The sequence below is a fragment of the Pelophylax lessonae genome (genome assembly GCF_965119305.1).
Source record: "Pelophylax lessonae genome assembly, chromosome: 2".
Classification (NCBI taxonomy): Eukaryota; Metazoa; Chordata; class Amphibia; order Anura; family Ranidae; genus Pelophylax; species Pelophylax lessonae.
Genome location: NC_138769.1, coordinates 218,912,957 through 218,985,045, shown reverse-complemented (window position 1 = coordinate 218,985,045; position 72,089 = coordinate 218,912,957). Strand labels below are relative to the sequence as shown.

At 48.8% G+C, this 72,089-nt stretch overlaps 1 protein-coding gene across 1 annotated transcript; it reads right to left on the bottom strand.

Moving 5' to 3' along the window:
- Positions 1-52,212: 52,212 nt before the first annotated feature.
- Positions 52,213-65,453, bottom strand: LOC309547242 (serine/arginine-rich splicing factor 3-like). Its single transcript, XM_082247064.1, has 6 exons — positions 65,306-65,453; positions 60,070-60,277; positions 59,331-59,465; positions 56,257-56,295; positions 52,875-52,961; positions 52,213-52,417 (listed from the first exon to the last, which is right to left on the bottom strand). Exons 2-6 carry the CDS (start codon positions 60,273-60,275, stop codon positions 52,390-52,392), a joined length of 495 nt encoding a protein of 164 aa, XP_082103190.1. The 5' UTR covers positions 60,276-60,277; positions 65,306-65,453; the 3' UTR covers positions 52,213-52,389.
- Positions 65,454-72,089: the final 6,636 nt, after the last annotated feature.

Here is a 72,089-nt window from a genome sequence, read left to right as displayed (position 1 = left end):
GGCGTAGTGCTAACTAGTGAAGCCACCATAATAGGGCAGTACTTGTGTTATGACTCAACCGAATCATAGAGTCCAAGGACTTTGGATCTTTGTTCCATTTGACAAGAAACTCCCTTTGAAAGGGTCTCGTGTGGAACTGAGCAAACGGAACCGCCTCGAAGGTTGACACCATCAGACCCAAGGCCCGCATGCAAGTCCGCAGAGAAGACAGTTTGCTGGCTAAAAGCAAACAAATCGCCCCCTGCTACTTTTGCAGCTTGTCCGGGGGGAGAAAAACTCTCGCCGTATCGGAGTCCAGAGTCAGGCCCAGATAACCCAGTCTTAAGAATGGTATCAGGGCAGATTTTTTTTAAATTGATGTTCCAACTGAATTCTTGCAAGGTCTGTAAAGTAATAAACCAGGGAGACCCGAGCGGCCGCGCGTAATCCAGAAGCTTCCAGTACATTTTTACTGCGGTCTTTTTCTGGAATCTTTGTGAGTGTACATCTATTATTTTATTAAATAAATGGCTTGGTTTGGGGAGACCGGCAACAGAGAGAGGTCCATAAGGATATCCCATCCTGTATGAGAGCTTAAGGCAACCCACCCCCCATGCCGGACTATAGCATTTTTGACCCATATGCAATATTGCTACGGGGTCCTGGCAGTCTGGTAAGTGGACCACCAAAAGGGAGTGGAATCGCACATGCTTGCACTTTATTGGCACAGATTGGCACTGTTCTGTTTAATAAGGAGCATGGAGCACACTGCACTTTCCTTTCACTGGACACTTGCTGAAATTTGACTTTTTTGGGACTTCTAAGAATAATAGCAGATTTTGCACATTTTTATTTTTTATTGATTTATATGTGTATATATATATATATCCAGTAAGGAGAATTAGCACTGTCTTGCACTTTATGTTTGACTTGTTATAATAGCACTGTGAATATCAGCATACAAGTTATATATATTTTCTCATTCATATAGGGTTTATGGTTTTTTATTAGATTACTGCTTTACACAATTTGTATATTTGCACTTGTTTCTAAGCAGACCTATCTTTGCGCTGTGTATTTCCTTTTAATTAGAAAACAAGCGTAAGATTTTTGAACAGCGGCACTTATAGGTTGTCAATTATCATCCATAGCACAGGATATCTTCATTTTTCCTGTAGAGTAATTGTCAAGTCGCCTAACAGGGCTGAATGCGAGTCTGCTCTTAATGGGAGATCGTCCAGGTACCCCAGTACCGTAATCCCCCGTCGCAGTAATGACAATACCTGAGGAATATAAAGCAGGAGAGAGCGGCGCCGGTGTTCCGTGAGAATTACCTACCCGTGAGAAAAACCTACCCTCGTCACTTCCGGTTCACGGCAGTCTGTGTAACGCGAGCAGTTACATTAAAACAGCTGTGCTGCACCATGAGTCATCTCCGCTCCTGTCCCGGTCATTACCCTGCTCTCGGCTACTAAATATAAAAGCGGCGGCGGCTGTATGAAAATATAAATCACGGAGCCGCCAGCCGCTTTTATATTTACTAGCCAAGATCAGGGTAGTAACCGGGACAGGAGCGGAGATGACTCATAGTGCAGCACAGTTATTTTATGTCACCGCAGCGTCGGTAGGTTTTTTTAACGGACACCGAGATCGTTTCAGACTAGTGCGCATGCGCACTAGTCTGATCCTCAGCTCTTACATTACGTTTCCCGGGCTGTGAGCATGCGCACTGCTGCGCTGCTCAGCTGTTCCTGGCCGGAAGTGACGAGGGGTAGGTTTTTCTCACGGGGTAGGTAATTCTCACGTTACACCGGCTTAGTGTAGCATAAAATTTATTAATACATAATAAATGTAGCAACTTACTCTGAGGTGAGGATAAACAGGTGAGATGGGTAAAAGCAGTATCATCTGTCTTCTTCTCCTTGGTTTGGTGTAGAAAAGGAGGGTGGCAGGGTTTCGGTGTATCCATGGGGAAGCTGTTGTTTGGCAGCTTGTTCATGGGTTGAGCGGCGGTGGAGGACTCTCAGCGGGGCTCCGACTTCCTGCTTCCGGTCTGACTGACGTCACTTCCGGTAGGGAGAAGACAGGGGTTGCACCTAAGCCAACACTTTGATGAAGACCCTGGGGGTGGAGGCAAGACCAAATGGTAATGCCACAAATTGATAATGCTCTTCTCCTACAGCATAATGCTCTTCTCCTACAGCATAAGTGAAGAAAACGCTGGTGTCCAGCATAAATAGGGATGTGCAGATACGCGTCCTTGATATCTATGGAGGCCAAAAAGTCTCCTTGGTGTAGAGACTCCACTACCGTGCGAATGGACTCCATTCTAAACTTCTGTACCCACACAAAGCGGTTCAGAGCCTTGAGGTCCAGGATTGGATGCACTTTGCCTTCTTTCCTGGGCACAGAAAACAGGTTTGAATAGAACCCCTGTGTCAGGGTCCGGACTGGCGGCAGGTGACTGCACTGGAGGTGGATCCTCTGTGTCAGTGAGGGATTGGCGTGGACCTTACCAGGGGACCGGTTCTAAGTTACTACCGGTTTTCACCAGAGCCCGCCGCAAGGCAGGATGGACTTGCTGCGGCGGTAGCAACTAGGTCGTATCCTCCGGAAACGGCTCAACCTCAAAGACAGCTGATTCAGGCGCGGTACAGAAGGACAAGGCAAAGGCAAGGTCAGACGGAGCAAAAGGTCAAGGCAGGCGGCAAGGTTCGTAGTCAGGGGCAACAGCAGAAGGTCTGATACACAGGCATGGAAAAATACACCAAAAGCTTTCTCAAGGCACAAAAGGCAACAAGATCCGGCAAGGACAGGAAGGGGAAGTGGGTTTTTATATGGTTTGGTACTGATTGGACCAGGCACCAATTAGTGGTGCACTGGCCCTTTAAATTTCAATGCAGCGGCGCGCGTGCGCGCCCTAGGGGGCGGGGCCGCGCACGCCGGGAGGAGGCGTGTACCGAGCGGCCGAGATGACGGGACCCGGCGGGTAAGTAGTGCAGGTGCGGGGGAACAGCGATCACGGTCGGGGACGATGAACGGAGCGCTGCAGCCCGCGGGATGCCTCGAATGCCCGGGGAAGCCACGGGACCCGGAGCACTCAGCGGCGTTACAGTACCCCCCCTTAGGTTTCCCCCTCTTTTTGGAACCCAGGTACCTGTGGATGAGCTCCTTGTCGAGAATATTGGACTCGGGCTCCCATGACCTCTCCTCAGGACCACAATTCTCCCAGTCAACCAGAAATTTTTTTTTACCTCTGACGACCTTGGAGGCGAGGATCTCTTTCACTGAGAAGACGTCAGAGGACCCAGAGACAGGAGCAGGAACGGTGATCTTGGAGGAAAATCGGTTAAGAATGAGGGGTTTGAGGAGGGATACATGAAAGGAGTTAGGAATACGGAGAGAGGGAGGAAGATGGAGTTTGTAAGAGACAGCATTAATTTGGCTTTTGATTTTAAAAGGCCCGAGATAACGCGGACCCAGTTTGTAGCTGGGGACCCGAAACCTGATGTATTTGGCAGAGAGCCACACTCTGTCCCCAGGGGCAAAGACAGGAGGAGTTCTTCTTTTCCTATCTGCATGTCTCTTCATGCGAGAAGAGGCCAAGGTGAGCGACTTTTGAGTCTCTTTCCATATGGAGGAGAAGTCCAGGGTCAAGTCATCAACGGCAGGAACTCCAGAAGAAGTGGGAATGGGGAGGGGGGGCAGCGGGTGACGGCCGTACACCACAAAAAACGGAGATTTGGTGGATGACTCAGAGTCTCTAAAGTTGTAAGAAAATTCAGCCCAGGGCAACAGGTCGACCCAATCATCCTGACGGGAGGAGACGAAATGTCGCAGATAGTCACCAAGGATCTGGTTAACCCTCTCCACTTGTCCATTGGACTGAGGGTGGTAGGCAGAAGAAAAGTTCAATTTGATCTTTAATTGGGTGCAGAGAGCTCTCCAAAACTTTGAGATAAACTGAACGCCTCTATCGGAGACGATATGTGTTGGGAGACCATGGAGACGAAAAATGTGCAAAAAGAATTGCTTCGCCAGCTGTGGCGCAGAAGGGAGACCAGGAAGCGGGACAAAATGTGCCATTTTTGAAAACCTGTCAACCACCACCCATATGACTGTGTTGCCATGGGATACGGGAAGATGCGTGACGAAGTCCATTGCTATGTGGGACCAAGGCTGTTCAGGAACTGGCAGAGGGAGGAGAAGACCTGCAGGCTTCTGGCGGGGAGTTTTATCACGTGCGCAGACAGTGCAGGCCTGAACGAACTCCGTTACGTCTTTCTCAAAGGAAGGCCACCAATAGTGTCTGGCAATTAGCTGAGTCGTCTTTTTAATTCCAGCGTGACCCGCCAGGTGAGAGGAGTGACCCCATTTGAGAGTCCGTAGGCGAAGACGTGGAGGAACAAATGTTTTCCCTGGAGGGACTGATACCAGTGAAGCAGGGGCAGTTGAAATCAGACACTTAGGAGGAATGATGTGTTGAGGAACGGTTTCATCCTCGGAGGCATCGGTGGAACGTGATAGGGCATCCGCCCTTATGTTCTTATCAGCCGGACGAAAATGAATTTGGAAAGCGAATCGGGCGAAGAACAATGACCACCTGGCCTGGCACGGATTAAGGCGCTGGGCAGACTGTAGGTACGAGAGATTTTTGTGGTCAGTGTAGATGGTGATCGGATGAAGGGACCCTTCTAGAAGATGTCTCCATTCTTCTAGTGCCAACTTAATGGCTAGTAATTCACGATCTCCGATGGCATAGTTTTTTCAGGAGGGGAAAAAGTTTTTGAGAAGAAGCCGCAGGTGATGTTTTTTCCTTTAGCAGACTTTTGAAGAAGAACCGCTCCGGCTCCAACAGAGGAGGCATTTACTTCCAGGAAGAATGGTTTCAGAGGATCAGGCCTATTCAAGACCGGAGCGGAGGCGAAGGTGGCTTTAAGGCGAGTAAAGGCTTCTTCAGCCTGGGGAGGCCAGGATTTCAGATTCGCTTCTTTCTTGGTTAGAGCCACAATAGGCGCCACGATAGTGGAGAAGTGGGGAATAAACTGGCGGTAATAGTTGGAAAATCCAAGGAAACGCTGAATAGAACGAAGTCCTGAGGGACGTGGCCAATCCAAGACTGCAGAGAGTTTGTCGGGGTCCATTTGGAGACCTTGTCCAGAAACTAGGTATCCCAGAAACGGAAGACAGTTACGTTCAAAAAGACATTTTTCCATTTTGGCGTAAAGATGTTTTTTTACGAAGGCGCTGGAGTACTTGACGAACATAGCGACGGTGTTCCTCCAGGGTGGAGGAAAAGATTAGAATGTCGTCAAGATAGACCACTACACAGGTGTACAACATGTCCCAGAAGATCTCGTTGACAAAGTCTTGAAAGACTGCAGGAGCGTTGCACAGGCCGAAAGGCATGACGAGATACTCAAAGTGGCCATCTCTGGTATTAAAAGCGGTTTTCCACTCATCTCCTTCACGGATTCTGATGAGATTATAAGCGCCCCTGAGGTCAAGCTTAGTAAAGACCTTTGCTCCGCGCAGACGGTCAAAGAGCTCCGAGATGAGAGGCAAAGGGTAGCGATTCTTTACTGTGATTTTGTTAAGACCACGGTAGTCAATACATGGGCGAAGTGACCCATCTTTTTTGGCGACAAAGAAAAATCCTGCTCCGGCAGGAGAAGAAGACTTCCTGATGAAACCTTTCTTGAGGTTCTCCTGAACGTATTCCGACATGGCCTTGGTTTCAGGAATGGAGAGAGGGTAAATCCTGCCACGGGGTGGTGTGGTACCGGGAAGCAAATCAATGGGACAGTCATAGGGTCTATGTGGTGGTAAGACCTCCGCCTGTTTCTTGCAAAAGACGTCGGTAAAGTCCTGATAGGCCTTAGGAAGGCCGAGCAAGGGTGAGGAGACGATGACTTGTCTAGTAGGTACCGACTTGAGGCAACGAGTGAGGCAGGTAGGCCCCCATGATTTAATGTCCCCAGAGGTCCAGTCGAGGGTAGGAGAGTGGCGCTGGAGCCAGGGCAAGCCAAGAAGGACGTCAGAAGTGCAATTTGGTAGAACAAAAAATTCAATGGTCTCTTGGTGGAGGACCCCTATGGTCATGAGCACAGGTTCTGTGTGATAACGCACAGTACAGTTCAGATTCTCTCCGTTAACTGTAGTAATGAAGAAGGGCTTGACGAGACGGATCACAGGAATGCTAAAGCGGTTGATGAAGGAGGCTTTAATGAAGTTTCCTGCAGAACCAGAGTCCAAGAAGGCCTCTGCAGGGAAGGGGACATTAGCGGCAGAAGAAATCCATACTGGAACAATCAAGCGTGGAGAGGAAGACTTTACACCCAGCGACGCCTCTCCTACGTTCACTAGGTGCGAGCGTTTCCCTGACGCTGTGGACGAACTGGACAGTCCTTTAAAAAGTGTTCGGAACTCGCACAGTATAGGCATAAATTCTCGTTCCTCCGGCGAGACCTTTCTTGCTGGGTCAGGCGAGCCCGATCCACTTGCATGGCCTCCTCGGCGGAAGGCACAGTAACCGGCTGCAAAGGTTGTTGGAAGAGAGGTGCCAGGCGTGGATATCGCCTGTTGCGAACAAGATTCTTTTCTTGGCGAAGTTCCTGACGTCTTTCAAGGAAGCGCATATCTATGCGAGTAGCCAACTGGATGAGTTCCGTCAGGGAGTCAGGTATCTCTCGTGCGGCCAGAGCATCCTTGATATGGCTGGATAAACCCTTTTTAAAAGTCGCGCAGAGGGCGTCGTTATTCCAGGTCAGTTCGGAGGCCAGGGTGCGAAACTGTATGGCATACTCGCCTACTGTAGCGTCTCCTTGGACGAGGTTTAGCAAGGCTGTTTTGGCCAAGGAGGCACGGGCAGGTTCTTCGAAGACACTGCGGACTTCGGAAACGAAGGACTGGACGGAGGCAGTGGCAGGATCATTGCGGTCCCAGAGCGGCGTGGCCCAGGCCAAGGCCTTTCCAGACAGTAAACTGATCATGAAGGCCACCTTAGACCGTTCCGTAGGAAACTGGTCGGCCAACATCTCCAGGTGCAGGGAACATTGGGACAAGAATCCCCGGCACATCTTAGAATCCCCATCAAACTTGTCCGGGAGAGACAAACTGATTCTAGCGGAGGTAGCGGCCACCGGCTGCGGAGGTGGAGCGGAAGCAGAAGCAGAAGCAGGCGGCTGCTGCCGTGCGGGAAGAAGCTGTTGCAACATGGCTGTCAACTGTGCCAACTGTTGACCTTGCTGAGCAATCTGCTGGGACTGCTGGGCAACCACGGTAGAGATGTCAGCGAGAGTAGGCAGGGGAACATCATCAGGATCCATGGCCGGATCTACTGTCAGGGTCCGGACTGGCGGCAGGTGACTGCACTGGAGGTGGATCCTCTGTGTCAGTGAGGGATTGGCGTGGACCGTACCAGGGGACCGGTTCTAAGTTACTACCGGTTTTCACCAGAGCCCGCCGCAAGGCAGGATGGACTTGCTGCGGCGGTAGCAACCAGGTCGTATCCTCCGGAAACGGCTCAACCTCAAAGACAGCTGATTCAGGCGCGGTACAGAAGGACAAGGCAAAGGCAAGGTCAGACGGAGCAAAAGGTAAAGGCAGGCGGCAAGGTTCGTAGTCAGGGTCAACAGCAGAAGGTCTGATACACAGGCATGGAAAAATACACCAAAAGCTTTCTCAAGGCACAAAAGGCAACAAGATCCGGCAAGGACAGGAAGGGGAAGTGGGTTTTTATATGGTTTGGTACTGATTGGACCAGGCACCAATTAGTGGTGCACTGGCCCTTTAAATTTCAATGCAGCGGCGCGCGCGCCCTAGGGGGCGGGGCCGCGCGCGCCGGGAGGAGGAAGGAACCCGGCGTGTACCGAGCGGCCGAGATGACGGGACCCGGCGGGTACGTAGTGCAGGTGCGGGGGAACAGCGCTCACGGTCGGGGACGATGACCGGAGCGCTGCAGCCCGCGGGACGCCTCGAGTGCTCCGGGGAAGCCACGGGACCCGGAGCACTCGGCGGCGTTACACCCTGAAAGCGTTCCCGAGAAGGAACCAGCACAATCACCTCTTGCAAAAGCAGATCTTGTACCGCCTCTCTTAGATCCCTTAACTGGTCTGGAGATAGGCGTAGATTGGACAGGAAGAACCTGTCCGACGGTCGAGACTGGAATTCGATTTTGTAACCTGATCGGATCAGTTTGCGGACCCATTTGTCCTAAATCAAGAAAGTCCATGGTTCCGGAAAGAAGTGAAGACGTCCCCCCACCCCAGAAACGGGTGAGGGCGTCTCTTCATGGAGACAAGGATTTGTCCACAGATCTAGATTGGCCTGTTCTCGGCTTACCCCCAGAAGACCTGAATGGCTTAGCTCCTTTCTCCTACGACCCTGAGGCACGAAAGGGCCGCCTATTAGCAGTAAAAGAAGGCCCCTATTACTCAGTGCCTTGCCCTTGGTGGACTGGGGAAGAAGAGTACTCGTGGGGTCATTGATCAACTCATCAAGGAGGATCCAAGCAGTCTGTCCCCCATAAAGGGAAGGTGAGAAAGAGCCTTTTTGGAAGCCTGGTCCACAGACCAGCTTTTCAGCCACACCATGCGTCTAATAACAATCCCCACCACAGACACCCTGGCTACCAGTGGAGCTGAATCCAGCGACCCATCACATATATAGTTAAGGGCTTGAACCATTTGGTTCGTTAGCTCTATCAGGCCCGGTGAAAGCTTTTCTGTTTCCAAGTCACCTTTTAGCAACTTCGCCCATTCTGTGATGGTCTGTGACACCAGAGTGATCACAAAAACCGGTTTTAATATTGAGCCCGCTAACACGTGCAAATGGCGGGACAGAGACTAAATCCGTCTATCCACGAGGTCTGTAAATACCGGGGACTCTTCCACCAGGACCACAGTAGACTTGTTTAGTCTGGAAACCGGATGATCATCTTTGGTGGCACGATCCACCTAGTGGAAACCGCATACGCGAAGGGGTAACGCCTTTTAAAGCGCTTAGGCACCACTAACATTTTCCCGGACAGGGAAACACCTTGCCTGACTTCTGGGATTTGCGGGTGGCAAAAGACACCTACATCCCTGATGCTGTAGACTCATCTGCCGTTTTTAAGGTTTCCCGCACCAACACTATAAGTGCCTCAACCAGCGCGCTTCCCCACGCAGCAGCTGACGAGGAAATGTCCTCCTCGCCATCAGGATGCGAAGACACAGATCCATCGGGATGGTATGCATCTGCGGCGGCCACATCTACCTCAGAATCTGAGGATACTAAAGAGGCAGGTGAAGGCAAGGGGAACTTTCGGCTAGTGGCATTTTTTAAAACTCAATCCACTTTTGACATTAGGCATTCCAAAACTGCTGTAAAAGCAGACAGGGGCTGTGACCCGGAGGGTCTCGCAACTGCACTGAGGGGGTCTGTAGGCAAGATTTGGTCCTGGGATTCCATTAACACTGGGTATATAAAAAAAAATAAATCATTGTCGCAAGAAAACAAAATCCGCACTGCTGCACCAGCGGTACAACAAGTCCCAGCCCTAACACGGCCTGCAGCAGGGTGAGTGAGGAATACCTACAGGGACCCCAGGAACATACCACCAAAATGGTCTGGAGGGTTCAGGAACGTTCTGTGCAGAGAACAGAAACTATCTGACGCAGGAAACAGAAAAAAAACCTGGGTCATGCCTAGAGCCCCTAGCTTCTCCCTTGCAGCGATCGTGTACTACAAGAAAATGGCCGCCCCATGCGTTCCTATGGGGAACTACCAAAACATGGCCACCCATGCATTTCAATGAGAAAACTTTTTACATTGATGCAGAGCAGAAAGACTACAGCAAAATGGTGGCCCCCCCATGGCGCTCCATGCGGTCTCTCCTGGAGAAGACCCCACCAGGAAACTCTCCCCCCGCAGAACAGCCACAGCGGTCGCAATACATCCGCCCCTCAGAGGTAGGAACCTGTTTGTGGGGGGAGGGGACAGCCAAGAGGGGCCTGGTATCACTGAGAGGCCAGGGGAACCGAGAGATACCGAGGGTCCAACTTTCCCAGGGAGGGGGCCCATGTCCACCCCAAGACCGCCAGAGAATCAGGGGGACACTTACCATACCATGGCATCAGTGGGCGCCACTGCGAACAGACTACCTCTCCACTCAGGGTGGGGGTGCTGACGGCCAGGGGGTATGCTGCCACTCAGGGCATCCCAGGTCGTGTGTGTCCTGGCGAGGTGTTTCACTCGTGACCCCACCCCCGTCGATCGGCGCTCTTCCGTGGCAAGGCCTAGTGCTGGACTTTACCCTGCTCACGCTGTTGCTTGTAGTTCTCTCAGGAACATTAACTAAAAAATAAAGTCTTAGAAAAAAAAAGGTTCCCAAAAGCAAACAGCTAAGACCGAAGTCCCAGCAGGGAACTAGGTCCCACTCCTAAACTAGGCAGAAACAAACAGAGCTATAGCAGACTGTGTGGGAGTATGCCTGCAGGGACTGCCCCAAAGGCGCGGTAAAGCTTTTTTCTGCCTAGTGTCCTACTCCTGTAGGGGGCAGCATAACCCAATGGTCAAGAAGATATGGAGCTGCGTCTGTCAATGAACGATAGAGAAAAGAGAACTAGTAAAAAGCGCCCACTGCCCTCACCTGCCTCATCTGTATCCTCAGATTCTGAGGCTGATATGGCCGGCACGGACGCGAGTCACCCTGAGGGATCTGCGTCATCGCACTCTGATGGCGAGGATGAAATATCCTCATGTGCAGTCCCGCGGTAAAACACGCTGGTGGAGGAACTTATAGTGTCAGTGCAGGAATCTCTTAAAATGGCAGATGATTCTACAGCGTCGGGGACGCAGGTGTCCTTTTGCACATGCAAATCCGGGAAGGGTTATCCCTTGTCTGAAACTTCACAAAATTTTCACTGAACAGTGGCGGGGCCTTAAACATGTTAGTGGTGCCGAATCGCTTTAAGAGGCGCTACCCCTTTGCGGACACTGTAGTCAATAAATGGACCGTTCCAGCAAAGGTGGACCATCCGGTCTCCAGACTGAACAAATCTACTATGGTCCCGGTGGAGGAGTTTCCGGTTTTTAAAGACCCTGTTGATAGAATGATTGAGACTCTGTCCCACCACTTACATGTGATAGCGGGCTCAATACTTAGACCGGTCTTCGCTTTCACTCTGGTGTCCCAGACCATAACGGAATGGGCAAAGTTACTAAAAAGTGATTTGGAAGCAGAACGGCTTATGTGATGCGTCTTTAGATGCGGCCCCCCTTGCAGCTAGAGTTTCCGCGGTAGGGGTGACCATTAGACGCATGGTGTAGCTAAAAAGCTGGTCTGCGAACCAGGCTTCTAAAAAGGCTCTGTCAGATCTCCCCATTACAGGGGACTGCCTATTTGGTCCTTTGTTGGATGAACTTATCAAAGGGCTAACAGGTGGAAAGAGTACTCTTCTTCCTCAATCGGCTAAGGGCAAGTCACAGACGGGGCCCTTGTTTTTCAGCACACAGGTGGCCCTTTTGTGCCTCCGACATGCAGGAGAAAGGATCTAGGCACGCAGGAGAAAGGATCTAGGCCATTTAGATCATCTGGGGTTCCAAGAAGACATGGCCGGGTAAGCCAAGAGCAGGTCCCACCAGATCTTCAGAGAAGTCCCCTTCTGCATGAAGGGGTGCACTCACCCTTAACTGGGGTGGGGGGATGTCTTTGTTTCTTTCTGGAACCATGGACCTCCTTGATTCAGGACAAAATGGGTCCATGAACTGATCCCATCGGGTTACAAGATCCAATTCGGGTCTCGACTGTCAGACAGATTCTTCCCGTCCAATCTACGCCTATCTCCACATCGGTTAAGGGATCTACGAAAGGCGGTACAAGATCTGCTGTCGCAAGGGATAATTGTGCCAGTTCCCTCTCGGGGACGCTTTTAGGGGTTCTATTCAAACCTGTTCTCTGTTCCCAGGAAAGAAGGCAAAGTGCATCCAATCCTGGTCCTCAAGGCTCTGAACCACTTTGTGCGGGGGCAGAAGTTTTGAATGGAGTCTATTCGCACAGTAGTGGCGTCCCTACACAAGGGGACTTTTTAGCCTCTATTGATATCAAGGATGCATATCTACACATCCCTATTTACGCTGGACACCAGCTTTTTCTTCGCTTCACTGTAGGAGAGGAGCATTATCAATTTGTGGCAGTACCCTTTGGTCTTGCCTCCGCTCACAGGGTCTTCACCAAAGTGTTGGCTCCGGTATTGGCATTACTGTGACAGCGGAGATTGCGGTACTGGGGTACCTGGACGATCTCCTCTTAAGAGCAGACTCACATTCAGTCCTGTTGGGCGATTTGTCAATTACTGTACGGACTCTGCAAGAGTTCGATTGGAACATCAATTTTAAAAGATCTTCTCTGGTTCCATGTTCTAAACTGTATTATCTGGCACTGACTCTGGACTCCGCCTCAGCAAAGAGAAATTCTTGTCAAGTGGAACAAGGATCCAAAATCTTTGGACAATCTGATTTAGCTGAGTCAAAACACAAGAAGTGCTCTGCTGTGGTAGCTCTGTTCCTTGGCTCTACGTCAGGGCAAGTCTTTCCTTCCCTTGTATTTGACCGTGGTAACCACGGATGCCAGCCTGTCTGGTTGGGGAGGAGTGCTTGGAAAGATGTATGTCCAGGGGACCTGGACTCTTGAAGAGTACAGACTACCGATCAATATTCTGGAACTCCGAGCAATAAAACTTTGCTTGAGTCAATGGACAAATCGTCTGCAAGGATGTCCAGTTCGGATTCAATCAAACAATGCCACGGCCATGGCTTACGTCAATCATCAAGGGGGCACCAAGAGTGTCCTGGCGGCCCGGGAGGTGGCCGAGATCCTAAAATGGGCAGAAAACGTTGTTTCAGCCCTCTCCGCCGTGCATATACCCGGAGTGGAAAATTAGCAGACAGATTACTTGAGTCGTCAGGTGTTGGATCAGGGGGAATGGTCCCTTCACCTCGAGGTGTTTCACCTGCTGCGTGTCTGGTGGGGGGGACACCCGATATGGACCTGTTAGCTTCTCAGCACATCAAAAAGGTACAGAGGTTTGTAGCTAGGTCTCGGGATCCTCTGGCCGACACCACAGATGCACTACTGGTGGCTCCTTGGGGTCAGTATCGGCTGATCTCTGCGTTTCCTCCGCTAAAACGAATGCCGAGGCTTCTGCGCAGAATAGAGGTGGAAGGGATTCCAGTAATTCTGGTGGCTCCAGACTGGTCTCGCCAGTCTTGGTACGCCGATCTAGTAAGGTTGGTCGCCGATGTCCCTTAGAGACTCCCTCTCAGGGAAGATATGCTGTCTCAAGGGCCAATCTTCCATCCTGATTTACAGTCGGTGGCTTTAACGGCGTGGCTGTTGAAAGCCAGGTATTGAAGGATAGGGGTGTTTCTGACTCAGTGATTCCTACACTGTTGAAGGCTGGAAAATCTACCTGTAGGAAGATTTATCATCGTACATGGTAAATGTAAATCGCATGGTGTGAATCAATTAGGGTGCATCCACGCTCATTTTCAGTGGCTAGGATATTGGCTTTCCTCCTAAGAGGGTTTGAGCAGCGGTTGGCATTGGGTACTATTAAAGGCCAGGTGTAGGCCTTGGCGGTGTTTTTTCAACGTCCTTTAGCTATGCATTCTTTGATTCGCACCTATATCCAGGGAGTTTCGCCATATGGCTCCTCCGATACGGTCCCCGTTACCTCTGTGGGATCTTAACTTGATACTGTCAGTCCTTCAGAAACCTCCCTTTGAAAACATTGGGGAGATTCCTCTGCTTACATTGTCACAGAAGGTAGCCATTTTGGTGGGTATTAACTCTGTGCGCCAAATGTGTTAAATCGGCGGCACTGTCCTGCCACTCACCTTATCCACAGAGATTAAGTGATTCTTCAACCTAATCAGTCGTTTCTTCTTAAGGTGGTCTCTGATTTCCATTTGAATGAAGACATTGTGCTGCCTTCACTTTGTCCTAAGCCCAAGCATCCCAAAGAAATTGCTTTGTATTCCTTGGATGTGGTTCGGACAATTAGGGTTTACCTAAGTCTTTCAGGAAATCATACTCTTTTTTTTTTTGTCCTCACGGAAGGACCTCAGAAGGGATTGGCTGCGGATGGATCAGGCAGGAGGGTGGTGAAGGCCTATTTACTTAGGGGGCAGGTTTCACCTTTCCCTGTGAAAGCGCATTCTACTAGGGCGCTAAATGCTTCTTGGGCTTTTCGTCATCGTGTTTCAGTAATTCAAGTTTGCAAGGTGGCAACTGGGTCGTCTGTGCACACGTTCACAAAATTCTACAAAGTAGATGTGTTGTCATCCTTGGATGCTTCTTTTGGCCGCAAGGTTTTGCAGGCTGCTGTTTAAAAGATAATTTATTCTCTTTGAGGGTGTATGTTGTTTCTAGGTGAGCTCCATGTTACCTGATTGGCTATGTTTAGCCTTTTGGAATTACGTTCTTTTCTGTGTTGTTTTCCCACCCCTCATGCTAATACTGCTTTGGGACGTCCCAATGGTTAAGAAAATTATGGAGCTGCGTCTGTCAATGAACAATAGAGAAAATTGGATTTTTGACTTACCGTAAAATCCTTTTCTCTGAAGTTCATTGACAGATGCAGCACCCGACCCTCTATATAGGAGTTGGGTTTTTTTTTCTTCTGACACTGCTTGAAACAAAACTGAATGCCTACAGCAGAGTGAGTGGGTGTATACCCACAGGGACTGCCCCATAGGCGTGGTAAATATTTTTTCCTGCCTAGTGTCCTACTCCTGTAGGGGGGCCGCATAACCCAATGGTTAAGTAGAATTTGGAGCTGCGTCTGTCAATGAACTTCAGAGAAAGGGATTTTACAGTAATTAAAAAATCCAGCTATTATGCAGGGTATGCAGAGGAGGGCCAACTTAGATTTTGATGGAGCAAACTTTCTTCTTTTCTGCCAGATTCTGTTGCACACTGGTGATACTTAGGGAAGTACACCCCCTACTGGATGTCTTGCGTAAGGTAGGTGCCACTTACAGGATAGGTTTCACCTTCAGATTAATAGCAACCAGAGAAGGTGTTACAGCTTCCCTCTGAATGATTTGCAAACCTTCTTGACTACTCTACGTTTGCCTTCAGTTGACTTCCCTGACTGAAGTCTTTGGGGAATCTCCTCAGCTAAGTACTCAACCTGAGTGATAGGACAACGCTGCAGGAGACAGAGGGTTCAAAATCTGGCTGGCCCATCACCTGGAAGAGCAATGAATAAGTGAAGTGGTGAGACCTAGCTACGTTGCTCAGATGTCCTGTGCCACATATGCATGCTTACGTTTTCTCTGCCATTTGCCTTTTCTACAATATAAATGTTTGGAACTATGCTGCAATGCCTCTACATACTGCTCAAGGTAACTGGCTTTCAGACCTCTACATGAATGGACAGCCCCCCTCCTTACCTATGGGACAGTATGATATGGCAAATCATTTTTTCTGTTCTGTAGCATTTCCCTTCCATAAGCCACCCCTTCAGAACTTTGGAGGGACTCTAGGGGACACCTGTGCATACCCAGGGTCCTACTGTTCTCCATCTATATAAACTAGCAGGTTCTCCCCCTGGTTCTGTTGTCTGAATATTTAACAGGCTACAGACTGTCATAGTAGAAGTAGTGGACTCCGCGCTTATGGTTTATAAGGATGTAACTAATATGCTAGACTGCAGCCTCCCTTGGTTATAGCCCGAAGGCTATATAATGTAAAGAGGGGGGTAAGGGGAATGGCGCTGTCTGGTAATAAATTAGTATGGCAATAAATATATTAAAAGATATTATGTAAATATATAAGAGAGAGGATGGATAAAAAGGATATATATATAAAAATATGCACTGTATAAATATATGTAAAAAATTAATTAAATTGGAAAATCAATGTGCTATGTGCGTAAAATGTGCAATCAATGTAAACATGGACTTAAAATGTACGCATAAATATATATATATCTTAAAATTACATAAAAAGTGATAGGAAATAAAGTGTCAAAAAACCGCAGGTGCAGCGGAAAATACAAGGTGAACAATCATCAATAGGGTAAATTAACAAGTTCATGCAATGAGTGCATATACAAAGAAATAAATATAAAGTGCCAAATGCGTGAAATCGTATTGTTATGCATACATATAAATGCAGGTAAGTGACATAAACTCAATGGTTATTGGTGATATAAAAAGGAAAGGGGAGTAATAAGTCCAATCGTGCACTATTGTGACTTGAAAAGTCCAGAGGTGGTTTCAGCAGGTGCCAAACTAATATTATCAAGGTGCAATAAATAACCCCGTGGTGGGCAGTGAGGTGCTAGGTGACCCCTTCGGTATATAGCACACTCACCAGAGGTACCCACCCCACACAGGGGTACAGAACGGGTACAAATGCTGTTCCAGTGCTAGGTCCTAATCTCCTCTGACAATCCTGGGTTGGACGTCTATGGGGTGTCTAGATAGGATGGGTCCTGGATGAGATCAAGGGTCAAATGGTATCCTGATGGTTTGAGATATACGCTCCAGGTATCCAAGGGGGTCAAAGGTGCAGGTGTTCAGAAAGAAAGGCACATAGTGTAGTATTGCCGGTAATCAGTTTATTGTGCAAAGATAAAAGGTTACGGGTACTCACATTTAGAAAGTGATCGACAGGCGATGTAAGCTAGCGTGTGGAACGCAATGCGGTCCACGCCTCAGTACAGGAACCGGAAATGATACGACACGCTGTACGCGTTTCGTAATCATACGTCCTCAGCAGCGTCGGGTCACTTCTGATGTACTCCCTTTTATTTACATGGTTGCCGGGCAACAGAACGTCAAAACAAGATGCCGCATAGAGTCTACGACTACGGCAAAATGGAAAAAGAGTATTTTTATTCAATATAGCATTTTAAATTTAAAGAAAAGAACAATATAATAAATAAATAAATCAATATAGGATCTGTCTTTATAAAAAGGAAAAAAGAATTGGACCGAAATTCTTTAATTTGAATAATGGTCTCTGTGCCCGGAGTACCATGTATATTATCCAGGAGGAATACCAAAAAATATATATTAAAACATACGTTTTATTGAACTAATAAAATGAAAAAAAGAAGAAGAAAGATTGAATTAAAATGGAATATATATATGTATGTGAAAAACAAAGCGTTCTACTGTATATAAATATGCTGGCTACCACCAGGCATTACAATAGTGCATTTTTTCACTACTAAAAAACCGCATGACTTCATAAAATAACTTGTGGTATTTTTGTGAATGTAAAGAATGGGATTTTTTACTTACTGTAAAATCCAGTTCTCTGATGTTCATTGACTGGCACAGCTCCTGATCTTCATAACCATTGGGTTATACTGCCCCCTACAGGTGTAGGACATTAGGCAGGAAAAAAAAAATCTGGCTACGCCTATAGGCAGTCCTAGGGGGTATACTCCCTCTCCCTGCTATAGATACTAAGTTTTGTTACAAGCAGTGTCAGAAGAATTACAACTCCGTAGAGGGATGTGTGCTGTGTCCGTCAATGAATATCAGAAAAATGGATTTTACAGTAAATGAAAAATCCCCATTTTCTCTTTTGTTCATTGACGGACACAGCTCCTGATCTTCATAACCATTGGGCCATCCCAAAGCAGTGTTAAACATGAGGGGTGGGAACATCAAAAAATTTCCCCAGGCTAAACAGTAGCCAACCAGGCAACAAGAGCTCAAACTGGAGCCCACCTGAAAAAAAACAATACACCCTCAAAGAGGAACAAGTCCTCTAATCATCAGCCTGCAAAACCTTGCGGCCAAAAGAAGCATCCGCAGATGCCAACACATCCACTTTATAGAACTTTGTGAAAGTGTGCACCGTCAACCAGGTGGCCGCCTTGCAAACCTGCATCATAGGGAAAGTAGGAACCTGACCCTTGATGGAATAGGCCTGAATCACTATCTGTCTGATCCATCTGGAAATGGTCGCAGAGGAAGGGGATAATTCTTTGAGGCCCATCCGTGTGCACAAATAGTGAGTCTAATTCCAAAAAGACTCCGTAACTGCCAGCCAGGTACACCCCAATTGCTAGAACCACATCCAAGGCATGCAAGGCAACTTCCTTCAGATGTTTCAGCTTGGGACACAGGGAAGGCAACACAATGTCTTCATTCAAATGAAAATCAGAGACAACCTTTGGGAAAAACGACGGACAGGAGCAAAGAACCACCTTATCACTGTGAATCACCAGGTAAGGTGAACGACAGGATAACGCCGCCAATTATGATACCCTGTGCGCAGAGGTGATAGACACCAAAAATGTCACCTTCTGAGACAGAGTAAGCAAGAGAATCTCCCGATAATTCTCAAAAGGAGGCTTCTGGAAGACTGAAAGCACCAAATTGAGGTCCCAAGGTGGCAACAGGGACTACATTGGAAGAACCAAATATCGGACACCCTGAAGAAAAGTACGCACCAGGGAGTGGGTGGCCAAGGGTCGTTAGAAGAAAACCACCAAAGCAGACACCTGGCCCTTGATGGTACTCAAGGCCAATTTCTGTTCAACCCCCCGTTGAAGTAAGGTCAAAATCCGAGCCACCGAGGATGAACCCCAAGAGACTCACATCACGCAATGTATTTCTTCCACGTACAGTGGTAGATCTTCCTAGAAGTAGATTTCCTAGCGTTTAAAAGCATTGGAATCACTGACTCAGATAAACCTCTATACATCAGCACCTGGAGTTCAACAGCCAAGCCGTCAAAGCCAGCGACTGTAAAGCAGGATGGAAGATTGGTCCTTGGGACAGCAGATCCTCCGAGAGGAAGCTTCCGAGGAATGTCGGCGACCAGCCGCACCAGATCGGCATACCAAGCCCGGTGAGGCCAGTCCAGAGCCACTATGATGACTGGAATGCCTCCTGCCTCAATCCTGCATAGAAGTCTTGGCAGAAGCTTGAGGGGAGAGGAGGCATAAATCCGATGATACTGACCCCACGGGGCCACCAGCACATCTGTGGCCTCCGCCAGAGGATCCTGTGACCGAGCCACAAACCTGTACCTTTCTGTTGAGCCGAGACACCAACAGATCCGCCTCGGGGATGCCCTATTGGAGACACAACTGATTAAACCCCTCCGGATGAAGGGAGCACTGCCCTTGGTTCAACGCCTGCTGACTGAGGCAACCCACGTGTCAGTTTCCCACCCTGGGAATGTATACGGTGGAGAGGGCTGGAACGAACCGTTCTGCCCACCTTAGAATGCCTACCTGCCGAGCCACCAGCACACATTTTGTGCCCCCTTGGTGATTGACATAAGCCACAGCCATGGCATTGTCCGACTGAATGCGCACTGGACATCCCTGAAGGACAATTCGTCCAATGGTCCAGGCACAGTCTGATCGCTCGGAGTTCCAAGACATTGATCGGTAGTCTGGACTCTTCCAGTGTCCAGATCCCCTGAGCAGAATTTTTGCCGAGGACACCTTCCCAGCCAGACAGGCTGACATCCGTGGTGACCACTGTCCAATACAAGAGGAGGAAGAATTTGCCCAACTGAAGCGCCAGAGAATGAAGGGACTCTGTTACCCGGCTCAGCCAGATCTAATTGTCCAGAGACTGCAAAGTCTTTTCCCATTTGGCCAGAATCTCTTTGCAGGGACCTCGTATGGAACTGTGCCAACAGAACCACCTCGAAGGTAAACACCATCAGGCCCAGCACCCGCATGCAAGTCCAGAGGGATGACCATCTGCTGGACAGCAGGAGGCAAATTGCAGCTTGCAATTTCTGGAGTTTTTCAAATGGAAGGAGCACTCTGGCTAAGGCCGAGTCCAGAGTTAGACCCAAATAGCCCAACTTTGTGAACTGCACCAGAGCAGACTTCTGAAGATTCAGAATCCAGCCAAACTCTTTCAGTGTTCATATGGTGATCTCCAGGTTTTCCACCAGAGCAGTAGGAGACTCTACTCGCAGAATGTGGTCATCTAAGTAGCCCAGTACTGCGACCAGGGCCGGCCTTAGGTGTTCAGGCGCCCTGTGCGAGCTAATCTTGTGGCTTATGATCACTAATAACTTAGCCCCTCTTACATAAGAACCCCCCACAAAGAGCCCCCCTTACATCAGAGACCCCCCACACAGAGCCCACTTTACATCAGAGACCCCCCACACAAAGCCCCCCCCCCCACACAGAGCCCCCCGTCACATCAGAGACCACCCACACAGAGCCCCCCTCACATCAGAGACCCCACACACAGAGCCCCCTTACATCAGAGACCCCTCACACAAAGCCCCCCCTTACATCAGAGACCCCTTACATCAGAGACCCCACACACAGAGCCCCCCACACAAAGCTCCCCTTACATCAGAGACCCCCCACACAAAGCCCCCCTAACATCAGAGGCCCCCTCACATCAGAGGCCCCCTCACAAAGCCCCCTAAGATCAGAGACCCCCTACACACACACACAAAGCCCCCCTCACATCAGAGACCCCCCACACAAAGCCCCCCTCACATCAGAGACCCCACACACAGAGCCCCCTTACATTAGAGACCCCCCACACAAAGCCCCCTTACATCAGAGACCCCCCACACAGAGCCCCCCTCATCTCAGGGACCCCACACACAAAGCCCCCCTAAGATCAAAGACCCCCCCCCACATAAAGCCCCCCTCACATCAGAGACCCCCACACAAAGCCCCCTTACATCAGAGACCCCCCCCACACACAGAGCCCCCCTTACATCAGAGACCCCCCCACACATCAGAGACCCCCTCACAGAGACCCCCACACAAAGCCCCCCTAACATCAGAGACCCCCCACACAAAGCCCCCCTCACATCAGAGACCCCCCACACAAAGCCCCCCTAAGATCAGCAACCCCCTACACACAAAAAGCCCCCCTCACACAGAGCCCCCCCACACAAAGCCCCCCTCACATCAGAGACCCCCCACACAAAGCCCCCTTACATCAGAGACCCCCCCACACACACACAGAGCCCCCCCTCACATCAGAGACCCCCCACACATCAGAGACCCCCTCACAGAGACCCCCTAACATCAGAGACCCCCCACACAAAGCCCCCCTCACATCAGAGACCCCCCACACAAAGCCCCCCTAAGATCAGCAACCCCCTACACACACAAAGCCCCCCTCACATCAGAGACCCCACGCATAGAGCCCCCTTACATCAGAGACCCCCCCACACATCAGAGACCCCCCTAACATCAGAGACCCCCTACACACACACACACAAAGCCCCCCTCACATCAGAGACCCCCCACACAAAGCCCCCCTTACATCAGACCCCCCCACGGAGCCCCCCACATCAGAGAGCCCCCCTTTACATCACAGACCCCACACACCGAGCCCCCCTCTTACATTTTTTGAATGAGAGAGGCCTCACTTACCTTACGTTGTCTGCAGCTTTTTTTTCTTTAAACTTCCCGCCCACACATCCCCGGGAGTGTGGGCGGGCGGGAGGAGGAGAAGGGGCGGGGCGAGGAGGAGCCGACGATCTCTCCTCCCTCCCTGCACTGACGCCAGAGGAGAGATCGTCAGCTCCTCCTCGCCCGCCCCTTCTCCTCCTCCCGCCACCCGCCCACACTCCCGGGGATGTGTGGGCGGGAAGTCAGCGTGGAAGGAGATACACAGCTCGCCTCACTGCATCAGTTTCTTTTTTTATGATCACTAATAACTTAGCCCCTCTTACATAAGAACCCCCCACAAAGAGCCCCCCTTACATCAGAGACCCCCCACACAGAGCCCCCTTTACATCAGAGACCCCCCACACAAAGCCCCCCCCCACACAGAGCCCCCCGTCACATCAGAGACCCCCCACACAGAGCCCCCCTCACATCAGAGACCCCACACACAGAGCCCCCTTACATCAGAGACCCCCCACACAAAGCCCCCCTTACATCAGAGACCCCACACACAGAGCCCCCCACACAAAGCCCCCCTTACATCAGAGACCCCCCACACAAAGCCCCCCTCACATCAGAGACCCCCCACACAAAGCCCCCCTAAGATCAGCAACCCCCTACACACACAAAGCCCCCCTCACATCAGAGACCCCACGCATAGAGCCCCCTTACATCAGAGACCCCCCCACACATCAGAGACCCCCCTAACATCAGAGACCCCCTATACACACACACACAAAGCCCCCCTCACATCAGAGACCCCCCACACAAAGCCCCCCTTACATCAGACCCCCCCACGGAGCCCCCCACATCAGAGAGCCCCCCTTTTCATCACAGACCCCACACACAAAGCCCTCCTCACCCAGAGCCCCCTCTTACATCACAGACCCCCCACACCGAGCCCCCCCCTTACATTTTTTGAATGAGAGAGGCCTCACTTACCTTACGTTGTCTGCAGCTTTTTTTTCTTTAAACTTCCCGCCCACACATCCCCGGGAGTGTGGGCGGGCGGGAGGAGAAGGGGCGGGGCGAGGAGGAGCTGACGATCTCTCCTCCCTCCCTGCACTGACGCCAGAGGAGAGATCGTCAGCTCCTCCTCGCCCCGCCCCTTCTCCTCCTCCCGCCGCCCGCCCACACTCCCGGGGATGTGTGGGCGGGAAGTCAGCGTGGAAGGAGATACACAGCTCGCCTCACTGCATCAGTAGGTGACCGAGACACGGCCGCACAGCGGGAGGTGAGCGGTGGCCGCGGCCTGTGTTAACCCTGTCCAGGCCGCGGTCGCCGCTCACCTCCCGCTGTGCGGCCTGAATCGCTTGATCCTCTGCGAGCTGTGATGGCCGCACGGCGCCCTTGTTGCCCATGGCGCCCTGTGCGGCCGCACAGCTCGCACACCCCAAAGGCCGGCCCTGACTGCGACCCCCCCCCCCCCCGTTGGTGTAACAATGATAGCACCGGGGCTAACAAGACCTGAGAAGCAGAGGCGAGACCAAAGGGTAATGGCACAAACTGATAATGCTCCTCGCCAACGGCAAAGCAGAGAATGTGCTGGTGGACCAGCGCATATTGGAATGTAAAGTTAGGCATCCTTGATGTCTATAGAGGCAAAAAAAATCCCCCTGATGGCAGGGATGCCATCTAACTCAGGGCCGAAGAGGAGATCTCCTTGGAACGGGAGTCCGCAGTTTGATTTTGGAAGCCACGTTTCCAGGCCAAGTCTTTAACCAAAGAGCTCTTCTGGCTGAGTTGGTTAGTGCTGCTGACCTTGCCGTCATCTTCACTGATTCCGCCGATGCATCTGCAATAAATGCTATAGCCGTGGATAAAGATTCCAGGATTTCTTGTTTTGGGGAATCCGCTGTAGTATGGGCCTTTAGCTGGCTAACCCAGTACTCCAAACTCCTGGATACACAGGTCACTGCCATGGCAGGCTTAAGATTGCCCATAATGGATTGCCAGGCTCTCTTGAGCTGTTGGTCCATTTTCTTATCCATGGGATCCCTTAACACTCCCATGTCTCCAAATGCTAGGTCAGTTGACCTAGAAACCTGGGAAATGGCTGCATCAATTTTTGGAACCTTATTCCAAGGGGCCCCTGGGTCCTCATCAAAAGGAAAACGCCTCTTAAAGGCTTTGGGGAAGAAGGGTTTCCACTCAGGCTCGGCCCACTCATTTCTGATGGTTTCTGAAATGGTTTGATGCACTGGAAAGGTGCAACCCTTAGGTTCACCCAGGCCTGCATACATCCTATCGTGCAGGGTTAGCTCCTTTTTCCTCTTCCAAAAATAAGGTGATATAAACTGCCTTTAACAGACCATCTACCTGTTCTAAGGACAGTTCATATTTAGCGGGCATGTTTTGAACCCCTTCCTCCTCTTCCTCTGACTCCTCTTTGGAATGCGAGGGGGAATGACTTCCTTGAGTGGGAGGAACCATTTCTGTTTCCACCAAAGGAACCGATTGGGAGCCCTGAGAAGAATGTGAGGCTGATGGCTAACTCAAGGAAGGATCCTGTAGAGATGACCGGAAAGATTGGATGGTAGCATCTTATTCCTTCCTTACAGATGCAATTAAATCACTACACACTGAAGACGCTTCCTCTTTCACCAAGGCATCAATACATTGTTGGCAATGTCTTTTTCCAAAGTTTAGATAACTGTTTTGCATGAGAAGCATTTTCTTTTAGCTATCGCTTCAGAACTTTTAGCCTGTAAAAACATGAAAGAAAAACACAAAAATCTTTCTAAGGAGTCAGCCTATACCTCAGGGCCACCTAGGTGCACAGGAAGGCATAAGATAAGCCCCATGTGCCCTGACAGGCCCCCAGCCACAAGGGGGGAAGCAAAAAAGGAAGGAGTAAGACCAGGTAAATACACAGTTACCCCTTACATGGGCCTTGCTGGTGCCTGTGCCTGTTCCACTTGCTGCAGAAGCTGTTTCCATTGCGGCACTGGCAGCACATTTGGTGGCTTTAGGGTACCGGTTCCGGAGACCCAAGGCGCACCTGCGCCGGAACAAACACCAGCCTGCTCCTCCCCTGCGTCCGGCGGGAATGACGCCGCGCGCCCCCTGTACGAGTGCCGCCCCTCCCGAAAACCTCACTTCCAGCTAGACGAGCGTCACTCGATCACGGGTAAAGTGGCGGCAAATTCAAATGTGAAGTAGCGGTGGGAGAAAAAAAAATAGCCTCAGCGCCAGCCAGAAATGCCATCCACGGGCTGAACTCCCAGGGGTCCTGGCTCACCTGAGCACTGAAAGGGAAGAGGGAGCCCATGCACTGCAGTCAGTCGTGTGAATGGGAGGAAGCAACGTCCCCATAAAAATAGAATTTTTGTAAGAACTTACTGTAAAATTATTTTCTCTGAGTCCTCTGACAGTCGCCGCCCGATGGTATTAGCCTTCATTAATGGCGCACTCTGCAGGAGCAGGCTAGGCAGATAATTAATTATCAGGTTAATACAAAAAAACTTTTGTACCTCAGCACGCCACTAGGGGGCCATCCCCCAGCCATTACCAGAACCCAATCTGATATTATCTCAGTTTGTAGCAAGCAGTACCGGAAGGCAACAACCCCCAGATCCAAAAAAACAGAGGGGCGGGGGCAGCGACTGTCAGAGGACTCAGAGAAAATAATTTTACGGTGGGTTCTTACAAAAATTCTATTTCCTCTTACGTCCTCTGACAGTCGCCGCTCGATGGTATTAGCCTTCACTAATAGGACGTCCCAAAGCAGTGCAGGTATGAGGGGTGGGAAAGCAACGCAACCAATTTAGAAGGTAACGCAAATAGCCGGGCCAGTAACAACCTGAGCCCACAGGAAATAAACTGGAACAAACCCAGAAAAGAACACCCCATAAGGAGGGACCATAAAAATAATGTCCCCTTAAACAACTGCCCCACTCAAACTCGTGCGGCCAAAGGAAGCATCCGAAGATGCCAAAACAGAAAGTTTTGAAATACTTTCAAAAATGTGCACGGACAACAAGGTCGCCACCTTGCACACCTGAGCCACAGACGCCTGATGGCGAAAAGCCCAAGAGGCACTAAAGGCTCTAATAGAATGGGCCTTTACCGGGAAAGGAGGAACCTGACCCGTGATGGGAAAGGCCTGAACAATCGTCTGTCTGATTCACACAGAAATGGTCGCTGCGGAGGCGGCCGATCCCTTCCGAGGTCCCTCAGGAAGAACAAATAGAAAAATCAGACTGCCGAATCAACTCCGTGGCGCACAGGTAGACCTTGACATCCCAGACCACATCCAGAGAATGCAAGGCAAACTCCTTAGGATGCTTGGATTGTGCACACAACATTTGTTTAATTGAGATGGAATGAAAAAAACCACTGTGGAAGGAAAAGACTGATTCGGTCGCAGAACTGCCTTATCTCTATGAAGTACCAGATAAGGAGAACGGCAGGACAAGGCCGCCAATGCAGACACTCTGCGAACTGACGTGATAGCCACCAGAAAAGCAACTTTCTGTGACAACACAGAGAAATCTCTCTGATGTTCTCGAAGGGAGTTTTGTTGTAAAACTGACAAAACCAATTCAGGTCCGAGGGAAGTAAGAGAGCTCTCCTCGGGGGAGCCAAATGCCGCACCTCTTGAATGAAGGTGCGGACCCAAGAAAGTGACGCCAAAGGTCGTTGAAAAAAAAAGGACGGCCAAGGCAGACAACTGACCCTTGACCGTAGTCAGCACCAGATGCTGATCCACTCCCTTCTGCAGGAAGGCCAAGACCTTCGCCACCAAGAAGGAACGAGGGTGAAAACCATGCACGTCGCACCAAGCGATAGACACTTTCCAGGTGCGGAGAGAAAACTTCCTAGAAGTAGATTTGCAAACCTTTTAACAAGGTAACATTGTGAAAGTGTGCACGGACGACTAAGTCGCCGCCTTGCACACCTGAGCCACTGAAGCCCGATGGCAAAAACGGCTCGAGTAGAATGGGCCTTTACCGGAAAAGGAGGAATTCGACCTCTAATGGATTAGGCCCGAACAATCGTCTGAATTAACCACTCAGAAATGGTCGCCGCGGAGGCGGCCGATCCCTTCCGAGGTCCCTCAGGAGGAACAAAGAGAATCAGAGTGTCGAACAGACTCCGTGGCAGACGGGTAGATCTTGACCGCCTGGACCACATCCAGGGAATGCAAGGCAAATACCTTAGGATGCTCAGGCCGCGCACACAGTGACGGCAACTACATTGAGGCGGAACGAAGAAACCACCTTGGGAAGAAAAAGACTGATTCGGTTGCAGAACCACCTTCTCTCTACGAAGTACCAGAGAAGGAGTGCGGCAAGTCAAGTCCGCCAACTCAGACCCTCTGCAAGCCAACGTGATAGCCACCAGAAAGGCAACTTTTTGGGACAACCCAAACAGAGGAATCCCTCTGATGTTCTCGAAGGGATTTTGTTGTAACACAGACAAAACCAAATTCAGATCCCAGGGAGGCAAGGGAGCACTCCTCGGTGGGGAGTCAAATGCCGCACCCCTGGAACAAAGGTACGGACCAAGAAATGCGATGCCAAAGGTTGAAAAAAAGATGGCCAAATCCGACAACTGACCCTTGACCGTAGTCAGACCCACGCCCTTCTGCAGGAAGGCAAATACCTTCGCCACCGAGAAGGAGCGAGGATGAGAACCATGCGCTTCGTACCAAACGATACACGCATTTTAGGTACGGTGATGACAGAGAAAACACACATTACCAGTCCCTGCGCAGATCCTGGAGATTGATTCTCAAGCTGGGGAATCTTGTAATATGGCCTGTGGTGAAACACATGAATGAAGCTTGGCAGCTCTCCTAACCCTCCATGGGATATGAGGCAAAGAAGCTGTACAAAAAATAAAGGAACAGAGCGCACACCGCCCTAGTGTAACACCATTTATTTGAAGTTAATAAAAGCCATAAAAACAGGTACTCACAAACAGATAGGAAGTCATGCATGGAAATAAATATCCCCCGATGATGTTTACAGGGCTCTCTCCTCCTAGCCTCGGCGGCTCAGCTGTTCGTCCTGCACTGATCAGTGAGTATCGTACGGCTAAGCCGACCACCTCGGATTACTCAAGGAGACTCGATGTGGTGAGCCTGCGCACGGTCCAGCCGCCGCCGCACACCCTCCAAGAGCCGGATGCTGTAGCCGCTCAGAGAAACTGACAATGCGGTTAAGCAGAGGGAGACTCCCCGATCGTGACCCAGAGCATGACTTGCATGGGGTTGCTAAGGACAACGTTTCGGAGGCGTAGCCTCCTTCTTCAGATCTCAACCATTGGCTCTTGGAGGGTGTGCGGCGGCGGCTGGACCGTGCGCAGGCTCACCACATCGAGTCTCCTTGAGTAATCCGAGGCGGTTGGCTTAGCCGTACGATACTCACTGATCAGTGCAGGACGAACAGCTGAGCCACCGAGGCTAGGAGGAGAGAGCCCTGTAAACATCATCGGGGGATATTTATTTCCATGCATGACTTCCTATCTGTTTGTGAGTACCTGTTTTTATGGCTTCTATTAACTTCAAATAAATTGTGTTACACTAGGGCGGTGTGCGCTCTGTTCCTTTATTTTTTGTATAGGTACGGTGATGAAACTTCCTAGAAGTTGCTTTACGAGCCTTTAACAAGGTAGGGATGACCGCCTGTCGAAGACCTCTATCCCTCAAGACCCGACTTTCAACAGCCATGCCGTTAAAGCCAGAGACTGTCAGCAGGATGGAAGATCGTCCTTGAGACAGAAGTCGAGGCCCGTCCGGGGCCACGAGAATGACTAACATCCATTCCGATGCCTACCTGCGAAGGAACCTGGACAAAAGGCGAAATACCTCCGGATGCAGGGACCATTCCCCTTGGTCCAAGGTCTGGCAACTCAGACAGGATGCCTGCCAGTAGTCCACACACCTGGAATGTGAACAGCCGAGATCGCTGTACATGCAATTCAGCCCAAGATAGAATCTCGGGCCACTTCCTTAGCCGCCCGGGCACTCTTGGTGCCCCCTTGGTAATTGATATAAGCCACAGCCGTGGCATTGTCTGTCTGTACCTGGACCGGACACCCCTGAAGTAGAGATGACCACCGGAAGAGACAAAGTTTGATCGCTCGGAGCTCCAAGACGTTTATCTGCAGCGAAGTCACCCCCGCCGACCACGACCCCTGGGCACAAAGTGCGCCCAGAACTCCGCCCCAGCCCAACAGGCTGGCAACCGTGGTGAGAATCGACCGCAACAGAGGCCGGAAGGTCTGGCCCTGCGAGCGGCGCCACCACAAGGGAGCCGACCATACCGGGCCACTCAATGACATCCTCCTCTCCAAAGACTGAGGCATCCTGTTCCACCTGTCCAGAATCTCCGCTTGCAGAGTCCCGGGGTGAAATTGAACAAACGTAACTGTTACAAAGGCCGAAACCATCAGGCCCAAAACCTGCATGCACGTCCGCAAAGAGGAGAGATCGTTGTCCCTGAGAGACCTGATCTCAACCCTCAGAGTCCCGAGTTTGTCCTCCGGAAGGAAAACCCGAGCTTGAGCAGAGTCCAGGACCATCCCTAGGTACCGAAGACGAGTTAAGGGGAGTCAGAGCCGACTTCTGAAAATTGATGGTCCACCCGAACTCCTGGAGTGTCTGAACCGTCACGGCCAGAGCGCTCGCCAGGTCCCACATGAGCTCGACCTTCACAAAAGGTCATCCAGGCAACCAAGGATCGCAATGCCCTGTAAACGTAGCAAAGCTAGAACCGGAGCCAATACCTTGGTGAAAACCCTGGGAACCAAAGCGAGACCGAAAGGTAACGCCACAAACTGGGAGTGCTCCCCAGCCACCGTGAAGCGGAGATATCACTGATGACCCTCGAAAATAGGGATTTGTAGATACAGCATCCTTCAAGGCAATGGAGGCTAGGGAGTCCCCGACCCCAGTGATGCCACCATCGACCGGATAGAGTCCATCCTGAACTTCTGTACCCGCACAAGGCGGTTCAGAGACCTCAAATCCAGAATCGGACGCACCGTGCCTTCTTTTCTGGGCACCGTGAACAGGTTGGAGAAAAACCTGTGAAACCTATGCCGTGAAGGAACGGGTACAATGACTCCTTGGGCAAGCAGATCGTGCACTGCCCCCATAAGATCCCTGAGACGATCGGGGAACAGCTGGAGATTGGACAGAAAGAACCTGTCTGCGGGGTGAGTTCGAACTCGATCTTGTACCCTGAACGAATCAGCACGTGAACCCCCCTGTCCAGAATGCCGACAACCAGGGCTCCCGAAGCAATGCAGACGTCCCCCCACCCCGACAACGGGTGAGGTTGTCCCTTCAGGAAGAGGTGGACTGGGCCGACGAGCCAGACTGACCGGCTTTTGGTTTACCCGTCCACAGCTTCTTGTGGCCACCGGGAGGTCAGAAGGGTCCACCCTTCTCCTGCGTCCCAAAGGAACGAAAGGAATTACGTTGAGTCTTGGAGGGCCCTCGCTGCGTGCGGGGGGGTGGGCGTACCCTTAGAGACCTGGGGCAACAGAGTACATTTACCTCCAGTGAGCCCCCTAATTAACTCAGCTATAGTTTTCCAAAAAAGACTACCCCCCATTTAGGGAACCTCAGAAACCGTCTTTCTGGATGCGTGGTCAGCCGACCAGCTCTTCAGCCAGGTAATGCGACGGAGCGTGACCCCTACTGTGGACAACCGGGCGACCAACGGGGCCTCGTCCAAGGCTGCGTCACACAAGGACATCCCAGTCTGGGTGATCCAATCCACCATGGGAAGGACAGGAGGAAAGTTCGACTCCGCCACCAGAGTGCTGCGAAGCACCGCGGATCATGCCACGAGAGCCTGATAGGCCATCCCCGAGGCAAAATACAGGGTTTAACAGGGAAACCGCCACCAGATAAACGTGGCGGGCGAGTGCTTCCACACGCCCATCTGCCGGATCCCTGAATACCGGGGAGTCCTCTACTAGCATCAAAGTGGGCTTATACAGCCTAGACACAGTGTGGTCCACATTTTTGGGGACACCGTCCAACGTTTGTTCCCCGCCCCCAAAATTGGATAGCGGAGGGAAAAAACGCTTAGGCACCACCAACATGTGCCTAATGCACCACCACTGGTCATTCACACTCCTGTGAAATTCCGCAGTTCAGAGAAAAACCTGGCCTGACTTCTGGGCCCTTCGGAACCCAAAAGCGAATCGCTGACTTGACTGAGACAGCTCATCGTCAAGATAGAGTTTAGTTTAACGTCGCTAAGGGAAACATCCATTGTAGCGTGTGTACCCGCACTACCTAGGAGGAAGATGCCTCCTCCTTTTCCCCCTCAGAAGCGGAGGACCGGGACCCTTCAGGGGGACCATTGTCCGTGGCAACCAATTTTTGGCTCAGAGTCAGAGGACTGGGCACAAGTCGTTTTTTGGAGGAGCGTTCCAACATCAGCAGATCCACCTGGGACGCCAAAGTCGCAAGAACAGCAGATATAGAGGACATGGCAGAGGCTTCAGGCTGGACCCGAAGCCCCCACCAGGTCTGCAGGGGATTTGCAGTCCCTTTAATTCGGCGGTTCCTGTGGACCCCCCGCAATCTGCAACAACTGAAAGTGCCCCCTTAGAAAACACGCCAGCAACAAGTAAAAAACGTATTGGTTGAAAAATGACAGGATTACCAAAAATCCCCCAGCCTGTCAGCACATTTTTACACAGGAGATGTGTGAATGAGGAAGTGACCTCATGCCGCTAGAGGCCCAGCCCTCAAGCCCAGACAAAAGGTGCCTATTGAAACTCAATGTAAAATGTCACAGGGAAAATGGCCGCTTGCACTTACTAGGCATTTGCCCACATCCAAGATGGCGCCCGATTGGGAGCATGTGCAGAATCCTAAAATGGCTGCTGTCCTCACACAGAGCATAGAAATCTGCCCACCATAAACATGGCGGCCGCTCCAAACAGCGGCAAAAAAAGTGTACAATCACATTCTGGCTATCATCGGGGATCCCAGGGAGATCCTGAGTTATGGAGCACCCCCCCAGGTACTAGTTACCTGCAACGCTCGTTGGCAGGCTGGGACTCCATAAGGATCTATAATACCCAGTCCGAGGCCCAGCTCTGCAGTCACTTGTAGTCCTCCAGGAAAGGAATCCCTGACTAACTAGTGATAGTGAGAAAATAAAATCTATTGTGCAAAGAAAAACACATGAATTCAGAAAAAAACAAAGAAAACTGAGACACAAGGTCCCAGTCAGAGAAACCCGACCAGCTCCTGAGCTAGACAGCATAAAACTGAGGTAATATCAGATTGGGTTCAGGACAATGGCTGAGGGATGGCTCCCTAGTGACGTGCCAAGGTATAAAAGTTTTTTTGTATTAACCTGATAATTATCTGCCTAGCCTTGCTCCTGCAGAGGGCGCCATTACCCATTAGTGAAGGCTAATACCATCGGGCGGCGACTGTCAGAGGACGTAAGAGAAAAGCAACTTTCTGGGACAACACAGGCAGAGCTATATCTGATGTTCTCAAAAGGAGGCCGTTGTAAAAAATGGACAAAACCAAATTCAGGTCCCACAAAGGCCAAAAAAGAAGTCTTCCGCGGGGGAGCCAGATGATGCACCCCTTGAATAGAGGTGCGAAGCAAGGAATTAGTCGCCAAGGGATGCCGGAAGAAAATGGCCAACAACTGACCTTTGATCCTGCCCAGCGCCAAACCACACCTTCCTGCAGGAAGGCCAAAAGCCTCGCCACCGAAAAAGAGCGTGGATGAAACCCTTGCGCCGCACACCAGCCAATATACGCCTTCCAGGTACGATGGTAAATCTTCCTGGAGGTAGACTTCCGAGCCTTCAGCAAGGTAGTAAGGACAGCATCCGAGAGATCCTTGTCTCAACAGCCACGCCGTTAAAGCCAGAGACTGTAAAGCAGGATGGAAGATCGGCCCTTGAGACAGTAGATCTTCTCTCAGTGGAAGCCGCCAGGGAGGCTTGACGACCATCTGCACGAGGTCCGCGTACCAGAACCGACGAGGTCAGTCTGGAGCCACCAGAATATCACTGGCGTCGGTTCCAAAGCCAACCTGTGGAGGAAAGGCATAAATCAGCCGGGTACCCGTGCCAGGGCACCAACGCATCTGTAGCGGCCGCCAGAGGATTGCTGGTTCTGGCAACGAACCTTCCCACCTTTTTGTTGAGCCGAGACATGAACAGATCCACATCCGGGGTCCCCCCCAGGCACACTGGAGATGAAACCCCTCCGGATGTAGGGACCATTTCCCCTGATCCAAAGACTGACTCAGATAGTCTGCCTGACAGTTTTCCACTCCCGGAATGTGAACAGCCGAAAGTGCTGGAACATGCGCCTCAGCCCAAGACAGGATCTCAGCCACCTCCTTGGCCGCCCGGGCACTCTTGGTGCCCCCTTGGTAATCAATGTAAGCCAAAACCATGGCGTTATCTGTTTGAACACGAACCGGGTGAACGTGCAGCCGAGTTGACCAATGGAACAAGCAAAGCTTTATCGTCCGGAACTCCAAGACATTGATCGGCATGGAAAATTCCGCCGCCGACCACGTCACCAGGACACCGCCCCAGCCTGATAGGCTGACATTTGTGGTGATCACCATCCACATCAGAGGGAGGAAGGACTTGCCCTGGGACAGCGTGGGTGACAGGAGCCACCACGAAAGGTCCGTCCTCGTGAACAGCTCAAACATATCCTCCTGTCCAAAGACTGAGGATCCTTGTGCCACCTGGCAAGAATCTCCACTTGCAGAGTTCTCGTGTGAAACTGAGCACGGAATGGCTTCGGATGCCGAAACCATCAGACTCAGGGACTGCATGCAGGTCGATAAAGAAGAAAGATCGTCGTCCCTAAGAGACCAGATCTCGTTCTGCAAGGTTTGAAGTTTTTCCTCCGGGAGGAAAAACTCGCTTGAGCGGAATCCAGGACCATCCCCAAATTAGTGGAAGTTGATGGTCCATCCAAACTCCTGGAGCGTCTGAACTCTCAGACAGATCGTTCAATAGAGTGGCATCCGAGCTCGCCCTCAAGAGGAGGTGGTCCAGATAATAGAGCACCGCAATCCCCCTCTTGTGCGGCAAGTCCAGCACCAGAGCCAAGACCTTGGTAAATACCCTGGGAGCCGAAGCTAGACCAAAGGGTAATGCCACAAATTTAAAATTGCCCTCCGCCACTTCGAAGCGGAGATACCACTGATGACCTTCGTAGATAGGGACATGCAGATACGCATCCTTTAAGTCGATGGAAACCAGAAAATCTCCCCGACTTAAAGACGCCACCACTGACCGGATGGATTCCATCCGGGAACTTCTGCACCCACGGTTCAGAGACTTGAGGTCCAGAATCGGACGCACTTTGCCCTCTTTTCTGGGCATTGTGAAAAGGTTGAAATAGAACCCGTGAAACCTGTCCCGCTGAGGGACAGGTACAATGACTCCTTGGGCAAGAAGATCTTGCACAGCCCCCATTAGATCCCTCAAACGATCGGGAGACAGACGGAGATTTGATGGAAAGAACCTGTCTGCGGAGAGAGATCAAAACTCGATCTTGTACTGTGAGCGAATCAATTCATGAACCCATCTGTCCCGGATTTTGGGACAGCCAGGGCTCCTAAAAACAAACGCAGACATCCCCCCACCCGTGAAACGGGTGAGGGCGTCCCCTCAGGCAGAGGAGGATTGGGCCGCCGCACCGGACTGACAGGCCTTGGGCTTCCCAAACCATGGCTTCTTGTGACCGCCGGAAGACTTGAATTATTTACCTTTCTCCTGTGCCCCGAGGCACGAAAGGACCCACAATGAGCCTTGAACAGGGTTCATACACATTTTTACCAATACAATTCCATGACTTCACGTAAATATTCATGACATGTTTCATGAAATGTCTATGTATGCATGTTAAATAAGAAAATCCATGTCACACCCAGCATATTTTTACTAAAATAAATGACAAGCTTTGTAGCGTACAGTACCTCTGCAGTTAGGGTTTTGTTTCTGGATACAGTGTGACTCAAAATGGTCCCTTGTTTTTACAGTGGATGAGATGGAAGCACCGCTGCCGCAGCTGGGAGCCGGTGTCACTTCAGGCGCACGGGTGAAAAAGCCAGCGATCGGATTGGAAGCTGTCAAGCATACAGCTGCAGACTGGTGCTTTGCACCTTTAGCGTGGCTAGACAGCGCTGCCTCTCCCATGTTCGAAATGTCAAACGTTTTATGACACAGTGTACATTTAGCACGTCCCAGGTCCTGATCTTTCTCCAGCCACCTCTCATACTTTTCATCGTGAAGCCATACATTTCTAAAGCTGCATTTCCCTGGCATTGCTACACACTAATTTTAGCTGAAACTGCGTTACCCCCATAAAGTTAACTATTGTAATTTGACCAATATACTGAAGAAAGAAGATTAATGGCTGCTCCTGCTTGGGGATAAAGCTTCAGTTCAGGCAGTCATGAAGGTGCAGCCGGACGGGTATGGATGGCACAAATGCAGCGCTTACACTTTATATTGGTCTATATACTGGAATAAGAAGATTAATGGGTGCTCCTGCTTGGGGATAAAGCCTCAGTTCAGGCAGTCATGAAGGTGCAACTGGACTGGTATGGATGGCACAAATGCAGCGCTTACTCTTCGTTAGGCCAAAGCCACAGTTCCAAGAACAGGCAGAAAAAAGACAAAGGCACCACTCAGTGGAGCAGATGCTTAATAATTTTATCGATACATGTTACATGGTGTAAGCGTCTATCTGCATAGGAGGTAGGCGTCCTTCCGCGTCAGAACCAATCGGGAGACTCACTTCTGATCGAGGCAGCGGTGAAGCGCATAGTCACTGGAGGGCCGCATGAACGGGATGACACGGGGGGGGGGGGGGTGGTAACCGGTTTCCGAGCATGTGTGAACCGCTCCTTGAAGGAAACCGGTTACCGCTCCCCGCGTCATCACGTTCATGCGGCCCTCCAGTGACTATGCGCTTCACTGTTGCCTCGATCAGAAGTGAGTCTCCCGATTGGTTCTCTAGTGTCATCTCTCGGCTGCTGCTGGCCAGTCTCAGGGAAAAACCTGGGACCCGGAAGGACGCCTACCTCCTATGCAGATAGACGCTTAGCCTGGGTTCACACTAGTGATGGGAAGTTCGATTCTTTTAAAAGAATCGGTTCATTTCAAACTACTCACTGAAATGAACCGATTTATTAATCGAATCTTCAGTTCACTTGCTGAGTCTACTGACAAGCAAGTGAACCGAAGCTCAGACTTAGCCCGAAGGGTGAGTGCCGGTTCACACTATTGCGATGGCAGACATTGCATGTGATTCAGAGCGCACTGCTCCTAAAATCACATGCGATGTCTGTGCGGTGCAAATTCAGCTATAGTTTCTATGGCTGAATTCGCACCACAATCACAGTGAACTCGCACAGGACCCTTTATTTGGTCCACAGCAGAATCGGATAGCATGGGGGTTCACACCAGTTCAATCCGATTCTGTGCAAACTGTCAGATCGCACTGCGTTATGAGCTGGGCGGTGTCGTTAACTTTGAATTGACACCCCCAGCGTATCGCTTATGGCAGTGTGAACTACCTGTGCTGCGGATGCGATGCAGGAACACGCATTATATTCACAGTGTTCCCGCATCGCAATAGTGTGAGTCAGAGCTTCGGTTTACTTGCTTGTCTGTAGACTCAGCAAGTGAACTGAAGAACCAATACAACAACCCCTGTGTAGTGTGTACCATAAACATAAAACTAACCCGCTGACATTCTAATATTCCAGTCATTAAAAATATTTGATAGTGTAATTTTTTTAAATCCTGTTTGTAAATGTTTTCAAAGGGTTAAATAATTACCCTTTGTCTGTCCTTGCTGTCTGTGCCTTAGCACTGCTGCAGTATTGCTTGTTTTAATGGTGGTGAATGATTTTACTGTACTTGGTTAAACGATTCTTTGTGTGTTCACTTCTTCTAACCGAGTCTCACTCAGTAACTGCTCTGGAGTGTGGACTTTCCAGCATGTCAGTGGCTGGGAGCGTCTGGTTGCAGGACGGAGCTAAGCTCTCACTAGGATGAGATTACCGGACCCGTCTCTCCTATTCAGTGACTCACAAATTAACTGTTTCATACTGTGTCAAAATTATTTACATCTGCTCCACTGACACCTTTCTCTTTCCTGCATATGAAAAAATTCCATGACTTTTCCAAAACTTTGTGGGGTTCAGAATTCTTCCAAAACTTTCTCAGGCCTGAAAAGTGCCATGTCAAAATCCCATGACTTTTCCAGGAATTTCATGACCGTACAAACCCTGCTTGAAGGACGGACCCCGCCTAGCACGGGGCGATCTTCCCTTAGAGTTTTGGGTTAAAAGGATACTCTTACCTCCCTCCCGTAAGACCCTTGATCAACTCATCCAAGGTATCACCAAAAAGTTGATCTCCCACAAAAGGGACATCAGTCTTTGGAAGCATGGTCAGCTTTTTAGTTAAACAATGCAGCTGATTGCAACCCCAATTGCAGATAACCTTGCGACCAAAGGAGCCTCATCCAGGGCAGCGTTACATAGGTACATCACAGCCTAAGCCATTTGAGCCACCAGGTCAAGGACAGTCGGAGGAACCAACTCCGCCACTAAGGTACACCTAACCACCTTGAACCATTCAGTAACCACTTGTGAAACCATCACAGAGGCAAACAGGTTTGAGCAGAGAGCCCACCACCAAATAGAAGTGGCGGGAAAGCGTTTCCACACGCCTATCTGCTGGGTCTCTGAACACCGGGAGTCCTCCACAGGTATTAACATGGATTTATTCAACCTGGAAAGTGTGGTCCACCTTAGGCGACGGCGTCCAACGAGTGTTGACAGGGTCCGCAAAGAGGTAGTGGCATTGAAACCGCTTAGGCACCACCAGCATATGCTTGATGCAACACCACTGTTAGTTCACAGTTCATAAAACTTCTCGGGGCAGGGGGAAAACCTGACCAGACTTCTGGGCTTTGCAGGACCCGAGAGAAACCAGTTTATGTGACTGGGTGGGCTAAATATGGGCTCATCAATATTTAAAGCCTCCCTGACGGAGTGAATAAGTGCTTCTACTATAGTGCGTTCCCGCAACGCAGCGGAGGACTCCTCCCCTTCCGAATGCGAGGACTGGGATCAACCTTTGACGCCAAAGTCGCCAGTGCAGCAGATAAGGAGTCCATGGATGTTATTTCAGGGGGTTCCCAAAGTAACAACCAGGTCTGTGGGGGAATTTGCCATCCTCGGGACTCCCATTTTTTTTTTTTTTTTTTTAAATACATTTTTGGACACTGCCCCTTTAAAAAAAAAAAAATTGATTTTTGTAAGATCTTACCGTAAAATCCTTTTCTCTTAAGCTCATTGACAGACGCAGTCCTCCTTGATTAATATCAACTCGGGTTATACTGCCCTCTACAGGAGTAGGACTAGGCAGAAAAGAAAAACGTTCTGGCCACACCTTAGGGGCAGTCCCAGAGGGTATATCCTCTCTCTCTCTGCTACAGGAAGTCAGTTATGTCACAAAGCAGTGTTTAGAGAATTTAACCCAACCCAACTCAAAAACAGAGGGGCGGGTACTGCGTCTGTCAATGAGCTTAAGAGAAAAGGATTTTACGGTAAGATCTTACAAAAATCCATTTTTCTCTGTCGCTCATTGACAGACGCAGTCCTCCTTGATTAATATCAACTCGGGACGTCCCAAAGCAGTGCCACAAATGAGGGGTGGGATAATGGAAATCAAAATCCAATCTAGAAGGCCCAACCGGTGCCAACTAGAAGTTTTAAAGGCTCATCAATCAAAAGATGAGACTCAACTAAAATTCCAACGGAAAAAAACCCTCGAGGTAGACCACCGGTCTCCTCAAATTGCGGCCTGCAAAACCTTGCGGCCAAATGAGGCATCCGCCGATGCCATCACATCAACTTTATAAAATTTTGTAAAGGTATGCACTGACGACCAGGTAGCCGCCTTGCACACCTGGACCACTGACGCCTGATGGCGGTAGGCCCAGGAAGTACTGAGCGCTCGAGTGGAGTGCGCCTTAACAGGGAACGGAGGATTCCGACCCTTAATAGAATAAGCCTGTACCACCGTCTGCCTAATCCATTTGGAGATAGTCGCGGCAGATGCAGGCAACCCCTTTCTGGGGCCATCCGTGATCACAAAAAGTGAATCCGTCTTACGGAATGATTCCGTAGTCTTCAGGTATACCCTGATTGCCCGCACCACATCCAAGGAATGCAACGCACATTCCCGAGGATGACTGGGCTTAGGACACAAGGAAGGTAGCACAATATCTTCATTCAGATGAAAGTCTGAAACCACCTTAGGAAGAAAGGATGGCTTCGGATGAAGAACTACCTTATCCCTATGAATCAACAGATATGGAGAATGACACGATAATGCAGCCAGTTCTGACACCCTGCTTGCAGAAGTGATAGCCACCAAGAAGGCCACCTTCTGGGATAATGTAAGCAAGGGAATCTCCCTAATATTTTCAAAGGGAGGTTTCTGCAGAACTGACAACACCAAATTAAGATCCCAGGGCGGTAAGGGCGCGCGCACTGGCAGAGCCAAGTGCCGCACCCCCTGGATGAAATTCCGCACCAAGGAATGAGTAGCCAGAAGCTTCTGAAAGAAGATTGCTAACGCTGAAACCTGACCCTTGATAGTGCTCAAGGATAGTTTCTGCTCAACCCCCTTTTGCAGAAAAGCCAAGATTCGGGTCACCGAATAGTTACGTGGGGGAAATCCCAAAGATTCACACCACGCGATATAAGTCTTCCATGTGCGATAATAGACTTTGCTGGAAGTCGCTTTCCTTGCTTTAATTAGAGTAGGAATAACTGAAGCTGACAATCCCCTGTCCTTCAGTACCTGGGTCTCAATGGCCAGGCCGTTAAAGCCAGCGACTGTAAAGCACGATGGAAGATCGGTCCTTGAGACCGCAGATCCTCCCTGAGAGGAAGTCTCCAAGGAGCGTCCGCGACTAGTCTGCCCAAGTCGGCGTACCCGGCTTGACAAAGGCCAGCCCGGAATTACCAGGATAACTGGAGTTCCCTCCACCTCTATCCTGCGGAGAAATCTCAGCAGCAACTTGAGAGGGGGGGGAAGACATACAGTAGCCGATACTGCCCCTACGGGGCGCTCAGTGCGTCTGCTGCGTCCGCTAAAGGATCGCGGGCGCAAGCTACCAACCTCCGCGCCTTCCTGTTGAGCCGACATGCCAACAGATCCACCTCCGGGATGCCCTATTGAAGACACAGCTGGTGAAATCCTTGGTGATCGACCTAAGTCACCACCATGGCATTGCCTGACTGGATTCGAACCAGGCTGCCCTAGAGCTGCTTGGTCCAGGCAATCAGACCAAGTCTGATCGCTCTCAGTTCCCACACATTTATCAGAAACTTGATTCCTATCGGAAGTGATGACTTCTTCTGGCTGAGCTTTAGAGACCGGAGTCACCGGACCAGAGACTCCCTGGTCCGCTCGCTCAACCGGATCCGAATCCTGGAGGGAACTGGGAATGATCTTTGGAAAAAGTAAAGAAAACGTTCTGCTCAAGGAACGGGAACTACCGCTCCCTGCAGCATATGAATGTTGGAAGGGAAGAATTGCACCGGTAGAAGTGATCAACCCTCGATCTTGTATCCTGATCGTATGATCTCCTGAACCCCTTAGTCCAGGATTCAGGAAAGCCCTGGATCTGAACACCGGTGAAGACGTCCCCCCACCCCTGAGCTGGGTGGGGGCTCACCTTCAGGCTGTATTAGTTTTATCTTCAGGTTTGGCTGAGTCGGCCTTTTGTTTACCCGACCAGCGCCCTTTGAAACCTCCTGAAGGGGCTTTGCCCTTCACGCTCACCCCGGCGGAGCAAACGAACCTTTTATGAGCGGAAAAGGAAGGTCCTCGCCTGTTACGAGGTCCTTTAGCTTTAGCAGTCTGCGGCAAAAAACTGAAGTTTTGTAAAATCTTACCGTAAAATTCCTTTCTCTGAGTCCTCCGACAGTCGCCGCCCCTTCATAATCTTCACCAATGGGTAATTGACCTTTGCTCTGCAGGAGTAGCTAGGCAACAAGATTTGTTAATGTCAAAGCTTTTAGCATATCACACCCCTAGGGGGCGGTCTCCTCAGTCAATACCTCCCTGCTTCCAGCATTCTCAACTCAGTTTCAGTAGCATAGCAGTAGAGTACATAAACAAACCCCAAAAGAGGGGCGGGGGCGGCGACTGTCGGAGGACTCAGAGAAAGGAATTTTACGGTAAGATTTTACAAAAATTCAGTTCTCTCACGTCCTCCGACAGTCGCTGCCCCTTCATAATCTTCACCAATGGGACGTCCCAGAGCAGTGTAGACATGAGGGGTGGGGAAAAAAACACAGCCGCGCATAAAGCAACGCAGTACCCACATCAGAGAAAGGAACCTTACCAAGGTAAGAGAACGAACAACAGGAAAACGTGCTCAACAGGAGCAACAACCCAGGAAGAACAAGTAACCCAGGGGTAAAAACACCCCAACAGCCAAGGGCCCAAACAAGGGACCCTAAGGCACTGCCGCACTAAAAACTTTACGGCCAAAGGAAGCATCTGCCGATGCCTGAACATCCACTTTGTAAAATTTGGAGAAGGTGTGAACGGACGACCAAGTCGCCGCCTTACACACCTGGGCCACAGAAGCCTGATGACGAAAGGCCCAAGACGTACTCAGAGATTTGGTAGAGTGCGCCTTCACAGGGAAAGGAGGAACCTTCCCTCTCAAAGCATAGGCTTGTACAATCATCTGTCTGATCCATTTGGCGATGGTAGCAACCGACGCCGCCATGCCCTTCCGAGGTCCCTCTGGAAGGACGAATAGGGAATCCGACTTGCGAAAGGACTTAGTCGATGACAGGTAAACCCTGATCGCTCGAACAACATCCAAGGCATGCAAAGCCACCTCCTTCGGATGCTTAGGCTTCGCGCAAAGCGAAGGCAAGACAATGTCCTCATTCAGGTGAAACTCCGAGATCCTTTTCGGAAGAAAAGATGGGTTAGGTCGCAAGACCACTTTATCCTTGTGAATCACCAGGTAGGGAGAGGACAAAGCCGCCAGCTCCGACACCCTGCGAGCCGAAGTGATCGCCACCAAAAAGGCAACCTTTTTGGACAATAGAGACAACGAGATCTCCCTGATCTTTTCAAAGGGAGCCTGTTGTAACACGGACAGAACCAAGTTCAAGTCCCATGGAGGCAAAGGTTCCCTCCTAGGAGGGGCCAAATGTCGCACCCCCTGAACAAAGGTGCTAACCAATGAATTAGACGCCACAGGGCGTTGAAAAAGAACGGCCAGCGCAGAAATCTGACCCTTAATTGTGGCCAGCGCCAAACGCTGGTCCACTCCAGTTTGGAGGAAAGCCGACACCGAGTATGATCGAGGGGAATACCCCCTGGACTCACACCAGGCAAAGTACGCTTTCCAAGTATGGTAGTAAATTTTTCCCGAAGAGGCTTTTCTAGCCTTGATCAAAGTGGGAATGACCTCAGGGGAGAGACCCCTATCCTTCAGGACCTGGCTTTCAACAGCCAGGCCGTTAAAGCCAGCGACTAAAGCAGGATGGAATATCGGCCCTTGAGACAGAAGGTCTTCCCGAAGCGGCAGGCGCCACGGAGCGTCGACTGCCAGATTTACGAGGTCTGCGTACCAAGACCGGCGAGGCCAGTCCGGTGCCACCAGAATCACCGCGTGCGGTTCCGAGACTAATCGGCGAAGCAGCCTGGACAGCAGCTGAATCTGGAAAGGCATACATCAGACGATACTGATGCCAGGGCGCCACTAACGTGTCTGAGGCGTCTGCCTGAGGATCGCGCGTCCTTGCCACGAACCTTTCCACCTTGTTGTTCAGACGAGACGAGACGCGAACAGGTCCACATCCGGAAGACCCCACTTCGCGCACATCTGGAAGACATCGGGGTGAAGGGACCACTCCCCCTGGTCCAGGGCCTGGCGACTCAGATAGTCCGCCTGCCAGTTCTCCACCCCCGGAATGTGCACAGCCGTTATCGCCGGGACGTGTGTCTCGGCAAACGACAGAATGCCGTTTACTTCCCGAGCAGCACGGGCACTCCTGGTGCCCCCTTGATGGTTGATGTAGGCCACCGCTGTGGCATTGTCCGTCTGAACCCGAACCGGACGGCCCTGAAGCCGTTCCGACCAGTGCAGAAGGCAAAGTTTTATCGCTCGCAATTCCAGAATGTTGATCGGAAGGGAGGATTCCTCCTCCGACCAAGTTGCCTGGGCGGACAGAACGCCCAGAACACCACCCCAGCCCGACAGGCTGGCATCCGTGGTGATCACCGTCCACGACAAAGGACGAAAGGACTTGCCCCCCGACACCGCCGGGGACTGGAGCCACCACAAAAGACCCCTTCGGGTGTGGCGGCTCAACGAAAGCTGCCGATCCAGAGATTGCGGACGCCCGTCCCACTTGGCCAGGATCTCCGCCTGAAGACCCCGCGTGTGAAACTGGGCGAAGGGAATTGCCTCGAAAGCCGAGACCATTAGACCTAGACATCTCATACATGTCCGGAGGGACGAGCACTGAGTGTCCCTGACCTCGTCCTGAAGTGTCCGGAGCTTGTCTTCCGGCAGGAAGACCTTCGCTTGAGCAGAGTCCAGGATCATCCCCAGGTAGGGAAGACGAACCGACGGACACAAGGTTGATTTTGGAAAATTTATCGTCCAACCGAACTCCTGCAGAGTCTGCATCGTGGTGGACAGGTCGTTCACCAGGCCCTGACTGGTCGCAGACCGAAGCAAGATATCGTTCAGATATCCCAAGACAGAGACGCCCTGGGCTCTCAATAAGGCCAGGACCGGCGCAAGCACCTTGGTGAAAACCCGCGGAGCCGAATCGAGACCGAAGGGTAACGCCACGAATTGGTAATGATCCTCCGCAATGGCGAATCGAAGGTACCTCTGGTGACCCTTGAAAATGGGGATGTGAAGGTACGCATCCTTCAGATCGATGGAGGCCATGAATTCCCCCGGACTCAGGGCAGCCACCACTGAGCGCAGGGATTCCATGCGGAACTTGCGAACCCGCACAAAGCGGTTCAGAGCTTTCAAGTCCAGAATCGGACGTACCTTGCCCTCCTTTCTGGGCACAGTGAACAGATTGGAGTAGAACCCCCGAAATCTGTCCCGATGAGGCACCGGAACCACCACTCCCTGGGCCCGCAGGTCCCGCACCGCCAGGTGCAGATCCTGCAAACGCTCCGGAGACAGCTGAAGATTTGAGGGAAAAAATCTGCTCGCCGGCCGAGAGAGAAACTCGATCTTGTATCCAGATCGAACGATTTCCTGAACCCACCTGTCCCGAATGCGGGCCAGCCAGGGTTGAAGAAAACTGAGCAAACGTCCCCCCACCCCAGAACCGGGTGAGGGCGCCCCTTCAGGCCGAACTGGTATGGGCAGCGGACCCGGACTGGCCGGACTTCTGCTTACCTGCCCACGGCTTCTTCTGGGAGCCTTGGCCCTTGAAGGGCTTGCCCTTGTATTGCGACCGAAAGGCACGAAAGGACCCCTGAGAGGGCCTAAACGAGGTATTCTTACCGCGAACAAACTTATTCTTGTGAGTGTGGGGTAAGAGAGTGCTCTTACCCCCGGAAATTCCCTTTATCAGAGTATCCAAAGACTCGCCAAAAAGGCGAGATCCCGCGTAGGGAAGATTAGCTAGAGTCTTGCGAGAGGATTGGTCAAGCGACCAACATTTCAGCCATATTAGGCGACGGTTCAACACCGCTACACTGGAGAGGCGTGCAGCCAAAGGGACTAAATCCAAGTCCGCATCGCACAAATACATGACACCCTGATGAATCTGATCTACCATAGCCAATGTTGTCGGCAGAGCAGAGTCAGCCACCAGGGTGCGCCTGAGCACCTGCGTCCAATCCGCAATAGCTTGGGCTGCCATAATGGAAGCAAAAATAGGCTTCAGCATAGAACTAGCAACCGTATAAGCATGACGGGCCAGAGACTCCAATCTCCTGTCCGTAGGGTCCCGGAACACCGGGGTATCCTCAGCAGGAATCGCAGTGGATTTATTCAAAACTGCCACCGCGTGATCCACTTGAGGCGGCACACACCAATACCAATGCTCATCAGTGGTGGGTGTAAATGGATAACGCAGCTTGAACTTACTTGGCACAGTAAAGGGCTTCTTTAAATTGCGCCATTGCTCATCAACCGCGCGCTGAAATTCCGCAGGGCAGGGAAAAACCTGCGCTGATTTGCGTTTCCTTTTCGTCCCATAAGAGGACATCAAAGCAGGAGGACATGGTTCATCCTGCAGATGCAAGGTTTCCTTGATAGAAGTAATCAACTCATCCATGAGAGCAAGCTCTTCAGGCGAGCCAGGGGGAGAATTATCAACTCCTTCTGCCTCAGCCTCCCCCTCGGACCCCACAAGGTCCAGAGATGAACGAGACGCTGAGAAGGGCACACTACTGTATGTACCGATCCCCGCAGGGATAAGGAGCACTGAGCAAGGAAATACAGGATAAGGAAGGTAAAAAACCTGGAGAGAGCACACAGCTGCTGCCACCGATCGCTGTTCCAGTGAAAAAGGAAGTGATGCAATGACTGACCGACCTATATAGCCTATGAAGGCTCCACAAACATGGCCGCTCGGCTGAGGAATTAAGGCAACAAGAAAATGGCGCCGACATGTGCTTGCATGATCGACCGCCACTAAAATGGCAGCGTTTGGCGCCAAAAAACACCACTGTATTAAACAGGGCCGGTTACCACAGTTTTATCCAAAACAATGGCAAACCGCATCAGCGGCCGCCGCACAGCATGTCTGAGCCCAGTCTGCCCATACAGTACACATAGCAGAGCGGGAGAGCCCCCCCCCCCCCCGCAGCCCACAGAAAAGCAGCTATTCCACACAGGAATCTGACGGAGCACACTCACACAGACATGTGGGTCACACAGTCACAGACTGACACCCAAACAGACAGGTCCCCACATAGAATTTTACTTACCATTCCGGATGGCGTGGGGAGCCGTCTCCAGCGACCAAACCGCTGTACTGAGGACAGGGAGTGTCGCAGCCAGGACGCAGTGGATTGCGGTGCGAAACCGCAAATGGCGTCCAGTGAGGTAGCCACCTCACAGGCAGCATCCCTGCAGCGAACAGGGATGGGTCGTTCAATATACCAGGGAAAACCTGAGCTGAACGCTCGATGGCAGGCTGGAGAAACCCCTGGCTCTCAGCCCTGGGATCCAGGGTGGCCAGTCCGAGACCCAGCTCCACATGATCTATCTTCATCCGAAGAAAACTAAACTAATGCTGAGAAAAAAACAGCTAAGTAAAAAAGAAAGAGAAAAACACTTGAAATAAAATCAAAAAGAGGATAGAAGGCTGAGACTGAAAGCCCCAGCACAGGAACAGCCAGCTACTCCTAAGCTAGGCAATTGAAAACTGAGTTGAGAATGCTGGAAGCAGGGAGGTATTGACTGAGGGGACCGCCCCCTAGGGGTGTGATATGCTAAAAGCTTTGATATTAACAAATCTTGTTGCCTAGCTACTCCTGCGGAGCAAAGGTCAATTACCCATTGGTGAAGATTATGAAGGGGCGGCGACTGTCGGAGGACGTAAGAGAAAAGTGCTCTTGCCCCCAGTGACATCCTTTATGATCTCATCTAGGGTGGCCCCAAATAGGCGATCCCCCTGAAAAGGGAGATTAGCCAAAGCTTTCTTGGAACCTTGATCCGCCGACCAACACTTTAACCACAGCACACGTCTGAGGACTACAGCTGACATCGATGCATGCCCTAACAAGGGAGTGGCATCCAGGGCTGCGTCACAGACGAACTGTAGTCCTTGTATAATTTGCTCCATCAAATCAGACGCTGCCGGGGGGATACTTCTCCCCTTTAAGTCATGGCGTAGCAATTTTGCCCATTCTGTCAATGTTTGTGAAACTAAACCAATGGCAACCACTGGTCTAAAGGTTGACCCCATCAGGGAAAAAACAGTGCGGGATTCCGCTTCCACTTTTCGATCCACCGGATCCTTAAAGGACAGAGCGTCCTCCAACGGGATAACAGTGGCTTTATTTAGTCTGGAAATCGGTGGATCCACCACTGGTGGTACCGTCCATTTTTTAATGAGGGATTCCTCAAACGGATAGCGTCTAGCAATGAGTTTGGAAATAGTAAGGATTCGTTTCGGATGATCCCATTCCTGACAGGCCATCTCCACCCGGGATACCAAAGACTCCAAAACTGCTGATAATGCATCAATACTCTGAGGAACTGGAGGGTCCTGCAGCCACCTCGAGGGGGATCAGGTGGGGATACATGTGTGGCAGGGTCCACGATTATACAAGACACTTGCCAAGAAAAATAAAATGCAATAAAAAAAAAAAAAACTTTTTTTTCTTCTTTAGTCCCCCAGCGCAGCAGCGCCCCTCAGTGTTACCTGCTTTTGGACCCCACAGAGAGAGACCCCAAGGCTCACCACCTGATGGCTCAGAAGAAGTTTCTATTCAACCTGCTTCCAGCACTGTCTGTTACAGACAGGAAGTCTTTGGCCTGCTTTCCCGGGTTAAGGAGGCGGCTCAGCCCCTTTACACGCCTTCCGGCACCTCCCAATTACTCCACGAGGTGTTTGGTCACCTCAAACATTGCCGCCCCCATGCTGGAGACACGAGGCTACGCCAATATGGCGGCCCCGTGCGATCTGTGGGAAAATGGCGGCGGCCTGTGGAGGATAGCGGCGGCTTGTGCAAGGTAGCAGCGGCCTGCGGGAGGTGTGCGCTTGGCCTGTGCGGCCTGCGGGAGGTAGTCCGCGGCCTGCGGGAGGTGACCGGCTTATGGAAGGATAGCGACCTGCGGATGCTGTATCCAGGCATCGGCCTGTATAGTGTCAGGTAGGATACTATCACCTCTATACCTCAACAGTAATGCCTTTTAGCAGTCTGCCACTGACTACAGTCATCTCCCTTACAGTGTCATATAGTGACTATAGATAGTCAGCTCCCAAACCAAGCTTTTAAAAGGGGGATAAATGACATCTGTTTAGGATCACGTCCATCCATCCCAGAGAGGGGCCCGCGTCCACCAACAAACCCGGCAGGGGGAGAGGGGGAACATTTTACTCACCATACCGGAACCAGGCGGGCGCCAACTCCTGACAGAACCCCTCTCCACCGGAGTGGGGGGGCTGTCGACCAACCTGGACGCCGTGACTCTGCTGGTCATTGGCGTCCAGGCGAGACGTTTAACTCGCAGGGTCAGTGCCCGTCCAGTGGGACTGTCGCGGCCGACCCAGCGCGGCGCTATGGCCTGCACGCGCTCGCAGGCTGAACTGGGGTGACCACTGGATCTCAACATCCAGCCCGTCGCCCAGTTTCAGCGTACTTGCTTGAAGATCTCACAGGAACACTGGAGAAGAAAAGCTGCCTAAAAAAGTATTTCTAAAAAATCTTGCCAGGACCAAAGATCCCAGCAAGGAACTTGGGTCCTTACTCCTAACTAGACAAAAAAAAAAAACTGACTTCCTGTAGCAGAGAGAGGGGATATACGCTCTGGGACTGCCCCTAAGGTGTGGCCAGAACGTTTTTCTTTTCTGCCTAGTCCTACTCCTGTAGAGGGCAGTATAACCCGAGTTGATATTAATCAAGGACTGCGTCTGTCAATGAGCGACAGAGAAAAAGTGAATTCAGTGGCCAACACCGCAAATCTGCACCGCCTTTGGAGTCCCCTTTTAAATGATGTAGAAAACAGGAAAGCACAGTTTTTAGGGTGAAATACCCGAAGAAACCAGCCCCAGTGTAAATGACCAGACCCTCACGAGCTGCTGCAGTAGAAGGAAGAAACGCCCTCCATCACTAGAGGAAGCAATATGAACGCCTATACCCGAAGAAAACAGCCCCAGTGTAAATGACCAGACCCTCTCACGAGCTGCTTCAGTAGAAGGAAGAAACGCCCTCCATCACTAGAGGAAGCAATATGAATGCCTATTAGATTCAATGGGAACAGAAGCACTCACAAAATGGCCACTGTCCTTACTAGGCAGCCGCCCACATCAGCGCCAAATGCCAAGAAAATGGTTGCTGCCCTTACAGGGAAGATATGCTGCCCTCACCCAAAATGGCAGCCGAATCAAACAGCGCCAAAATCCTGCAAAACCTAGGCGCTGGCCACCGCGGCGATCCCTCAGACAGCTCCAGGGCAACGTAATAAGCCCCCACACCCGGCAGCGTTACCGCAGAGCACCACCAAAGGGGCAGGAAGGTAGGGGCCGCCCATATCGGCGGGGGAAGGGGAGAAACTGCAGAGAACGCAAGTTCTGCCTTCTCCCTAGGAGTGGGCCCACATGACTGTCCCAGGGACACAGGGGTAGCTTCTCTCACCGGACCACGGGCTCCGCAACACCTCCCATCCTGAGTGGGAGTGCCGTCTGCCAGGAAGTGACGCTGCAACACAGGGCGTTCTGGAGCTGAGACATGCCGGCGAAGAGAGGCTCTCTGCAGGCTCGTCCCCATCCACAGGGGCACAGTCATGGCGAGGCCTGGGCGTACCAATAACCTGCGCACGCTCGCTGGCAGGCTGGGACACCTTAAGGATCTAGATTTTCCAGTGCGAGGCCCAGCCCAGTTTTCACTTGTAGTCCTCCAGGAGAGTCCCCCCTGACTAGCGAGTGAGGAAAATAAAAAATTTTTTAAAGAAAAAGAACAAACAGACAAAGGTCCCAGCTGGGAAACCTAGACCTTCTCCTGACACTAGGCAGCAAGAAACTGGAGAACAGTATTGTATGGTTCAGGGTAACATCTGAGGGATAGCCCCCCTAGAGGTGTGTCTTAGTGTAAAGTTTTTAACCAAATCTTTTCACTGCCTAGCTTACTCCTGCAGAGGGCGCCATTACCCAATGGTGAAGGCATACTGAATGGGCAACGACTGTCAGACGACGTAAGAGAACGTTACATTTTGGTCTCACCTGACCAGAGCACCTTCTTCCACATTTGCTGTGTCCGACGTGGCTTCTTGCAAAGCTTATGGCTTTCTTCTTGTCACTCTTTCATAAAAGCCAGATTTGTGGAGTGCACGAGACTGCCAATTTACATATGCGATGCGGGAACCCTGTGACTCCACTGCGGGTTCTCGCATCACATTCAAAATTGCAGGCAGTTCAAGCTGGCACATGCAAACTGCGGGTGGTGTCAATACAAAGTAGTGTGAACTGTCAGTTGACATAATCGGACTGCATAGGTGTGAACCACGTGATCAGATTCTGCTGCGGACCCAAAAAAGGGTCTGATGTGTGGTGTCTAAATGCGATGCAAATTCAGCCATACAATCTGTATGGCTGAATATGCATTGCAGACATCACATGTCATTTTCTGAGCAGTGTGCTCCAAATCACATAATCTGTCTGGAATGACACTAATGTGACCCGGGACTAAATTGACCTGTGGACAGATTCTCCCACCTGAGCTGTGGATCTCTGCAGCGCCTCCAGTTACCATGGGCCTTTTGGCTACTTCTCTGGTTAATGCTCTCCTTGCCCAGCCTGTCAGTTTAGGTGGAAGGCCAAGTATTAGTAGGTTTGCAGTTGTGCCATACTTTCATTTTCGGATGATAGATTTAACAGTGTTCCAAAAGATGTTCAAAGCTTGGGATTTTTTTTTTTTTTACCCAACCCTGCTTTAAACTTCTCTACAACTTTATTCCTGACCTGTCTGGTGTGTTCCTTGGCCTTCATTATGCGGTTTGTTTACTAAGGTTCTCTAACAAAACTGAGGGATTCACAGAACAGCTGTATTTATACTAATAGGTTACACACAGGTGCACCAATTAGGTGACTTGAAGGCAATTGGTTCCACTAGATTTTAGTCAGGGGTATCAAGAGTAAAGGGGTCTGAACACAAATACACGTCACACTTAGATATTTGCGAAAACCCATTTATCATTTTCATTCCACTTTACAATTATGTGCCACTTTGTGATGATCTACCACAAAATCCCCAAAATCTCTTTCTCATCAGCAATCTCCATGTAACCCTGCCTAACCTCATGAGAGCTGGAGCAGTGTCATGAATTTAACTTCAGTTTAGTGAAATCAGTTATACAGCTTAACATCTTGTGAAAGAGTCCTACTATAGGACATGCCTTCCCTTTTAAATCCCATTATGTATTTAGGAATAAAACCGACTGCCAATCCATTGGATCTATACAAGGCCAATCCCCCCCCCCCCTTTTTACAGACCATTAAGATATGAAAGCAGGGGATGGGCCACATTTTACCTGATTAGGTAGGATTAAGAAATTGAAAAGGACAAGTTTTATTCTCCCAAATATGATCCCAATAAAAGTATGCAAGACTTACTTTCTCCAAATAATGCATGAATTTACACTTTTCCCCTGGGATGCTAAACCTCCTCACCTTTTCTATAATCTACTATGCCACTCCAAGAAGGAGGGGAGGGTTGTCAGCCTGTATCTGTATTATCAAGCCAACACATTAATGTGAATTATAAGTTGGAACCTTCATGTGCAGGACAAGCTGTGGATCACATTTTGAGAAAGAATGGCAGGCCACAATTTGACTTATGCACCCTGGTGCTAAAAAGCCCAAAAGGGTTTGGCTGACTGAATCCCCACTGTCAATCTCCCCTAACAATATGGGATCATTTAAACACAACATGGGCTGGTACCTGTCCCCTAATCTCTACCACTGGGGGGCTTCCTCCTCAGGGAACACCTATCATAGGACATGAGGAGGCTGTACTTCGATGCTTTTGATTAGAGAAAGCTTAGGAAAGCATGGGTGACCACGTTAAACAGCTCCCTCCCTAGACAAAATTACTAGTTCAGAGATATACTAAAACATATTAACCATACACTGTATACAGTATTTTAACCAAACTTTAATCCTTGCCCCCCCCAAAAAAAATCAAGTAACAGGGGTTAAAAGATTAAGGTGGGGAAGGGAGCCTGGAATCTGAACAACGTGCTGTAAATTACAAGCAACAAACAAATGCAAGGTGGCATAAAACCTTATGCTTATATTGAAGGGAAAAAGTCACTAAAGCACAAAGATTTACAGCTGAAGCATTTAAAAAAAGCATACTATTAAATACCAGGATATTCACATTGTGTCTGCATAGACTACAGTGGGCCATATTTAAGGTTTAAAGTAACTAGGTGCAAGGCCCAGATTTGTCATCCTCTGGATTGGTAATCCAAAGCTGCTCAGTGCTTCTGGCCAAACATTAAATCACATTCTATAGACGAGCATCTAGTAGCCCTGTATTTTTTAAAGTGATACACGCCATTTCTAGCATGTGCACATTCATGCACATGTCCTAGTACAATCGTGTTTAGAGCCTGCATTTAGATAGTGGTATGCAATAAAAACCCCTAGCAACAACCCCTTATAAGCCCTAGAGACATGTTTGGGCAGACTTATGCAATGGAGGGAAGGAAAATAGCAGGGCAAAGAAACAGAATATATGGGGAGAACAAATTTGAAAAGGTTTGCTAAATTGTAGGTTGAATTTTGGGGGATGCCATACCCAATTCACTCAGTCACAACATAACATGTGAATTTCAGTATGCTTACAGTAAAGCTCCAACACATTTCACACTCAGTCCAAACTATTAGGTTTTAGTATAGGACATTCCTCTGACCTGTAACTTACTACGCAACAATGTACCTCTCAAAACCAATGTAGCTGGCAGAAAGCACAGTAGAATGCTTTATGCTATTACAATGTTTGGGTATGGTAAGTTTCAAGTAAAAATTAAGCTGCATAACAGAAATATCAAGGTTGGGGCAACAAAAACTGAATTGTAACATACAGTATAAAGTTATGTTTATTTGCCAGTTTTTCTGACTGGAAACATAATCGAACCACATTTTCCATCACTTGTTACAAGACAATACAATGTGAACACCTAATAAAAAAAAGTTTAAAAAGCATGTCAAAACAAAAAAATCTTTCCATCATCTGTACACAGTTGAAGGCATCCATGTTATTTTCTCTCGTTTGACCTGGACCGACTGTAGGAGAAAGAAAAATAAATTACTACAAAAACAAAAAAATGCAACATGTTAAAAAAAAATTGATGCAGGTCTACAGTAATGTCACAACTTGAAGGCACAGCTGAAACAGTCCTCTGTTCACTCCTTGCTTCCTCAAACAGTAAAATTTGTATAGCAAAATGTTTCAGTACAAAAATGAAACCTACATTGCTGTCACTACAAGAAACAGAAAAAAAAAAAACTATGCGAATCCCCTTGCCTGCCAATTGTCTACTAGAAGCAATTTTTTTCTCCTTTGTTTAAGCCTAGCACATGCCACAGGGCAAAGTAGGGTGCATCTCAGTGCCAACTGCTCACAAAATTGTAGATGCTTTGAGTGCCTGCACAATGGAATTCTCGCAGTAGTATCGATGAGCATCTTGTGGTGTGTAATCTTTACTTAAGGTTTGTGCACTTCAGTATCACTACAAATTACCTTCTTGATCTAGAAAATGAACGTGATGGTTTGTGGTTCCTTTCTCTGGACAAAGATCTCTCTCTTCGACGATCTCTAGAAAGGGACCTACAAGAAAGCAAAAACCAAAGATTACATAAACAAAAATTTTTTTTTTTTTTTTTTAGAAACACCCCATAGAGGTATTCACTAAAAACTGGATTTTTGACTTACTGTAAAATACTTCTTAACCACTTGCCGACTGACGATTTACGTCGGCAGTCAGCCCCTCACAGGCAAAGCGACGTAGGTCTACGTCGCTAGCCTGTGAGGGTCTAGGGAGCGAGCACCGCCGGAGGAGCGCTCCCGCTCGGTCACAGACCCCCCCCGCACACGAGTGACGGGCGCACCCGATGTCTGCCGGTCACTCGCGATCATCAGTCACAGCGAACGAAAATAAACAAAGTCGCCTGTCAATCTCCCGTATAACAGCACAGATCATACGGTCCTGCTATGTAGGACCGTTAATCTGTGCTGTTACACATCCAATCACAGTAAGAATCACGCCCCAAGGGACACTTAACCCCTCCCTCTCAAATAAAGTTAACCCCTTCACTGCCAGTGTCATTTTTACAGTAACAGTGCATATGTATAGCACTGATTACTGTAATGTCCACTGGTAACCCCAAAAGTGTCAAAAATGTCAGTCAAGGGTCCGATCTGTCCGCCACAATCCCACAAAAAAAAAAAAAATGCAGATCGCCGCCATTATTCAAAAAATAAATCATGACAAAAATCTTTCCCTTAGTTAGTAAACACAATAACTTTTGAGCAAACCAATCAAAATACGTTTTTTGCGATTTTTTTTTTTACCAAACCTATGTAGCAGAAAACAAATTGGCCTAAAATGTTAAAAAAAAATTACATTTTGGGGGGGGGGGGGGATTTCATATAAGTGAAAAATATTGTTATTTTTGTAAAATTTTTCAATTTTGCAATTGTCCGTTAGAGTCACACAGTGCCGAAACGCAAAATAGGCCCTGGTCAGGAAGGGGGTGAAATCTTCCGGGGCTTAAGTGGTTAAGTTCATTGACGGACGCAGTTCCGATTCATATCAGTAGGGTAATACTGCCCCCTACAGGAGTAGGACACTAGGCAGAAAAAAGTTCTGGCTACGTCTATGGGCAGTCACGGAGGGTACACCATCTCTTCCTGCTTAGGATGCAAGTTTTGTATCAAAGCAGTGTCAGAAAACACCAACCCAACTCAAAATAGAGGGGTGGGTACTGCGTCCCGTCAATGAACTTGAGAAAAGGATTTTACGGCAAGTCAAAAATCCAGCAGATAAACTGTATGGAGGTTCGCGAGCGTGTGCCCCCCCCCAGGCAGCAGGGATGCAGAGCCGGCAGTCACGATTGCCCCGTCGGGCACGCACGAATGCTCCCCGTTGAGCGCGATGGTCTACTGTTGTAAACACTGCAGACGGTTCTCTGAAATGAGATCACAGAGCACCTGTGATGCTCCTATTTAGGATCACAGGTCCTTCCCCCCATACAGTTAGAAAACACTCCCCTAGGCTCACATTTAACCTTTTGATCTCCCCTGGGTTAACCCCTTCCCTGTCAGTATCAGCGCATATTTTTAGCACTGATTACTGTAGTAATGTCACTGGTACCCCCAAGTGTCAGTTAGGGGGTCCGAGCTGTCCGACGCAATGTTGCAATGCCGCTAAATATCGCAGATCACCACAATAAAATGACACTTATTTAGGTAAAGCATCGCACAATTGCTTAATTGTCCGTTGAACGCAGTGCCGAATCCCAAAAAAAAATGGCCTGGTCATTAACCACTTAAGACCAGAAGGTGTTTTTTTAAAGTAAAGGGGGCGATCTGCGATTTTTTTTTTTTGCGGGACTGAGACATTGCAGTGGACAGATCGGACCTGACATTTGACACTTTTGGGGGCGCCAGTGACATTACAGTAAACTGTGCTAAAAATATGCACCGCTACTGTAATGACACTGGCAGGGAAGGGGTTAACAGTATAGGTGATCAAGGGGTTAAATGTGACCCTAGGGGAGTGATTCTAACTGGGGGGGGGGCATGGCTTCTGAGATGACCAGAGACATGTGATCCTATATAGCAGGATTACATGGGCTCTATGATCAGCCCAGGGAGAAGGACGGTTGGCTGTGTTTACAACAGCCGACCGTCCTCTCAGCGGGGAGCGATTGCGGTTGTCAGGGTAGCTTCCCGCGCGCGACCAACGTAGATCTACATAGGTTTGCGCAGGAGAGCAATCCTGCCGCAGTAAAAAGGCGGCGGGTGGTCGGGAAGTGGTAAGGAGGGATAATCCTTCCGGTCAAGAGGTTAAGCACAACAGGTCCTCTATTAATCTATCATTTACCTTTAAGGCTCCGTTCACATGTAGGCGTTTTTCTGCTCTAGGATCAGCTCTCAAAACGCCCAACAAGACAAATCCTATTCATTTCAATGGCCCCTGTTCACTTCTGAGCGTTTTGACACTGAGCAAAACGCTCAAAAAAGTACATGAGCTTCTTTTTGGGCAGATTACAGGCGTTCCATTGGTTTCTATTCAACCTAAAAACGCCTGCACAAAAATCGCGGTAAAAAACGTGCGAAAACGCTACGCTCAGGTGTGAATGTAGCCTAAAGAAGAAAAAAAATAAATCTGCCCGAGAACCAGAAGGGATGTCAGAGGTCGCTCCAGTCCTCCAAAGGCATAAATCGAAGTGAGGGTGGATGGGGGGGGTGGGCATCTCTCCCGCCACCCATATAAAAAAAACCCAAACGCACAATGGATGTGGAGCTTGTGCTACCTGCCTTCTGCTGATTAGCACACTTTTTCCAGCCAGCATATCTAAATCTGAGGTTTCCAACGCCAGTTATCTTTTTTTATGCATCTTATCACACTCAAACAAGCTGGACCGAACCGAACTGTTAACCCTGGTACAACATCAGTTTTATTTTCATTCAACCCAGGAGGCTGAACAAAAAAGAAACCAGAGGAACTTGGAAGGAGCTTGCTGTACCAACGTTCCAATGTTGAGCTATTGCGCTGACAGAGAGGGACTGGCCCGCCCCCCATTAGAACACAACGGTCAGATGCTGGTTTTCCAGCATGCCCTTTGGGCATGCTTCTGTAAGGCAGGCTAGCGTACACACAGGCTGAATGTCGGCTGGTTTCTGTTGAACCAGTTGCTATTCAGACCGGGTGTACCAGGCTTAAGAAAAAAGGCATTCATTTTTTAGCATTAAAAAGTTGCTTGATCAAAACCACTATATAGTGATACTTTGACATGTAATGCAGACAATTTTATTAGAATTTATAATCCTGAATATAAGCAATATTTGCCTCGATAAGGATGCATTAAGACACACTAGTACAAGATAAGAACCTCACCTGCTACGGCTACGGGAAAAGCTCCTTCTCCTTGGAGATCTAGTGCAAAAGGAAAAAAAAAATAAGTTTAGTTGTTGATGCAGAACATAGGAATTTACCTAAGTCCGCTCAGTGAAGACCAAAGCAATTTATACCTACGTACAATATTAACCATCGCTACCACCTAGAAGGTTGGGAAGAGAAACTGGAAATGGAAAATTAAATAGTCGTCAAATATTTAACTTCCACTAAGATGCTCATACTTGTCAGCCTGCTAGCTGTGGACTGTTTAATCTGAACACCATTTGACTGGCTTGGAAAAAAAAAAAAAATCCTTCAATCATGCAACCCCGGGGTGGCCATAGTAGACAAAATGTGCACGCAGTATGCACTTGCAAAATATGGGAAATTTGAAGTGAAAAAAAAAAAAGTAGCAAATCTGATTCAGGGAATGTTAATCTATTTCAGCAACCTATTAGTCTCAAAATTTTTGTTAGCTAAATTGAATGGTGGGTTAGTAATGAATACCAAACATTTAAAGATGATAGATTACTTCCAAAACCTAGTGCCAGGACAGCCAATATGTACAGCTCATACACTGGCCCAGATTAAATTATAAAAAAATGTCTATCACCCATAAAAGCTCCAAAGATTTTAAGCAATTTACCTTCAAGTTTATGCCCAGCCAGCCTTAGATTGAGCAAAGTAGAAAAAAATAAAAAATTACCTTCTTACAAAAGCTGCTTAAAGTCTAACTTAAACCAGCAGAAACTCTGTATAAGCAGGAAAAAAACTTACTAGTTTTTGGGGTTTCAACAAGCTAGAAATGGCGAAGATGCCGGACAGGTGGCCAAGTAGAATTTGTAGATAAGTTTTGCCAGGTGTTGCGTTGAATTTAGATGGTTTGCGAAGGGGGATGTTGTGGTTTTTCCTGCTTTTTTTGGTTAGCCGTAGGCTGGCGCTGCAGTTGTTGTGAAGACATTTTGTCAAAGTTAACAGCTGTGCAGACTGGCCGGTAATGTGTGGGCGCTGAAGGTGGGCTGCTGTCGAGTTTTGGTTAAGGTTGGAGAGGAGGAAGGCTGAGTGGACAGCATGCTCGGGAACCAAAGGGCGGTGCAACCTGATGACTGGCCATGCCTGGGTCATGTGATACGACACCAGCCAAGCTGAATGGGGCGCGCTGGTCACATGACGCTGAAAGGGCTAGTTGACTGGCTAATGTAGACCCAGAGGGTGGTGAGAAGAGACATGATGGTGACTCTGTAACGGGTTTCATTTTTATTAGATGGACCAAAAGCACACACAAAAGAAATACAAACAAAAAAACAAACAAAAAACAAACCATCAGTATAACTACCTACTTTTAACTGATGGGGTATACTTAAAAACTTATTTTGCAACTATTCATTTCAAACTACAAATTAAATAAAAAAAATAATAAAATTGATGAGTCTGACATAAGCAAGCATGAAAACTAGATGGACCTGACCAAGACAAAAGTTGCACACTAATTTTGACTCTAAATTACACTTCTGACAATTAGTCATCTAGTGCATTAAGGGCCCCTTTCACATGATGCATAAAGCAATGCATTTTGTGCATTAAGGTAACCTGCATCAAAGCAACCTAATTTTGAAAAGGCTGATGGTATACTTTAATGCACCTGTAGCTTTAACGTTTCAGCACATGCCATGTGTGTGCGATTTACAACAGATGCACTGAAAGATTCAGCACAAGTGTGGCAATCTAAATAAAAATGGTAGTGCAAGTCCTGCTGGGCAGTGACATTCACCGCAGTAACCTATTCTACCGTGACACCAGTGTGAAGGGGCCCTAAAATCTATATGCTTGCAGCATAAAGGGGGATAAAATAGCCAACACTGAAGTGTGCTACTTGTCTTCTCCCATCTCCTGCTAAAATGTTCCTCTGATTACAGAATTTATTAAATTAAGGGCCCATTTATAAAAAAAAAAAAAAAAAAAAATAGAAATGCAATTCCTCCCCCCCCCCAATCTGCCGTATTTCACCACAAATGTCTTAATTTATCAAGGACCAAAAACCAAAAGAAAGCAAAGAAAAGGAGGTAAAATGGGGAAAAAAATAATTTGGGAGGTGGGAGAGAAACTGCAAAAGGTAATAAAGAAAATGAAAAGTACTGCTTTATGGAAAGGCTGATATCGAATAGGAGTGGATTTCAAAGCAACTGTATGGTAATGTAAAGCTGTGAAATAATGGCAGTTTTTTTTCCCCCCACATAAAATTAGGTGGAGACGTTTTGACTTTGCCTCTTTATAAATAGGCCCCTTTGCATCCTTACATTCATTAGACTGTAAAAGCAAGCAGCAATCCAAAAAAAAAATTCTGGTTTTGCCAATGTCTCCATCTACAGAAAATCCCTCCATGCAGATCATGAAGAGCTGCATATAGGATCAGGGTATGATTTCTGAAGGGGAAGATCCATCAAAAGAATAGCATCTCTCCTCCCTACAGTCAACCCAGTGACTCATGTTAAAGCCACTTTGATGCAAAGTGATCTTGGCAGATCTACTACACAGCCAAGCCTGAATTACAGGGGTGGCAACAAGGCACGTACCCCTGTGCAATCTGGTGAAGGAGAAACACCTTCCTGTGCTCTCTGCAGAGACCAAATGCACTATAATGTTTCCCACACAGTGGCACTTATGAAGTACACAGAACAAAACCAGGAGGTTTTCATTACAAATAAAAATTTTGCAAACCAAAGCTGGTATAAAGAATTAGAGATGTAATGGAGAAGTGTATTTATAGTACAAATAAAAAGTTAAAAGTTAAATCAAGAGGATTTCTGCTTACTTAAGCAAAAATGTGATAATTTGTTTCACCTAGTCACATAGGTCATTTCAGAAGTGACAAATGTCTAGGTAAAGCAAGGAACAAATGTAAGCAAGCTTAAGGCATGGGTAACTGGCACAGCACTCAATGGATTGCAGCATTTAAACACAAACAGCATTAACAGAAACTGTTTCGCAAGAGATAGGACTTGCTCTTACAAAGTTAAAAACAAAGACACACCTTTATTATATACACTAAGTAACATCAAAATGTGGTACAATACCTGCGTCTTGGAGGAGGACTCCTCCTACGGTAATCATCCCTAGGCCTCCTATTCCAAGATGGCGGAGGACCACGATTCCGGCTTCGCTTTTCCCCATTCGATAATTCAACCCTAACGCGACACCCACACATTGTCCTGAGATAAAAGCAACACATTTGTTAGTATGCATGTTTAAACTTAGACAAGCAGACCTGTGCCCTCTCCTTAAAACTTTATATTTAGCACATCACAAGCACCCCAAATGTGCCTGCATTTTAGATACCCAGAATGCCTACATGCTCTACCATGCATTTCCAGGGTGGAAGAGTTAGTTTGACCAAGTCAAACCCATCAACCCAGAAAATGCTTATTAGCACACCTAAACATTCTGAGCACGAGGTGCTTTCCATGCGGAAGCAAGAGTAATGCTTAGCATCTCTTTTCCTCTAGGTATTTGTATGTACTTTATACAAAGTCAGCAAGCCCAATATATATATATATATATATATATATATATATATATATATATATATATATATATATATATATATATATATATAAATAAATCTATAGTTTTTCCCCAGCGGAATGCTTACATCGGTTATATCCTACTTAGACAGCAACTGTTCCTTTATTTCAGAAAAAAAAAAAAAAGCCAAAATCCTACATCTAAACATTGTGGACACGTGCAATCAAGACATTACTACACATGATAATCAACATAGATTAACCATTTTGAAAAGCAAGTGAAGGAAATTACCGTCCATCAAGCTCTCTAACTGCATCTGCTGCATCTCTAGGATCTTCAAATTCTACGAATGCAAAGCCAGGGGGATTCCTGGCAACCCACACACTACGAAGAGGTCCATAGTAGCCAAAAGCCCGCTCAAGTTCTGTTTTATTTCCATTGTTTCCAAGATTTCCTACATAGACTTTGCAGTCTAGCGGACAAGAGTCACGATGCATGGCTGTAAAAAAGACAGTATATCAAAGATAGTTATTGCCACGTTTTCGATTTCAGAATGTACAGAGTATGATGCTTCAGTAAATCAGCACGATCAAAGAAAAATATATATATCTCAATTAGAGTACACCGATAGTACAGCTACTGGGCTGAGTTTTAGTCTCACTTACCAAGATTGAGTGCAATTAAAACGTTTACATTGATTTTCATGAATGAGACTAGCAGTTATACCTGATTACATTTTTGTATGGAGGGTTATCAGGGGTATTACAAACTACTGGTGATTAATTGCCTCTTTACAGGTATAAAAGGAGATCATTAAACAATTGCGGATTTATTAGGTGGGCCATACAGGGTGCTGATTTTTTGTGCACAGACAGTGCTGACAGGGGATCGATCAACTTGGTACATTCAGCCTGCCCATTACCGGCAATCTTGGCCGGTTTAGCAGGAATTCAAACTGTGTATGGCTGGCCTTAGACTATAAGGATCACCACCATTTTAAGTATTTTTGAGCAGGGCAGTGCCAGATGCTGCCCAGAGTGAGCATTTTTCCAACCCCGTACAGCAAAGGTGGCCGTCTCCTGCACAGCCAACTTCGTGACAACGAGCCTGTTAAACCGCAGGTATATGGTCTTGGCACCTGTTATCTGGGTATAGTGGCTGGCAGCTCTGTGTTCAATGACATCAAACCTACATTGTTAACAGGCTTGGTCATTGCACCTGCCTGTGTGACCGGTGTAAGGTTAGAAAACCATACCTCGTGAAAATTCCATACCCACATCACTTCCTGTCAGAAACTTACTGGAACAGGTGAGCAGTGTAGCAGTGCGCATGCTCACAGCTCCGGATACGTCATTGAACAGCTGAGGAGCTTACAAGTGCGCATGCTAGGAGGGTATGGAATTTTGACGGTAGTGTGTGTAATGTTACACCGCATCAACTGTTGCGGCGGTTACATTAAAACAGCTCGACTGCAATATGAGTCATCTCCGCTTCTATCCCTGTCACTTCCCTGATCTCGGCTACTAAATGTAAAAGCAGCGGCGGGTGTATGAAATCTAAATGACAGATCTCGGCTCCGTGATTTATATTTTCATACACCCGCCGCCGCTCTTACATTTAGTAGCCGAGATCAGGGAAGTGACAGGGATAGGAGCGGAGATGACATGTTGCAGCCGAGCTGTTTTAATGTAACCGCCGCAACATCTGAGGCGGTGTAACGTTACACACACTACCGTGAAAATTCCATACCCTCCGAGCATGCGCACTAGTAATCTCAACTGTTCAATGACATAGGTGCACCGGAAGTGATGAGGGTATGGAATTTTTACGGGTATGGTTTTTTCAGGGAACACCGGCACAATGCTTAGGCAGGAAGCTCAGCAACACCAAGTATGCAATATCACCAGGCTTAGGCCCCTTTCTCACAGGTCGGATCCGCTCACTGTGCAGAGATGGACCTGTCAAGAGTCCTGCTCTCATCTATGGGGAGATTGGATGAAAATGGACAGCATGTCGGTTTTCATCTGACCCGCTGGACAGATGAACGCATCGCCATCCGTCTGTTTTAAGCTGAACATTTCGATCAGATGACACACCTCCGCTGACATCAGCCTCTCCATAGAGAATGGTTGGCCCGATCAGGTCAGCCTAAAAGAAGAAAAAAAAAAAAAACTGGCAGGCGGACCTGATTGGTCTGATCGTGTTATGGGGCATTAGAGTTAACCTACATACACACCTATGCGCTTTGTGTATTTTCCTGTTTTGCAGAAATGCAGTACAGTCATTTAACATGGTTTCCTATGGTATATTTTCACATCCATGCGGTTTTAAACCGGTGAGTTTTTGGAAAGGGTCGGGGACTTTTTCCCCTGGCAGCAAATTGCACACCTTAAAAACACTGTTTATTATGTACGGTTAAGGAGCAGGCCAGGAAGCTGGCCACCGTCTCCTTACTAACCATGACTCAGCTGTCAGCTGGGTTCCCTGCTGACAGCTAAATGTACCAATAAAAAATTGCCAGGTAAATTCGGGTCTGGTATGGATTTGGAGGGATGCAGCTTTGCAGAAGAAAGTGGCCCGCTTTAAGCTCCATATAAATCTGAGAAAAAAAAAAAAATCTAGGCACACAGAATGAGTTTATACAAATTAAGCCTGAAGAAACCAAAGCACAAAAACCCATGTATCAAGCAGTCCAATGGGTTTCGGTACATCCGCACCATGGAAAACCTAGACTGCTTCTGCCTTGGTTAGTAAATTCCATTAACATACTTAAAAGCACAGAAGATACATTCTACATACGCATTATGGGGAATGTTACAATGGTTTATCCCAAGCATGGGTGTTCTTACATAAAACATGGTCATAAAGGTAAACTACACAAGTGTGAAAGAGTCCCACAGGTTCTGAAAAACGGCTCATCAAAAGCCTTTTAAAATGGGACCACACACAGGACCAGTGAGGAAAGAACAATGGAAGGCAAAGGACCTGCCTCTTATCTGAATGACCACAAAAAAACCACCACCATTTTCTCCATTCCCTCCCCCTCATAGGAAACAATACAATGATGTAATAAGGGAGAGGTTCCCATCCCCCAACAAACCTCTGCAGCTCCCAGTGAACAAAAAAAAAAAAAAAAACCCCACACGTCCCCAGAGAATCTTGTTAAAGCTGCTGTAGCACTAGGCCCTACCTGGTGTGTCAGGGGTCAAGAATCTCACTACAATCCCATCTTCAGTGATTGGATTTTACATGCACAGACGTGGTAAATAAAACTGGCCGTATACTACAGAATAAGATTGTACTATCTTCCTTTTGGTTAATCACGCGTGTTACAATCTGGCCATACAATCAACTTCACAGTTATCAAATCTACTTGATAAAGATTTATATAATCTATCCAATTTGCATCCAAACGGACATGCCCATGTACTACTTAGTGGATCAAAAGGAGATTGCAGTGTGTGGTGAGCTTTCCATGATTCGAAAGAAAAATCTATGGGCAGCATAAGGTTTCACAGAGCCCAGGATGAGAAGGGCTGATTTAGACACGGTAAATGTCTGTAAATACATTAGGTTGTAAAGGCTCAAGGGTTTTTTACCTTCATGCATTCTAAGCTTGAAGGTAAAAAACCTTCACTGTACAGCTCCCCCTTCATACTTACCAGAATCCCACCTCGATCCAGCGATGTGCACAAGAGCCTTGGATCTTCAGGGACTCTCCCTCATTGAATGAGACCGCACTGGGAGCCACTGGCTACCACTACTGTCAATCACACCCAGAGAGCCAATGAGGAAAGAGGGAGCGTGAATGGACACAGTAGTGGCTCAGGAGCCACCATAGCAATCTGCTTGCTATGGGGGCACTCAGCAAAAGGGAGGGACCAGAATAGAGGAAAGGGCTGCTTTGTGCAAAACCGGTGCAGCAATTGCATGTAAACACGTAAAAAGAGCATGACAAACTGTTGATGCTATATACATACTGTGTATTAATGCACATCAAAAGCATGCAATTGTGCATGAAAAAGCAAAAAAGAAAATGTGCAGAAGACCTGCAGTTTCTGGCATGAATGGGCCCTCAGGCCAGTTTCACACTGCAGTTCGGCTACAGCCTAGGCGTACCTGTGGTTTCCCATTAACTAATGGGGCATGCACATTCTGAAAGAGCACCGAAGATGTAAACTGCATCTTTGGCGTGCTTTCAGAAAGCTGGTCCGAAAAAAAAAAAAAAAAAAAATTTATGAATAACCCAATAAAGTCTTTGGGAAACCCTGCATCAGTCCCTGCCCTCAAGGAGCTTACAATCTAAGATCCTAACATTCATATATCTACTAGGGCCCAATTTACATTACCAGGTAACCTACCAGCATGTCTTTGCAGTGTGGGAGGAACAAAAAATTGGAGTACCCACAGAGGAAACCCACACAGGCATGGGGGGGATGCAAACTCCAGGCAGGGACATGGATGAGGTTTAAATCAATGGATCAGAGATTGTATAGTGTATGCTCCATAGGACAGATTGTGGATTGTGCAGTCATAATCTGGCTTTATTGCTTTGAATGTGTGTAATGGTGGCAGAGGCCACAGCTACTAAAGCAATGAGGAGACACCCAGGACACTTCCTCCTCCTCATGAAGATCTAAGAGCACATTACACATGAACAGAAGCAATGAATGAAGAGCAATGACTGGGCAATTATTAGGAAAGAAAACCTACCACTGCACTAACAAAAAAAAAAAATAGTATATATACACATATCTACAATTATTATAACACAGGAATGAATATATATATATATATATATATATATATATATATATATATATATATATATATATCCTGGGAGGGAAAGAGAAAGGCAGCTAATCCCCCCATATCTGGTATAATGGAGGAAGCCCCACCACAAAGCACACAATATATATATATATATATATATATATATATATATATATATATATATATACACACACACACACACACACACACACACATACACACACACATACATACATACACATTATTATAACACGAATTATATATATATATATATATATATATATATATATATATATAAAAATCACCTGGAGGGAAATAAAGAGAGAAAGGCAGCTAATCCCCCCATCTCTGGTATAATGGAGCGCACCCCCCCCCCCCCCCATACATGGCTGACCCCACACACACTGTACAATCCCACTATGCGGTTGCCTCCATAGTGAATGAATGAATTAGGCTTCGGTAGCTAAGACCTGTATAGCGCATAGCCAGCATTTAAAGCTTTTTTTAAAAAAAAAAAAAAAACCTCATGGCTGTTAATAAAGATTTCTTGAGGTAAAGCATAGAGGGAAATGAGGAGCCATTACACACCTCTTCCCGCTCAGAAAACAAAATGGCGGTCTGCCTTTGTCCCCACACACACACTCACGCTCATCCCTCAATACTACGCCAGGCCCGCCACCGCAGAACGTACATAGAGCACGGTGCTATCAGGCCGTATGTGGAGGTTTTTGTTTCCCCCCTCATCGTTATTTACCGCTTTCGTAGGGGGCCCGGGATCCGTAGCTCGCTCTGGACTCCAGTCTGTAAGCCTTCCCGCTCGTGGTAAGCCAGGCACAAAATGGCTCGCGAGCACAGGAGAACTTGTGTCTCTTACAACCCACGGCTGACGTCAACTAAGATCCGCCAATACCAGCGAGGCAAAAAAAAAGGAAGGCCGCCTAGACGCGCCCACTCTGGCGGGTAAGAACGGGGCGTGGAAAGGTGCGGCGGCCATGTTTGTTAAGGGAATGGGTGTTTTTAGATTGAAATGAAAGAAAATGGTTGCAGGGGTCCCTATGACCTTGGACGTAAAATATGTACAAAATAAAATGAGTTTATTGTTCGCTAATTCTTCACGTTAGATGATTTATGTTTTTTCTTTGTACTGCACTTTATCCTAGGGAAGGATGGTGCACATAATTCAAATTCTGAGGAAACCTCTTGAAGGCTGGGTTCACATCTATCTGCGGTTTGCAGTCTGGTGTCTTGTTCGTTTCTGTTCACTGGTTCTGGTGGGATTTGGGTGCAAAATTTTGCCTTAATTCGCACCTAAATCGGGCCCAAAAATGCACAGGACCCTTTTCAAAACCGCATTGGACATGTGTGAACTGGCTCCATTGAAAGCTGGTGTTCCACCCATCATATTGTGCAACGGAAGTGACGTTCGAACCAAAAAACCCTTACTGCGCAATCGCTATGACGGGTAATCTGATAAAACACCCATGCGGACATCTTACACATGTGCATCTACATTTTTGTGAGTTTTTGATGTGCTTAAAGTGCACCATGTAAAAACAACAAATTCCGTTTAAAATAGAAATGAAAGGTCGAAACTTTTGTGTATAGATATAAGAAAAAACATTATAAATACCTTTTTTTCCCTTTTGTAATAGATGATCACATTCCCACTGTTCTCGGCTGCATAAAAGCTGGGGAGAGGAGAAGCAGCAGCACAGTAAATGGCTGTGCGGGGGGGGGGGGGGGGGCAGGAAAGGTTTGATCATTGGAGGAGTTCATGCTGAGTTTCTGGCATAGCTAGGGAACTGACCACAGTGTGCTCTCCTGCCTAGTGTGGTCAGTTTTTACTAGGAAAGCAGAGGGACTCGCAGGGACACCAGGGATTTTACATAAAGGAAGCAATACAAAGAGAAAAGGAGACTTTCTCATACAAGTACGTTACAGCAGGCACATATCAGGAATATGAACTGTTAGGGTAGCACTCTAAAGCAGTTGTAAACCGTGGCTGTGAACCACTTAAGCCCCGGAAGATTTTACCCCCTTCCTGACCAGGGGGTATTTTGCGATTCGGCACTGCGTGACTTTAACGGACAATTGCGCGGTCGTGCAGCGCTGTACCCAAACGAATTTGACGTCCTTTTTTTCCCACAAACAGAGCTTTCTTTTGGTGGTATTTGATCACCTGTGCGATTTTTTGATCATGCGCTATAATAAAAAAAAAAAGCGACAATTTTGCAAAAATAACAATATTTTTCACATTTTTTTATATGAAATTCCCCCCAAAAAAAAGTAAAAATCAAAATTTTTTTTAAATTTTGGCCAATTTGTTTTCTGCTACATATAAATGTTTGGTAAAGAAAATCACAATAAGCGTATTTTGATTGGTTTGCGCAAAAGTTATTGCATTTACTAACTAAGGGAAAGATTTTTGTCATTTTTGTTGTTTTTTTTTTAACGCGTAATGGCGGCGATCTGCAATTTTTTTTTTGCGGTACTGAGACATTGCGGCGGACAGATCAGACCCTTGACTGACATTTTTGACACTTTTGGGGGTACCAGTGACATTACTACAGTAATCAGTGCTATACATATGCACTGTTACTGTAAAAATGACACTGGGAGGGAAGGGGTTAACTTTATTGGAGAGGGAGGGGTTAAGTGTGTCCCTAGGGGCGTGCTTCTAACTGTCATTGGATGTGGCTAGTGGTGTAATAGCACAGATCAACGGTCCTACATAGCAGGACTGAGTGATCTGTGCTTTTACACAGGGGAGAATGACAGGCGGCTTGTTTACATTAGCTGCCTGCCTTTCTCCCTCTCTGCCCGACGATCGCGAGTGACCGGCGGACATCGGGTCCGCCGGTCACACGCGCGGGCTTCCTCTGGTACGAGCGGGGGCGGGAGCGCGCCTCTGGCGGCGCGTGCTCACCCCCTATTTGCTCCCAGGCTAGTGACGTACCAGTATGTCACTTTGCCTGGGAGGGGCTGATCGCCGCCGTATATAGTCGGGCGGCGGTCGGCAAGTGGTTAAAAAAAAAAAAACACCTGTAAGGCACTTGAATAATGTCCTAGTATACATCACATACTAGCACATTATGGAATACTTACCTTAGAACAAAGCTCTCATAGCAAGCTGTCTCTGATGAGAGGGCTGACATCTTCCCCTGGTCTTTCTTCCGGGTTCGCGTGCCCTGGCTGTGTGATTGGTCAGAGCTGTGATGACCTCATTACGGGAACCCTCAGTTCTAGCACAAAGCTCTGAAGTTCTGGCAGGGTCTGCCAGTGTTCTGCCAAAAACTCCAACTTGCCAAGAACTTTAACAACGTCACTATCTGTGACTGTGCACCGAAAATAATTGGAGATTTCAACCACTTGGTGTTTTCACAGAACACCGGCAGCCTGTACACTCCGGTACATGCTATAATGAGTGGAGATTGTTCGTCTGCCTGCTAGTTGTCACCGCCTTGGAGGCAGCCATGTTTTTGGTTACTGGCGGGCGGGCAAACAATGTCTAGTCATTATAGCATGTACAGGAGTGTATACGCTGCCCAGTGGCGTAGCGTGGGTTGTCAGCACTCGGGGCAAGTTAAGTAATTTGCGTCCCCTACACAAATATACTAGACCACTACACTGACCTAGCTGACCACTACACAGACCTACCTGACCACTATACAGACACCTACACTGAGCTATCTTATTCCTACACTAACCTACGTTATTCTTGCACTAACCAACCTGATCACTACACTGACCTACCTAATCTCTATACTGACACCTACATGGACCTTCCTGACCACTACACAGACCTACCTGACCACTACACAAACCTACCTGACAATTACACTGAACACTACACAGATCTACCTGTTACCTGCACTAACCTACCTGATTACTATACTGGACACCTACAGAGACCTACCTGACCACTACACTGGCCAACCTAATTACACAAAATTAAATCAATGGGCTGCCTACATGCAGAACACAGGTAACAATGTTATAAAGCTAGGCTCATATCCTTTACATCACAATCCTGTCATTACAATAGTGTTCTTAGTCCCCCCTGCACATCACCTGCCTGTCTTCAGCCCACCTTCATATCCCCCCTCCTCCCCTCACATCCTTGTCATCACCCCCCCCTTTACATTCCTATCCTTATTCCCCTTTATATCATGCCCCTCCTCCTTCACATTTCTGTCCTCAGCCCCCCTCTGCATTCCTGTCCTTAGCCCCCTTTATATCACCTCCCTTCCGCCTTTACACTCCTGTCCTCATCCCCAGTACCCCCTTACATTCCTGTCCTCATCCATTACCCCTTTACATTCCTGTCCTCATCCCCAGTACCCCTTTACATCCCTGTCCTCAGCTCCAGTACCCCTTTACATTCCTGTCCTCAGCCCCAGTACCCCTTTACATTCCTGTCCTCAGCCCCAGTACCCCTTTACATTCCTGTCCTCAGCCCCAGTACCCCTTTACATTCCTGTCTTCATCCACTGCCCCTTTACATAACTGTCCTCATCCCCTACCCCTTTACATTCCTGTCCTCATCCACTACCCCTTTTCATTCCTGTCCTCATCCCCAGTACCCTTTTACATTCCTGTCCTCATCCCCAGTACCCCTTTACATTCCTGTCCTCATCCCCAGTACCCCTTTACATTCCTGTCCTCATCCCCAGTACCCCTTTACATTCCTGTCCTCATCCCCAGTACCCCTTTACATTCCTGTCCTCATCCCCAGTACCCCTTTACATTCCTCTCCTCATCCCCAGTACCCCTTTACATTCCCGTCCTCATCCCCTACCCCTTTACATTCCTGTCCTCATCCACTACCCCTTTACATTCCTGTCCTCAGCCCCAGTACCCCTTTACATTCCTGTCTTCATCCACTGCCCCTTTACATAACGGTCCTCATCAACTACCCCTTTACATTCCTGTCCTCATCCCCAGTACCCCTTTACATTCCTGTCCTCATCCCCAGTACCCCTTTACATTCCTGTCCTCATCCCCAGTACCCCTTTACATTCCTCTCCTCATCCCCAGTACCCGTTTACATTCCCGTCCTCATCCCCTACCCCTTTACATTCCTCTCCTCATCCCCAGTACCCCTCTACATTCCTGTCCTCATCCCAACTACCCCTTTACAATTCTGTCCCCCCACTACCCCTTTACATTCCTGTCCCCCACTGCCCCTTCACTCACCCTTTACATTCCTTTCCCCCACTACCCCTTTACATTCCTGTCCTCAGCCCCAGTACCCCTTTACATTCCTGTCTTTATCCACTGCCCCTTTACATAACTGTCCTCATCCACTACCCCTTTACATCCCTGTCCTCATCCCCAGTACCCCTTTACATTCCTGTCCTCATCCCCAGTACCCCTTTACATTCCTGTCCTCATCCCCAGTACCCCTTTACATTCCTCTCCTCATCCCCAGTACCCCTTTACATTCCCGTCCTCATCCCCTACCCCTTTACATTCCTGTCCTCATCCACTACCCCTTTACATTCCTCTCCTCATCCCCAGTACCCCTCTACATTCCTGTCCTCATCCCAACTACCCCTTTACAATTCTGTCCCCCCACTACCCCTTTACATTCCTGTCCCCCACTGCCCCTTCACTCACCCTTTACATTCCTTTCCCCCACTACCCCTTTACATTCCTGTCCCCCACTACCCCTTTACATTTCTGTCTCCCCAGTACCACTTTAAATTCCTGTCCCCCCTACCCCTTCTCTACCCTGTTACATTCCTGTCCCCCACTACCCCTTTACATTCCTGTCCCCCACTACCCCTTTACATTCCTGTCCCCCACTACCCCTTTACATCCCTGTCCTCATCCCCAGTACCCCTTCACATTCCTGTCCTCACCCCCATTACCCTTTTACATTCCTGTCCCCCAGTACCCCTTTACATTCCTGTCCCCCAGTACCCCTTTACATTCCTGTCCTCATCCCCAGTACCCCTTTACATTCCTCTCCTCATCCCCAGTACCCCTTTACATTCCTGTCCTCATCCCCAGTACCCCTTTACATTCCTGTCCCACAGTACCCCTTTACATTGCTGTCCCCAAGTACCCCTTTACATTCCTGTCCCCCACTACCCCTACATTCCTGTCCTCAGCTTTACCCCATCTTCAGATTCCTGTCCTCAGCCCACCGCCCCCCCCCCCCATCTTCAGATTCCTATCCTCAGCCCCCCCATCTTCAGATTCCTATCCTCGGCCCCCCCCCCCATCTTCAGATTCCTGTCCTCAGCCCACCGCCCCCCCCCCCATCTTCAGATTCCTGTCCTCAGCCCCCCCATCTCCAGATTCCTGTTCTCAGCCCCCCCCCCCATCTTCAGATTCCTGTCCGCAGTCCCCCCCCCATCTTTAGATTCCTATCCTCAGCCCCCCCCCAATCTTCAGATTCCTGTTCTCACCCCCCCATCTTTAGATTCCTGTCCTCAGCCCTCCCCCCATCTTCAGCTCCCTGTCCTCTGCTCCCCCTTCACAGCTTCCTCCACGATACTCACAGAGCAGGCAGCAGCTGGATAGCTCCGCGTGGACGGCAGCAAGCATGAAGCTAACATCAGAAGCAGGGCAGCTCTGGAAGGAGGGCGGGATCTGCACAACTTTTCTAGGTAACCAGCTTGTGATTGGTTGCTAGCAACCAATCACCTGCGGGTTAACTTCAAGTCCCGCCCTCCATCCAGAGCTGTACTGGCTCTGATATTAGCCTCCCGCCGCCCGCCGTTCAGGATGGCTGAGCCTGAGCAGATGGCTGAGCGAGTGGGCTCCTAAATGGCAGCGGCGGCCGCAGGATGCGCCCGGGCGCCCCCCCCAGATTTTGCGCCCGGTGCTGCTGGCCCCCCCAGCACCCCCCACGCTACGCCACTGACGCTGCCGTCTGTTCTGTGAAAACACCAAGTTGTCGAAATCTCCAATTATTCAGGATGTACAGTCACCGAAAGTGACGTGATTGGAGTTCTCAGAAGGTTGGATTTTTTCGGCAGAAACCGGACCTTCAGAGCGCAAGTGTCGGTGATGTCACTGGCTGCATGCAGGGTAAATATCTCCTAAACTGTGCACATTTAGAAGATATTCATTTTACCTACAGGTAAGCCTTATTATAGGCTTACCTGTAGGTAAAAATGACCAAGAAGGGTTTACTACCGCTTTAGCGGCCCGTTATATCAGATGTAGTCAAACACATTTTTAAACACAGTACAAACGCATATGCAAGTAAATGAATGCATTTCAATGTGCCTATTTTACCCTATTGCAGTGCTTTCACGGGTGTTTTAAAAATTACAGTACACTGCATTTTTTCACACAAAGGACTGGTTTCACACTTTTAGGACTGGTTCCATGTTACATCAGTATTTAGGATGTAGCATTTTATCAAAAAGCACCTGCCTGCCCCTCTCTGATCCTCGGCTGTGACCAGTGCCATCTTAAGAGCCTTATAGGCCCCTGGGCAATGCAGTGCACCGGGGCCCCCTGCCTACACAATCACGCACGAGAATATACTACAAGAGAGTACAACTACCTGGAGTATATAC

Coding starts and splice junctions, on each gene's coding strand:
- LOC309547242 (XM_082247064.1), bottom strand. CDS start 60,275: ATGCATCGTGACTCTTGTCCGCTAGACTGCAAAGTCTATGTAGGAAAT. Junction 52,962..56,256: donor TTTTCCCGTAGCCGTAGCAG/GTGAGGTTCTTA, acceptor GCTTTCTTGTAG/GTCCCTTTCTAGAGATCGTC. Junction 52,418..52,874: donor TCATTTTCTAGATCAAGAAG/GTAATTTGTAGT, acceptor TTTCTCCTACAG/TCGGTCCAGGTCAAACGAGA.